General features: G+C 36.9%; 1 protein-coding gene across 4 annotated transcripts; it reads right to left on the reverse strand.

Annotated features, from left to right (window-relative positions):
* Positions 1 to 28,274: 28,274 nt before the first annotated feature.
* On the reverse strand, positions 28,275 to 41,336 carry LOC137918649 (RING finger and SPRY domain-containing protein 1-like). 4 transcript variants are annotated; one of them, XM_068761513.1, is made up of 11 exons: positions 41,146 to 41,336; positions 40,365 to 40,555; positions 38,175 to 38,355; positions 37,927 to 38,097; positions 34,090 to 34,297; positions 32,375 to 32,634; positions 32,046 to 32,192; positions 31,731 to 31,945; positions 31,283 to 31,427; positions 31,028 to 31,143; positions 28,275 to 30,463 (listed from the first exon to the last, which is right to left on the reverse strand). In XM_068761513.1, exons 2-11 carry the CDS (start codon positions 40,550 to 40,552, stop codon positions 30,376 to 30,378), a joined length of 1,719 nt encoding a protein of 572 aa, XP_068617614.1. In that variant the 5' UTR covers positions 40,553 to 40,555; positions 41,146 to 41,336; the 3' UTR covers positions 28,275 to 30,375. The 4 variants fall into 4 exon arrangements, with proteins under 4 accessions (XP_068617614.1, XP_068617604.1, XP_068617630.1 ...); XM_068761503.1 differs by having other exon boundaries at positions 31,731 to 31,948; XM_068761529.1 differs by lacking the exon at positions 32,046 to 32,192.
* Positions 41,337 to 72,089: the final 30,753 nt, after the last annotated feature.

Genomic DNA, 72,089 nt, shown 5'->3' on the forward strand with positions numbered 1-72,089 from the left:
AAAAGTCTTCTTGAGTCTGTGAACAGTACCGTATACCTGCAAGCATAGAAAGCATTGAAAATGGAGAGATAGCTCTCCCAATAACAAAATTAGTTTACGTGCACTTTAAGTTTTTAGTGCCTTTCTGTGTCGTAAATGGCGATGGTTTAAAAAGCTATTAATGCATTTAAAACATGAACTACGCTTCGCCGAGTGCCGTCGAAAAGTATTTCCCTCGCCTGCGCACTTTTCACTGAAAGCCGCGGGCAAAAGGCTTCCAATAAACGCCCACGCTCATTCCATTACGACCCGGCGCGCTGAGAAAGGATATATTGACGGGACTACCGCAAATTTACATGTTGGTATTTTTGATAAAACCTTCGTAACTTTGTATCTCACGGATTAATGTAATGTTGGAGGTTATAGCGAAGTTTGGATACCTCCACTTTCCGAACGCAATTTTATTAATTTGTACATTCTTCAGCGTAACATACTGTTTTAAATTCCCATTCTTGTATGTACAAATAAATTCCACTGAAACAATTTTGCGCTACAATTAATATTAATTAATAATTGCAATTTAATGAATAATAATTGTTTCACAAGGTTACTAACTAAATACAGACCACTCAGAGAAGAATGGAGAGAAACTACTTGGATATCAAATTAAAAGACAAAATAAGGAACACAGCCATTCGCAAAAAAAACATGTATAACACACGCATTTACCTATTCCTTCCAAAGAAAGTGGTTTGCTGATAACAGCTGGACACAGTGTTATAAAATTGACGGGACCACGAGGTACCAGAGCGGGCAGACCTAATGCCAGATGGGCTGACAAGGTAGTGGCTACGGCAGGTCACAGGTGGATCCTAGTTGCCAAAGATAGGGAAAAATGAAAAGCATCAGAGAAGGCTTTAACCCTAAGGGGGTCCATACAAACTTAATACAAAATTATTAAAAATATAAACGAAAATTTAAAATTACTAATTTTATGTCATTTGTATGAAATGAAATAAAGCATTATTATTTATTATTAATTGTTTCACATTTCTAATTACTACATTTGCAATGTTTTAAAGGCGCCGGAACAGCAATATCCTACTAGCCCTCTGCCTTAAATAGCCCTTGTCGCCATCTTGACGAATAAATAAAAGTGTTGCGATATATTTTACCGAAATGCCTACGAACTATTTTAAAAACTGATTCCGAAATTTAGTTGCCATTGTTATTCATAATTTAAAAAATACCGACATCATAACGACAAATGTCGAATCGTTGCATACACGAGGTCTAAAGTCCAATATTAAAAGACTTATGTGGTGTCCGGTGTCGAAACTGTTTCCGGTGCGAACTAAAAAAATTCCACAACGGGTACAGAACTGTGGAACGTTGTTTACATTTACGTTGCGTTGAACGGAAATAAGGTCGTGGCTGAGGAACATCCGGGGGTTGACGAGAGTCATCTCCGTGCGGCTGACTAGCTTCGCTACAGACAGACCGGAACACGAGGCGTGGCGTCAAATTTTCAAGATTTCTTTATAAAAATAACTTAAAAGCGCTTATACGCAAATATACGTTCGAAGAGTTTTTATTTTTCAGATGTTCCTGTTACTTTTTTTCATATTCCACAGACATTAGCGTCTGTGTAAAGGTAATTTCTTACAATTACATTTAATATTTCCGATTTGCTTTAGCTCCCTTTTCTGTATGGCATATTTATAAAGTCTCATAAACTATTTCCTAGCTCAGAGTTCCCCAAACTTTTTTGTGTCGTAGACCCCTTGCCATGTTTGTCCGTGTTGGGTAGACCCCCTACTTACCTGATATTGATTTCCTGTAAATTTAATGTTTAATGTTAAAAACTTAAAGTAAAAACACATGTTAATTTATACATTTATTAATTTAATTTAAATTAAAACTACTCAAAATAAAATTTTGTATCTGTTATGTAAAATATACGTAACATTAAATAAACTATAAATAATATAACATAAGCAATAAGTCAATATTTTTAGTGAGAAGGATGAACCTGATGCTTTAATAATAAATATCAACATTTGGTGTCAATTTTGTAAGGGTTAATCTTAAATCTCCTCGGCTAATGATGTCCAGTCTGTGGACCTCATTTTCATTTCATGGACCCCCAAATTTTTTTTCGCTGACGTAGACTCTTAGGGGTCGATATAGACCACTTTGGGAATCACCGTCCTAGCTGAAAAGGTAAGGTTCTTAAATAAAACAAGACACCAATTTATTTGTTCATAATGTTCGTTTTTTAAAATTACGGTTCGTGCGACCGCTTCGTCATCTCTTCTCTTAATTGCCATGCTTAGGTTATAGGCTAGTATCTGTGCAGTAGTCTGGAGTGGTAGTAGGCGGAGCATATAGCTCGTGCAATCAACTCGTGCGACCATGAGCTGGTGGACGTGGCGTGGGCAGACCTCTAGGTGGACCATCGACATATAGTTAAGGTAGCGAGTAGTCGCTGGATTCAGACAGCGTAGGGCCAATCATCCTGGCGATCTTACGGCGATGTCCATGCCTTGCAGTGGGCCTCCGTCAGTTGAAAAGACAAAAAGAAGAGAGATATGTGCGTCGGCTTTTCCTGTAAAGTATTATATTTATATCGGTATGCAAGACCTATGCTTTGCAGCGGGGTGTATATTAGCTGATATAAAGATAATATATAAAAAATGAATTCAATTGTTCTACCGTCCAATATAACATCTACGCAATAACGTCTCGTGTCGATAAGCTTCACGTGCACACTGGTCGTAGATGTAAGGTGTCATCGTGTTTTCAAAGATTCTGAGAAAGTCAAATATCAACCTGCCGTCGACCCTTGTTGTAGGGAGCATCTGACCAGCGTCTGTGAGTGCTGCCTTATATATGTCGGTGCGAAGTTCGATACTTTCTTTTTTTATACGGTAAGAAAAAGAATATATTATCCATTCGTGTCGTGGCCCCGCACTTTACTGATCTCGGCGTACTGTGAGGTCTGAAATGATACTAGAGTCATTTTGTCTCGGAAATCATCTCTCATTGGGTTCAACAAAATCCCAGTGTCTATTCAATTAGTAATAGACTATGCCAGGACATGCTTAGATCACATAGCACCTCCAAAGATAAGTTATTTTAATAATTACTGTGAATTTGAATTAAAAAAGGATCGCCTTCGCATAAAGTTTTTATCTGTAATATCATAAAACATTTTCAATACATAACTTTTAAAAAAATATTCGACTCGGATTGAGTACGTTCGCAAGTTATCGGTACAAAAAAAAACATAATAGAATCGAAACGCAAAGGAAATTAAAATGAAAATGTAGTACATGAAAAGATCCCCCCGATACAACCTCCGTCGAAGGTTTCGCACTTCAGTTTAATGAAGTTAGCGGCACTGGCGCGGCGGCCGGCGCGGGCTCAACTCTTGAAAGCAATTAATATATAGTTCGTGAAAGCAGAGCTTTCGATCTTCGAGAAATAATGCAATAACCTTATTTCAAGAATGATAAAGGCTGTTCCACATCTAAGATGCAACTACATATATTTTTTTATTAAAGAACACATTTCTTGAGTCGTAAAATCTCTCTGGACCTCTCTTACAATATATTTCGAATGTTTCGACCGAAGAAATGTCGTCACCATCGTATATTCCTTATTATGGAATTTAATACTTGTTTTGTTTTCGTCGCGTATAAACTACCTTCTTAAACTATTTCTTATTTCGTATACTAAAGTTATTTTTATTGAGCTTAATATTCTTTTGTCTCGCTTTCAACAATACACCATTGCCCCTGATTATTTACAGAGCTCTGGCTCGCTGAGTTCATCATTTTTATTCCACTCACACTAATACGATCTGAAAAACAGAATAACTGTAAACCTTTTTCATTACGAGTATTAAATTTTTAAAGAAAACTAATCTCCAAATTGGTTACCGGTTAAGCAACCGATTTATATTAATTTATTTATAATATTTCCCACTAGCGAAAAGAATGCAATTCGACTCAAACTATAATCAAATGAAACTCCCCGATAAAGACATTTCGAGTTAAAACAAAGCTACGAGTGTTACGAAAGTGTCCTGAACGGAAAAGAGCTCTCAACAAATTCGTCTCAAACTTCTTTATTCCCCAACTGTTTCAACATTTAAAAATCATTTACATTGTAGTAAGCCTGTACACATATTTAATAGTTTTTTTTATGTTTTTTGCTAGTTATTTTAGATGGATTACATTTATTATAAAAGCGTTTACTGTTACTTACAAAATAAACTGTTAAATTTAAGAGAAATAGAGATAGGAATCTTCATTAATTAAAAAAAAAAAAAACGTTTGAATCTTTATTTGTGAATTAAGTAATTCCACAAAGCCGTTGGGCGGGACCGCGGATGCTCGTCATACAGATGCGCGGCGGAATGGAAGTTATCAAGTGCAGATGCACCCGACATATCGTCACGTCTGTAATAACCTCGCGGGCTTTTAATAACGAAACAAGTTGTTCGCAGCCGCGCGTCAGTTCCCGCAGAACTATTTATCCGTGTAAACAGACAGGCACGTGACAAATACTAAACATATTGGAAAGTTCCTCGCGTGCCTGTGAGCTCGCGGTATCACCGGGCGCCGCTGAATGCAGCGCTGGGGTGGTGACCACACATTCTCGCCCGATGTCCCACCCTCAACCCCACCGCGCCCGCCTTCGATCGAAGTCGAGCTCTGAAGGAAAGATGAATTTGACCCGAGCGCGGCCGGTACGGCTTATTAAGTTTCCCGGCCATTAAATTGCATTATAACCGATACCCAACGAAGAAAATCGAAGACTATCGTTTCTGTAATACTAGATGAAGTCTGACGTTCCGCGAGTTTTATTTATTTATTTTGACGATCGATGTGAAAAAATTGTTCATTTTTAGACATTTATTAATTCTACGACCCTTCGTGATTTCTTAGTCTTGTCTAATGAAAGAACTTAAAGGTCTTGAATCTTGAAACCGTTTTTGTATTTTTCACCCACAAACACAACGTTTGATACAAAAAATGCTTCGATTATTCCACGTCAGCAAATCCTGTGATTTGCTTTTAGGAATCTTTAAGAGCGTATGAAAGTCTGTACTTTCATACGCTCTTAAAGATTCTTGTGGTTCTTGAGAGCAGTCTAAAGTAAATTATTTCAAACGGTTTTAAGTCTGGCATAACAATCTAAAAGATTTAAAAAATATTTTCGTCAATTTCTCTATAAGTTTGTATTTATCTTTGGCGTCTGGGTCGTCAGAACGGAGTTGAAACCATCGCTGGCTATAATTTCAATTCTGTATTTGATCCATAACAAATATTGAACCTTTCAAAGCAATGGTACAGAAGAATATACCGAATTTCTACTCTTCAACTTTCTACGTCCAATAGGTTACATTCACAGACACAACATTTTTAATGGTCATCAATATCAAGTTGACCTTGAGTTGTTTAGAGAAGTCGCTGGTATAAAGCAAGTAAGAGAAAAAGAGTAAGAATGAGAGTCAGGAGCCCTGGAGTACACAAATTCTAAGATATGGAAACGTTTGCTCGGCGATTAAAGTACGGGTGTCTGTCCAGTCCTGTTTACGGCTTGTATATAACAACCACATACCATGACACTTACACAAACCCAACGTTGATCTTTGGTATAAGTGACACGGTTATGAAAATGGAGATTTCGTAATGATACTAGTACTATGCTTTTCCTATATTTAATAATTTTAACACTATATAGAAAAAAGAAGGGTCTAAGCATGCATAGGAATATATTGAAGGCTTTGATAAACCTATTCCCAAAAATCTGATTCTCGGCTCCATGTAAGTTGTATTATAGACGGTAGTACCATTGCCGAGCTCATATGTTAGATCTTGTATCCTGTGTTAGATAGCCTAGGAGTGCAAACAAAGGACCCAGGTATTTCCCACCCTGATCTCTCTTTGAGATCACCAGCAATAGCTCTGGGTTTCGATATTCTATCAGAAGATGTTTTTAGTCTCGTGGAACTGGTATAGAAGTTGATGTGTCGATGCTAATCTAGCCTTGCTAAAATAAAATAGAAAATAATTGATCTCTGATACAGTTCCTGTTAATTTCCTAGTCTTTATGCGTCGTGCGTTTGTGTGCGCGAACGATGGAACGCTCAGCGTGGAGTTGGGTTCGAAGTTTCCACATAAAGCTTTCACTCAAGTGCCACAATCGACGACCTATGCCCCGATCGGCTCATAGGGCTAGCTCAGCACCGCTACTGTCAGTCAGTCCTTGTACGTAAGCAGATAGTTCGCCGCCACGCGAGTCGGCTAATCGTAAATTTTTAATGGCAGCCCTGATCGATATGGGTGAAAGTGGGACGCACAAAACTTTTAATAAATAAACAACAAAGCAACGAGGTTACACACGCGGGCAGCGTGGGGGGGAGGGGGGAATTTAGCGTCGGGTTGCCGAGGGGCGGGCGAGTGCTTCACGACAATGGGCGGCAGGCAGGCGGGCGTGCGTCGCGAACCAACGGCGGACTCTAACGGAGACACAATAAAGGTGATGTTTGCGGGGCGGGAGACATGCTCTCCCAACATAAAGACAATAGCATCGCAACTGTCCGGCGACGTGCTCCAGCGTCGCGCATCGACCGAGCCGTGCCGAGCTTACAGCGGCGTTGCAGCGAGCGTGTCCAAGAGGCCGCGAAACGGCTGCTACCAATTACATAGCTGCGCCAAAGAGCCCCGCGTAAGCCTGGACGCTCCGGCCCGAGCACGTCCGCGCGCCGCTCACGTCCGCGGAATTAGCGCAGACCGCGGCGCTCCTTCACTACTTCGATAAACATGTGCTCTACGTACCTGATGTTATCAGCAAACAAACCCCCTGGAGAGACACCGGAGTATACATCACCTCCGAGTATACAGCACCTCTTCCGCTCTCCCGCTCCCGCACGTTTTGTGTGATCGCCACTAAAACATTGTGTCTTTTGCATCTGCATTCAAATCAAATCAGTTGCGATAAGAAAAACACTAATAGCGCCGATCACAAGCTTTTGCTTCGAGGAAAAACTTTTCTCGCCAATTTGTTAAGACCCTAATTCATCGGCAGCTGTAGCAAATTGCCATCTACACAGATATTTATCAAGCCCGGGAGTCGCTTCTGGTGTGATGATATTGTAGAACATAGTTGCTGCCGTAAAGGACAGATTTGGAGTTTATTCCAGAGCGTTCGAACGAGCCTTAAGAACGCAGCATCTGCGAATTAAACAATGGAAAATTTCTGATGGAAAATAACGTGATTACCTTCAGACGTATATCCATGACGAGACCCTGTGGATAAGAAGTTCTGTTACAATGAACGCGATGAAAAATGAGCGGATCTTCGCGGCGCTCATCAAGCGACTTCCCATGATTGCCACCATGCCTTCGATATACCTAGTGTGAGCGCTATCGACACCGCGTCTATTAGATCTTGGTCGGCTCTTCAAGCTACTTAGATATCTGACTTCTGCTCATTTTCGATTCGATCTCGTAGCGAAAGCCTTCTCCTTTACTCTTTAGATGATCTTGAGCTTTATTATAAGGTCATCGTTTAGGATCCGTATATCGGCTTAAACGACCGTCTATGGCACGAACGATGTACCCCACCTAGGGTCTAGACGAGCAATTTCTCGTGCTACATCTGTGTCCTTGGTTCTTTTGTGGACCTTCTCATTTCTGATTGGATCTCGCAGCAAATACAGCATCACCATCACCATTGCTCACGGTGATCTTAAAGCTTTTTATAATTCCTGTCTGTGATTCATATGTCATCACCAGTAACACACACTTGCCAAATAGCTTCATACATTGTGTTATTTTGTTGCTAAGGTGGGAGTCCTAAACTACCATAGAATATCTTGGGTTAACGTGATCACAGTCTATTATGTATTAACTTAGAAAAGTACATAGACCAGATTGTTATATTTTTTCTTTAATATTTGCTCAATTCTATATAAGTGATGTCTTATATTTAAGACCTAGTTTAGTAAATCTAAAAAAAGGTACAATATACACAAAGGTACAATGTACAAGGTATATATAGCAAAAGTTGCAAAAGTAGCGTTCCGTAAGGAGACGCTTGATCACCAGGTTATGTATTTTTTTTCCTTTTTTGATTTGGTGATGTATTAAGGAAGGTTACTGTATTCCATAGTGTCTTTCACACTCTGTGAGGAGTGCAGGTGTTTGAACCATGGGTGGAAAACCTCGGGAGATTCGGCCGGTTCTAGAAGAACCACATTCTAGAACCACCAGAGAGTGTAAGTTAGCAGATATGATGCCCCGCCTTCTGCTCTATAGGTAGACTGTCATACATCTGAAGATAAGTAGAATATTTCCGAATATTTTTATATTTCTACGTACACGGACATTGATTATACGAATAAAACCTTTAAAATGGTGAAGCTCATTTGACAGGTTTTACAATTATTTCTAATGACCTAATAATGTAGAAAAATTTCTATTGAAATATTTATTTTTATATTGAAATGTAACTAGCTAATAACACCAGGCAGCATTAAGTCTGCAAAAACAAATATTAAACAACAATTAAATTTAACATTATTAGTTCGAATGTGGAACAATTTTTTTATACTATATTACCATAACGTATTATTTCTGAAATCATTGATATTGATTTTGCATAGGATATACTGTACGTAATTTGACAGCAAATGAGCTATATATTTATTCTCTTCTTTTAGACCAGTGATTCCCAAAGTGGTCTATATCGACTCCTAGGGGTCTATGACAACTTGCAAGGGGTCTACGTCAGCGAAAAATTTTGTTTCTAATGTTACGTATATTTTACATAACAGATACAAAATTTTATTTTGAGTAGTTTTAATTTAAATTCAATTAATAAATGTATAAATTAACATGTGTTTTTACTTTAAGTTTTTAACACTAAACATTAAATTTACAGGAAATCAATATCAGGTAAGTAGGGTCTACCCAACACGGAAAAACATGGCAAAGGGTCTACGACACAAAAAAATTTGAGGAACTCTGTTTTAGACCTATAAGAAATCATAATGTATATATATGATTTACATCTATATTTACTCGAATATATCTCTGAAAATTTGAAGTTCGAAAGCAAGTGTTCAAGATCAAATTTCATGAAAATTATAATCCTCTAAATTTGAAGATATTTCGTAGGAATATTCCGTTCGCGAAGTAAAGATGAGATAAGAACGGATTTCACGAAATTCCACCCGCGTGGGTGGTTGAGAGGGTGTTCATTAAATTCGCGAAGCGTGCGGGTATACGTCTAGTTTTATATATATAAATAGCAATGTCATGCCATATTTATTTTATAAAGTAACTAAATGATACAAGGAAAGATTAAAATGTTTCTAGTAAAAAGGCGTTTGTGTTTGTAACGTAAACGTGACATGGAACGGTGTTCAAAATTCGAACGCAAGCTAACGTCCGTTACAGCGAGGAGACATCGATTGCCCGCGAGCGCGTCATGGGGTGCGGGGACAATACGCAAGGACATCACTTGCGGACCCAGGCGACGTCACACGTTTTAAAATCAAGTTAATAATCTCTAAATGTGTGTACTCTTCTTCGATATCCAATTCAAATTATTGGTAAAATGCAATAAAACATATCACAGAATACGTTTAACAAAATTCAATAGGATAATGACGTAAAAAATATTACTAACCAGATTTCAGACTTCGCATTGCCAAATGCTACTACTGACTTGTCACAGATAAAAGTAAACTAAATTATAATAGATCGTTTCATGTATTAATTTAATATTTTAATTATAAAAACGAATACATAAATTAGTAAAATTTCATTTTTTTTCGAAAAAAAAACAACTTTTTTATTTTACTTGGTCATATAAAACCTCTTTATATATTTTTTGTTTTAATACTTTCATATTGACAGTTTGTGTCGCGATGCTATTTTAGCTTGTTCGTTTGTTCTGTCGGTATATCGTTATGTATAATATAATAATATTACAATTACGTAGTATTGTAAAATTATAATTAAATAATTACCGTTATTTTTATTTATCTAATTCATTTATTCAGTTCACAGGCTCGCTAACATTTACTACATAAATATGTATTTATAATATAAATATGTTTAACTACATTAAATATCGATTTCTGTGTTCTTATATAGCTATTCCTTAAGAAATCATTTTAGCATTCCGTAAGTCTAGCAAAATATTCTTAAAGGCAGCGATACCTCCAGACTCTAGTTAGAAATGCAGCATAAGCTCATTATTTGTTATTCTTAGGATACTTACTAAATCGAATGCCTGAGAAATGAAAGTTTTTTTTTTCTTAATACTAATTTGTATCGCTAATGTTTTTTTTTACAATATTTATTTTTCGCTTAAACTAAACGCAGACAGTTGGGTGAGGGTTGCCGCTATTTGATACGGATCTTTCTTCTCCCAGCTGCGAGGCACGACAGCGTTTTATATTTTTTTACAATTTTTCTTACACAATTTTCTCTTACGGGTAAAAACAGCTAAAATTTATATATATTAACTATACAATTTTGAATACTCAATTACATATTAGTTGCTACATTGTTTTATTTCAAGTCGCTGCCAAAGCGCTACAGACCGTTAAATGCCAAGTGCCGGACCAACTCATCAAAAGATTCTGCTGTAGATTTTTTCTTGAGACGGTCCGGTAAGCTGAACGGAGGTATATTAAGGTTTTCACATAAGGTCGCGTGGTTACGTTTTTTGGATGCAAATCGGGAGCAGTGTCTGAGTAAGTGATTAAGTCTTTACTATGGAGTCGTCACATGGGCAAATCTCTTGTTTAGTTTGCGTATTGTTTTCTAAGTCATACGCTGCTTCACAAGTTAACCCGAACTGAGTGGACCTGAGTAGTTACCTTATGGTGGTGATAATGATGATTTAAGATGATTAAGTTTTATGTACACTTCGAGACTAGTACAGAAATTACTGTACCGTGCCTCTGTATCGACGAGGTTGGGCCATTGGAAAAAACAGTGGAAATTCTCATGAGACTGACATTGCCTGATAGATCTTACGATATCTGTTTACAATATTTTAAAGCCTAAAAGTACCACTTTTTTTACATTTATTGACATGTTTTTTTTTATTTATTGACATTTAAAACTTTTACATACATCCCTCTGTATACATATAAATAATAGCTAACATATTTAGGTATAAAAAGTTAATCTTGAAGTAGCCTGTTTATTATTCCTATCGTAGATTGTGAAGTAACTGAACATTTTATATAAAAAAACAAGTAATAAGAGCAAGTGAATCATTAAGATAATAATACTTTGTTTGCAAATTATGATACTCGTTAGGGCTTTTGTTTATAGCAAATTATATACAATCATTCGTATTATTCTTCACATTGAGTCACTTTAAGAGTACGACTAAAGAACGGTATTAACAAAGACAAGAGAGGAATATGTCTGTAATAATATTTAGTGAAATATCATTAATTGTAAAAATGGTGTCCCTGTTTAAAAAAGAAAAGAATATCATAAGAACATAGTACAGGTATACTAGAATCATTTAACTCTTAGGAGTTGTACTATTAGTAGTACTCCTGATCCTCGGTGATCCTGTGCGTTCTGATAAATGAAGAGCTCACAAAAAATTAACCCACAGTTTATTTGTAAACATATTTGTAAAAATTATTACTCAAGCTGTATTTATTGTATATTTAACAATTCCTTACATAAGTATATTCCTTACATAAGTTTTGTTCGATAAACTCTTTATTTTATATACTTCGCCTTTACAAATATTTACTGGCACTAAAGAATATCGAACAGTTGTTTGTTTTAATGATATATAAAGTTATGTTGTTACGTATGTCTCCGAAACTTCGTTGTCCATACTCCCGCGTATAGATGAATGGAGTAAGGCCGCGTCTACACACACGCAGTCTCATGCTGCAGATAAATGTATATGCCATTGTTTCCCAAACTTTTTTATGTCATGCTCCATCTAAGCCTTTTTAAATTTCATACGCTTCCCTATGTAAATACATAATATATTAAAGCGAAAGGGTTAAAGTCGTGTCGAGTTCAGTTTTATTGCCCTCCTTAATAATCAAATTTCCTCCTATCGCCGTAGACACGATAGTGGTCTATGGAAAGCTTTCAGGTCTAGGAAATTATGTGAACCCTGACTTGATCTGAAACCTTGCTGCTAGATTCCAAAACTTGAGTCGATTTTTCATCTTCGATCATCTGGTAGATGTAGACAAATGAAGCGTTTGTCTTCAAGTCTGGCTGTTGGTAAACATCACAGCAAAGCCAAACTGCTATCCAACTTCAACACTACAATTATAATAGCCAACCATAGTATAAGTTGAATATAATCGATAGATGCTTCCCATAACAATAGGTAGCTGGTCTAACTTAGTTCACCTTGTAACACTAAACGTTAGGTGTCGGCGGTGTTTGATTCATTCGCTCCACAAACCGGACACCTTTCGGCCGTAATGTCGCTCACCAAAGCAGTAATTTGCAAGAAAAACAACTATTTTTTGCAATCGACACATAATTTTGCTTAGCTGACAAAACCAATTCATTAAAATGTAATGCGATTCAAGTTAAAACTGTATAATGTTACGCAAGTATTTTGCAATTCAATGTTAGATTTATAATAAATGTCGTTATCGAGCGTTCTATGCGTCTGGTAGTCTGTCGCGTCGGAGACATCGGAAGGGCCCGGAGTTCGATCCAATTTCCCACGGATCCGAGGTCGACAAAGTGGCCGTCGCGCCCGCCTCCTGCCGTCTGCGATCCAATACCGCCTTTCTTCAGATATGGAAACGAAATTACAACGTCTTCCGTGCCGCCCGCGCCCCGACGATAACGCGTGTTATACCGTTTAAGAACCCTCGAGTCACCAGGATCAAAGACCGCGCGCACGAAACTTGTTATATATGGTAATGTTTCGCATGTCATATTTAAATGAAAATACTCCGACCCAGGAGGCTGGTGTCTGATAACTAATAAACTCTTAGCTACCTGAACTGCAGGAACACAATTTCTTAAAGGAAACTTTTCTTTTCTCAGACATACGGGTGTCGAGAACTTTAAACTAAACTTTAAGTAGTTTAAAATCTTTCGCTCGGTGAAGGAATAGAAAACGTAAGCGTAAACAGACTTGACGGTCAAGAGCAGAGGTATCAACTGAAAACGAAACTGCTTTGAAAGCGATCAAAAGCAATTCGCGCTTGTTTAAAAAGACTTTACTCCTCGGCAGCTGCAGCTTAATAGCGGTACACCGGCGGAACTTTTACGAGCTTTTACATATTTAAAAAGCTGGCCCAGATGTAGCGTTTCGCTGTACTACTGATCTAAAATAACTGCACGTTAAGTATTTTTTTGATTTTGTTTTATTTTCAATCATTTGGACTCAAAGATGCGTGAGAAGTCCGCACCGAAACCAAGGTAACCGACATAGGCCAGTGGATTGGCTGGTTGAACTGTTAGTGGGCAAGCCACGTTAGCCCTTAAGGTTCTACCCAAAACTAGGATCAGGAATCGTAAGACATCATCCACAAATTGGACAGATAAACTTTTTAAGATCTTCGAAAGCTGAATTCAGCTTCCAACTGGTTATTTTTTTGGCCTCTTATTCTCCTCTCGTAATCTATGACAAGCGCTTGACTTATGAAATATTTCATAGTATTTCATATAGAGACTCTGTGTTTAGCACTAATCGGTGTAACATAACTCCTGAGGATGCTCCGTGAAGGGGATGAAACACGTGTTGAGTGATTTAACGGTGACAGTTGTGTAATTCGCATTGTTTGCCGCATCCGCATTTATCAGCGGGCTTGCGAGCGGTGCACTTTGTTGCACGACTACCACTGCATGTGCGGAAGTGGCTAATTCTTGGTCTTTTTCTTACTTAGGATGGACTTCCGCAAAATAACGCCCGATTCCATTATGAAATATTTTTTTACTATTATATTCTTTATTTTTCTTTTCTTTTCTTTCCTTACTTCACGATATGTTTCATTCGTATAACTTTTATTTACATTCTGTATTATAGCCTTCTATTCACATTTTTCATGATATTACATTTTTAATATTTTTTTTTATTGTTTTAATTTTCCTGTTAGAGCACCATGGATGAGGCCTATGTCCAGTTGTGGACATCCTTCGGCTTAGATGATGGAATAACCTAAGTGTCTCAGACGTGGAAAACTTTAACTAACTTAAATTTATAAGGGATACCTGAATTTATAAAAAAAAAATTAAAAATCCTTTTGACTTTTAATTTTGTGTAATACAATTTGACTCACTACTTTTGCGATGTTTGCAGTCTATAAATATGGAAACTTTTGCAATAATAATAAATAATATAACGTATTGAAATATTTTTTTGCTTACTTGAATTTAGGTCAAGTTCAATGCTAACTTAAAAAGACAAATTTCGTCACTTTCATTCAATGCAATACTTTTTACTGCAAGCAAGTTATAATTTTTTAATATATCTTTAAGCTCTCTTTTTTAATTCCCTTGTTGTAGAAGTTAAGGTACATGAGTAAGTTTTGACGATGTAAGGAGGTTTGACAAAAAGCTTACTAAGTGGACACCTTGCTGACGTCACCGGGCACTGTGAAAAGAAAAAAGTTGTTTTAATACTTGTTGGCGAGCGTGTGGACTGGATAAACGGATTAAATAAATTAAAATGGTTGTGGTGATTTAATTATAATTTAACAAAACTACGTAACAATAGACAGAAAACAAACGACTATGCAGAAGTTGCATCGCGACACAAATTGTCAACATAAAAAGTATAAAAAACAAATAAAAATATAAAGAGGTTTTAAATGACCAAAGTCAGTCGCCAACAATATTCTTTACGGCTTGATACACTCCCGCGCCCATCTACCCGCATATAAGGAGTTTTTCATGGGATTCGGAACATAACTACTGATACTAATCAAATGCCGGCTTAGAACTCTGAACACTATATAAATATTTAAGACATTAGACTTTTAAATGAACAAAAAGGGAAGTTACGTGACGAGTCATTTCAAATTGTTTTTTAAACTTGTTCAGCGTACTTTAATAAAATGACCGTAAGGACCCTAAAGTGACTTACATTTTCGATTTGAACCGGCACCTTACTGGCGTGGGTTTTAAACCGCCAAACCCAAGATCATATCCGCCGCCTCCTTGTTTAAACTAAAACGTTCAACTGTTCCAGTCGGGTGTAACGTGTTATAAAATTAACAAGGGTAGACATTTGAAACATACACAAAATAGTCCCCATATTTCTGTTTTTATAATATTAACCTTACAACAGTTATATAATTATCAAAAATTAAATATGAAACGTACATATAAATTAATTGTTACGTCTTATGCCGTTAAACTAAACAGTTACTCCATCTAGCGGAGACAGATTTCTTAGAGAATTCGCACGACTCAAAGACGTTAAAATATTAAATTATAGTTTCAAGGTGCCACTAGATGGCGGTAATATAATTTTTAATTTTAGCGTCTACTTACACGCCTGTGACTCAACATACAAATATTAATATAAATATTGTAAATCAGATTCACTAAACGAATAGTTGTTAGTGGTTAAACGTATATATCGAATGTTTAATTATATGGCTATTTTCTCACTATAACAAACTTTGAAACGGGCTTCAAAAAATTAAATAATTTTTTATCCAAATTTGTCATAACATTTGCACAGGCCGCACTTTATAGACATACGAATGACTCTGTATATGCAGTTAAGTGTCGATCCGTAAATTTGAAATATCAGTACCTAATCGCATTAAATTTTTGAATGTCAAGTATAGTTCCTATGCCTGAGTCACAATATTTTAACCATCTTTATTATTGCTTTGCGGCAAATGGTAAACTGTAATTATGTGACATTTTTTAACAATATAGTACATCTATCTATCAAAAAATCTTTCGTAATTGTGTAAATATCAGTTTAATAAAAGTGAGCTTTACGATCCAAGCGAGCGAGGACAGAGCCATCTATTGTTGACCGCAACAACTTTTGTAGTTAGCATAATATTTTGTGCCCTATTGTCATCCGAAGATTTCGCGCGTTTAAGGAAACAGAATACAGATGGCGCTTATCCCAAATATTGATTTAAAAAGCAAAGCTCACTGTATTATTTAAATAAAAGTTTGTTGGACATTCCATAGTGTTACCTGGCACTCAGATCCTCCCATGGAGGCTGTCACTCGTCGATAATACCTGTTTAATAATCTAACTCAAGGCCGCTAAAGAAGGACGAAATTTGACATGGTCCGTTACTACCTGGTTAACATTACTACAGCAATACATCTGTCAAATAGCGGGGCCTTCCATCCCTTTATTTAGCCAAAACCACTGGAGAGAAAAGCGAGGCAGCATGTTATTGACTAGTGGCAAATGATTTTATAATTTGCTTGTCATGCTCGAGAGTGTGGAAGGTAGAAGCATTTGCACGGCCCTGGAGGATTTTTATTGTGAATTAATGCTCATAAATTTCGGATTCAAACATCAGACTTCAAGGCAAGAGAACTCATTGACCAACTGTTAGATTTGCTCATCTCCTAAAAGTAGATTAAGAAGTAAAGAAGCGTTAACCATATCACGTGCGCCAAAAAATGGGCTCCGATAGCATAACCACTAAGGTCGCCAAGTTCCTTTCAGCCAATATCCTGGTACAATAACCCAAAAACAAATGTTCTTATTGTTAAAGCGTTTATGACTAACGGATTCTTCTCAAAATAGTGAAGTAGCGAGGTAGTGATAGAGGTCCTGAAACCTTTAAACTTCGCAGATAATATAACGTCCTGTTATCATATTAGCCTTTTAGACGGGAGAATATACAAAGGATTTTTTCCAGCAGCAAGGATGATGAAGAGCTCCTTATTATAAAACAATTTGGTTTTCGGTGCATCGCATGAAGCAACACAGGAGCCACATTTCACGACATTGTCTATCTAAAAAAAAAACCATAACGGTCTTTTATACATGTGATGCGAGAAACTATGCTGCGTTTGGATCGGCCTGCCTCAAGAATCTGAGTCTTAAATAAAGAGTTTTCGTACTGATGCAAAATGTCATAGCCACTTGAAGATGATATCTAGGTTTACAGATCTGGTGGGATTACCTGTGCAAATTGCCAATATCCCCAACCCCTAAAGATCATAGGAAGCTGGTTACGCAAATGACAAATAGAGATATATCCCACAAAAAGTGCGACAATGCTCTTGTTAAAGCGGAATTGCAAATTTTCTATTCCATTTACGTCCACTCTCAGTCCAGTCCCTCGAGTCAAATAGGATACTTAAAGTGCATTTAATAGATACATATCTAGTTTCAGGCGTTGAAATTAAGACATCGTTTTTCAACTTCTCAATAACCACAGTAAAATGTTCTATCAAAACCTATATCTTTGGAACTACCCTCATATATGCAAGCCCATGGTTCCCGTACGCATGTCCTTATATCATCCAAAACAACTATTAGGCTGAATGTAGAAAATGCAATAGACAATAGTAGCATAAAGTTACAAAAATATAAGTTGTGTTGAAATTCACCTACAAGAAAGGAATCACTTGGTAACATCACGTATTGCGTCCGGGATGCATGAAAACATGAGCTTCTATTACCGTTAGTTTAAAAAAGTCAGCGTAATTTAAATCTGAATCTAGTCAGGGGTACGCAGAAGGTATTCTCGTATGGGCGCCGCGTTGTCGCCGCACCGTGCAACTTGAACACTTCGTCCACTCAGCGGAAAAAATAACAGCGACACGTGCTTCATCAGCGAAATGCACCGGACATGGCATAAGCAGCGTTAGTTTCAATTCGCCTGGTTTCGTGTTACGCGCCTTTCCTAGAGCTGCTCTTTGTACTTTACCGCGCAACTGTAAGCTATACCGAATCGAATTCAATCTAAAAATCAAGTCTATAATAAGCAACGGCCTCATTTATATCGAAAGGCTTCTTAGTAACTTTTATAGGGACCTTGTAGTGCATATTTTAGACCTCTGATATTGTTTTCTTTAAACCTGTGTAACGGCAATTGTTAGAGAAATACTTATGAGATCCTGAGATGCATAGCATAGTCTCAACACATTCGGAATTCTAGCGCATTATATTGTCAAGAATTATAAATTGAAAGTTTCACTAATCCGACCCTCAGAGAGCTTCTATATCAATTAAAAAATCGAAGACATTGAATAAAATGACATCTATATATTAGGGGGACCGGAAAGTAATGTCGCTTTCTTAAGTTAAATTCACACGACTACATTTTTAACAAGTTTTTATTTCCAATCAACAATATATTCGCATTCGTTATCAACAACCTTTTGCGATCTAGTATATAAATTAACAATATCGGAGCGGTAACAAATCAATCGGTTTTTCTGTAAAATATATCGACAGAAACGACATTACCTTACGGGTCTCACTAATATTATAGTTAAATGTAAATATTGAAAAAATATGTTACAAATTTTAATACAAAATTCGAAACAACTTTCTCCCGGACTTATTTATCCAAATTTTCATTCAATATGAAGAAATTATTCACACGTTTGAAAGTGAGATAAGAAAAAAAATAACAATTACAATACAAAAAAGCAAATATTTACGCGTCAATATATAAAGTACGTAAAGATTATTTAATTTAATATTAATAGTGTATGATTTAAATCTCAAGTTTGGTTTTTAAATCCTATTTAAACAAATAAATCTTAAAAAAAATATATAGCGCTCCTTAACAGGCGCTACACTATATATATATATATATATAGTGTAGTATATATATATATATATATGTATATATATATATATATTATATACAGGACTGATATATATATATATATATATCAGTCCTGTTAGATTTTCACTTAGTCTGTGGTCAGGCATATTTATTACTGCTAATTTAAGAAATAAACTTTAATTACTTTCAACTAAATATGCGACTTCGATAATATACAAAGATGGAGTAAAATTAATATCCTAATCATTTTTTTTTTGTAACCCTTTCATACCTCGCCTTACGTTGCCTTTCTCAACGAATAATTTCAGGTAGTATTTTACATGGCATTATGTTTAATTTGATTCATTTATATTTCTTTACTTTATTATAGAATTTTAACATTTTAAATTGTGTTTATTTATTTCTTACTTATTTTTTTAACACCATATCATCTATCATATTTTTTGCCATACTCAGTCTATTTCTTTCTATTTGCACTTACATCTATAACCCTCCTGCATTACTTTAAGTTCGGCGACCATCTAGCCTATCCATCAGCGAGGTGATATTATCTGTCACATTGAAGTGAAATGTTATGATGAATTTAACATCACTATGAGACGGTAACTTTTCTTCATCTTCTTTTCAAAGGCATAGATCACTCACAAGGATATCTAATAGATTCAGGCTCTACTTTGCGGAATTCCATCCTAAGTAAGAAAAGGGACTAATATATAGCTACTTCCGCTATGCAGCAGTAGTCGTGCAACAAGCAACAAGCAATGCGAAACACAACTACCACCGTTAAGTCACTCAATACGTGTTTCACTCCTCCACGAGGCATCCTCAGGAGTAACGTTACACCGATTAGTGCCAAACACAGAGTTTTTATCACAAGGATAGTTATGATGACCGGTCAGAAGCTGCCCGCATCTAGCGAGTTACAACCCTAACTATGTGGTCGATCTACTTATTGGGATGGCTACCAGAACGTGGTCACTCTGAAACCTTTCCGTCTCAGTGGTCATCACCTGTACAAGTGCCACGCGCACTGCCACTATTCTACTACCTTACTATTCTAATACCTTAGAAATAAACTTTAATTGGTTTTAACAAAAGTGACGACTTCGTAAATTTAAAAAGATGGATTAAGGGAACATCTTAATCAATTTGTCACATCGAAGTGCATTATGGTGATGCAGCGTTCAACTTCACCGCGAAACAAGTAGAACTTTCTATGGATTTAATTAAACGAACAAAGAAAATTTAACTATCAAAGAAAGCTAAAAGGATGTGTTTCTGGTAAGCCAGCTTGATAAAGATGGGAAAACAATTGAAGTTCAATATGTGTGTAATTTTTCAGATTGCCTTTAGAACCTGCAGGTGAATGGACAACCTTGATAAGGTCGTCAGAAAAGGTGAGATGCAAGCAGCATCCAACATGTAAAAGCCAGATCCAGCCGTAGACGTCAACGTGTTACTAACTTACATAATTTTTACTAAATATGTGCGTAATGTAAATATAAACGTTAAGGAATTATCGAAGGAAAAGTTTGAAAAACATGTATTGTAAATAATGTCCCTCCTTACACACACAGTAAGCGAAGCGAACAGCGAAGACAGCGGACACAGCGAAGTACAGTAGGTCCCCAAAAACGGGTACCATTTATGCAAGTATCAAAAAATCTCCCTATATATAAATATAAAGAAGAAAAAAAACAAGATAAAATATGTGCATTGCATGCGATATGTATTTAAACTTATTAATGCAAAATATATATGTTACTTTTTACTTATACTATCATAAAGATTGTTATATAAATAACAACAACATAAACGAATGCACTCATATTCAAGGTTAGTGTCCTTCACACCTGGTTAACAGAAATTTACTTGATTGGTACACAGTGCACATGCGACTGTACCTACACCAATTGCTTTCCATAAACGATTAATCAAAAGCTGACACACGCGTGATACCTACTTCCTTTCCATAGGGCTACAAGATGCACAGACACACTAAATCCGTAAACGGTTGTAGTTCCTTCCACCCGCACTAAGCGTTTTGCTAATGCTTTTACAGTGAGAAAAGCCAAGGAGCAGAACAACCTACCGTCGTCATTGTTTCCAGACAACTATGGTTGGTTTTCCAAGAATTAAAAAAGCAATGTGATCACTTAACATCAAGTGATAAATCAAACCTTTCGCTACGATATAAACGATAAAAAAGTCTTATTTAGGAAGCAGCGATAACAAGATTTTCCTGGAAAACATTTTAATATAGGTAACAAATTATCGTCTTAACTCTGCATACCTGATCTCACTGACCAGAGTACCGAAACGACGACATAAGCTCAAATTCAATTGACGAACTAATTGGTGCAAACGGTCGCCTGCACCCTAACCGATCCATCCTTGGCTCGCCCATCGTCCTTGCTGCCGTTTAAATCTACATACGCATCAACACTACGCAGCTTAATTCGGGTACAGTAGTTGACTACGTGCGAATGTCAACGTACAACTGTAATGCGTCTGTCCAGCTTCCGTTTTATTTTTAAGATCATATTCGATGAAGCTGTGAAAGCCCCTGGGCTAACAGCATCAACTTCAACCGAAACCAAGCAAGATCTAATAGAAAGTCAATAAACGGCACAAGACTAGATACTAGCTGGAACTTGAATTTTCGTATTATCAGCTATTTAGGAAACATTAGGTCCAGACTTGCGCCATAATAAGTATGACGTACTTAGACCAATTGTTGAAAAATGACGAAAACTTAGATGCCGCGCGATCATAGTTCGAAGTAGTAGCTAGAAACTGTTAAACTGGTTCTATTTACAAACAGTAATTTTTTTAAAGGTTCAAAATACTGCGTTGCAAATTAAATTTTCTTCAATATATTTTCCTAAGCTTTCAACGCCTTTCAGCAATCTAATATCATTCTCTCTACGATGTTAGCTGTGTAATTTATTGTTGCGCAAAAACGGTGCGTTATATCATGAGAACGGCTACGCATCGCTTTTACGCAAAACAGACACAAACATTGACAATAAAAACACAGTCTTTATAATACGAAGAGTTATTGCAATTGATTGATAATCGCGCAATTTTCGTTCGTCCTTGCAAGATATATAAATTACATATAATAACGGTCAAAGGGTAAATGAAATTAGATTATTTTTTATTATATCACTTGTCCTCGAGTTAAACAGGCAGGAAATATCAATTTACGGTTCTGCGGCGCCAATTCCGATGATTCACGTAACCATCACCAATAAGTAGAGGTAGGGACAATACATTACGTAAAGCAGAGTTCCCCAAACTTTTTTGTTTCATAAACCCCTTGCCATGTTTTTTCGTGTTGGGTAGACCCCCTACTTACCTAATATTGATTTCCTGTAAATTTCTAACTGTAGTGAAGTTTAGTGTTAAAAACCTAAAGTAAAAACGCATGTTAATTTATACATTTATTAATTGAATTTAAATTAAAACTATACACAAAATAAAATTTTATATCTGTTATGTAAAATATACGTAACATTAAATAAATATAAATTAAACTATAAATAAAATAACATAAGTAATAAGTCAATATTTTCAGTGAGAAGGATATACCTGATGCGCACTATGGTGCAATAAGGTCAATATCATATCAAAATTCAATAATTTTTAATTTAGTAGGAATATTGACATGAAATTTGAAATAGGAATAGACGAATAAGTAGAGATTTAAAACATAAGAAATTTATTTTACATTGTTAAAAATAATTAATATATTCACGTAAAAAATGTTTATAATATAGGAATAAACGAAACTTTACAAGCAAGAATAAATTATCATAATTATTAGTTATTATATTATCAACTAGATATATTCACTATGTATGCATGTATGTATCAACAGAAAAAAATTTAATACCTAACATAAATGTCCGATCGTGTAAGATGTCTGATAGTGAAAAATAGTTGCTCACAACAGTGATTTAATACGAAAATTATAATTAAATAGGTGAATATGTTATTAACTTACTTTATAAAAATTACAAAATAATATTCTAATTCATAGATAAAAAAAAAATATGTTTAAATAAACATTTCCCTAAATATTACCTAATAACAATTCTTTTGCTTCATCCTCTAATTCTATAACTTTTCTTGTCTTTGACCAACTTTTTCTAGAAATATACGCATCTGAATTTGGGCAACAAAGATTTTTGAATGTTAGATTTTGCACAAGTAAATTGCGTTTCGGTTAGGTTAAAATTGTCGTCTAAATAAGACTTTGCTGTAGAAATATGTTTTCCATGTTCAATAAAAGCGATACACAGGTCTTTAATTTCGATCTTTAGTGTAGACATAACAATTCACTTTAAATTCAATTGCATGAAGAAAACTGTCACAATATACCTAAGTAAACTACTCAAAACAAAATAGGGCCCACCGCAACTTTGTCTCTAATCGTGTTTATAAATAACTCATATAGTAATCATCATGAAGCACTACCACTTCTAGCACACATGTTTATTAGTTCATAATGATGTTTTAAAAACTTTTTTGTTGATTTCAAGTGGGTAGACAAAAAAGTAAAGTGCTTAAATTTATCCATTTCTTAAATTTTCAATCGTTTGTGTTCTCAGTCTTGCTTTAAGCGCAATACTTTGATCACACTTTGTTTAGCTGTGTTTTTTTCGTTTCGGCATTATTCCCGATTACAATGCCAGGTTCTCGTCGTCATATGGATGTGGAAAATTCGACAAGGGCAGTTCTTACTTCAAGAGGGAGAATCGCAAAGATCGGTTGCATCTCGCCTTGGTATGTCACGGCGAGCTATTCCAAACGTATGGGAGCGGTTCCAGGAGACAGGTAGTGTGGCTAGAAGACCTGGATCAGGAAGAATTCGAGCCACAACTGCTCCCGAAGACCGGTACATTCGATTAACTGCGCGCCGGGACCGCACGACAACGAACCGCACCACAAGATTGCCTTAGCCCGGACCTTGCAATCCGGGCTAAGGCAATCTACTGGCACACGCGTTAGTGGTCAAACCATTCGGAATCGACTCCACGAGGACGGGCAACATTCTAGGATGTGTGTTATTCGTTTAAAATTAACAAGGGCTCACCGGGCAACACGTTTGAGGTTTGCGCGTGAGCATTTGGACTGGACCATGGACAATTGGAGGACAGTACCCTTTTCAGACGAGTGTAAAGTTAAGTTTTTTAGCGATGACAGACGTGTACGTGTGTGGAGAAGAGAAGGAGAACGTTTTACTGAACCATGCATGCACGGTACTGATCGTTTTGGTGGCCCGAGTGTGATGATATGGGGCGGTATAAGCTTGTTAGGCAAAACAGAGCTGGTGATCTTGAACGAAGGGACGGTCACTGCAGCCAGTTACGTCGAGCAAGTAATCCGACCTTATGTCATCCCATATTCACAAAGAGTAGGTGATCATTTTGTGTTTATGTAAGATAACGCTCGTGCGCATACAGCTAGGGTCACTCAGAGGGCACTTTCTGATGCCAATATCTCGGTTTTACCTTGGCCAGCAATGAGTCCCGATCTCAACCCGATTGAGCATTTAAGGGATCAATTGAAAAGAAGTCTTAAAGAGACGTTAACAGCCAACAGGACCTCATAAACGCGCTGAAACTCTGTCGGGAGCGAATACCCGACCAAAACATCACTCATCTGATTGAGAGTGTTCCAGATAGGCTCAGAAAGTGCATACGGAGCAAAGGAGGTCCTACTCGATACTAAAGAAAAGCTCCCGGCAAGTTTATAAAAACAAACAGTGACTATAAAGGTTTTTATTGAGTCTACTTAGTGCTCATTTTCTCTAAAAATGTGTATTTGAGTGTATTGAGATAAAATTAAACAATTCAAACGTTATTTTGTGTTTACTTAATGTGTAAAACCCTAATTTAACATCGACTAATTGTAAAAATTTAATAATCATGTATGCACATAAGGGGCAAAATGATGGTGGACCCTATTTTGTTTTGAGTAGTATATATTTAGTGTACACTTAAAGGGCACTTATATTGAAACAATCATTTTACAGCTATTTAAACGTATTTTCAAGTCACACGGCATAATTTATTGTAACGTGTGCAATTTTTATCCCGATCTGATATATAAATGAATAGAAATGAGGTAAATGTGGTAAAAGTGATAAAAATTGATAATATATTTTAACTATTACAATTGTGGTTAAGTATGTCTCTACTGTATATGTAACCGGAAAAATATTATCGTGATTTTATTGTATAATGAGTACGACTTAGACAGGTACCTATAGTATATTTATACTACGTATTTACGTACAACATACCTATATATATACATAATATGTACATAAAATATTATATACTCTTATGCCTATATTTATACTTTTTGTAAAACTTTTGTTAAAACCATTGTTACATAATAATGAGCATGTAAATAAAATATAAAACTGTAGGCGGCTTGATTAATTAAGTAATTTTTGGTCTCCGTCGCGCTCTCATTGGAAGTATGAATGCATTACAGAAAATGGGGCAAATATGGGCAAGATTTTATTGCTGATTCTGAAAGTAGATAGTTAAGCAAATATAAAATTCATAATTTCTAATCAGCGGCAATCAGCGCTGACTACTAAAACTTTAACATTTTTTATTTTTTTCGGTTGCATTGCCTTTTATTCCTCAATTTTTTTTCAATATTCATTATTGATAGTTTATTATAATTTTTATTTAATAAATACACCAAATAGTTTCTCATGCATATAAAAATATAATATTGTAAATATTTTACGTAAAAGATATGTTAACGATGGTTTGAAGTTGTCCTAGATTTTTTTACGAAACTTCTGTTTAAATATTCCGCAACTTTGAGGTCTCATTATTAATAAATAAAAATAATTACAGAAAAATACCTTGTAAATTAAAAAAAAACTACAGAGTTTTACCTCTGTATGCCATAGATTATATATGTCGTACGACATATCAGACGAAAATGAATTATAAGATGATATTAACTTCGATGCACCATAGTACGGCGCCAATACAGGGCCCGGCCGATTCGAAGCAGCAACTCGAGCGGCGCTGCTGCGGCGCCTAAGTGTTTTAAAATTATAAATCGAACTACGCAGCTACGACGCTATGGTGTTTTGTAACTGGATCTCCTTATTTACAATATGCGATAAGAGATAGTTTTCTCGGAAGTTCATTCGTGGACTAGGCTCAATTTAACACGTTGAACGCCAGACTAAAAACCATGTTTAGTTCAGTGGGCCGCGACGGACACCATGTGACTGCCATCATGTTGGGTCAAAGATGCCGCGTCGGACACCATGTGTCCGCATGCCCTCGATCACTTCAGAAGCCTCTAGGGAGCCAACGGACAGTGTTTCGACTGTTTTTACTAAGGCGTGTGACCCGCGCGGCCCCGCACAAAAATAATGGGTAAATCGCTGTTTTCGTAAGTCGCCCATTATTTTTAAGGGTTTTACTGACAATATTTGCAAAAAAACACCTTGGCGATTTTTTTACGATTTTCGATATAATGGTGTGACCCCAGGGGACAGTATGCTGTCGGACACATGGTGTCCGCCATGGCGTTCAACGTGTTAATCAGTCTCGGCGTAGCATTCGCTTGACAGTCTTGGTAGTAAATATAGTATCTAAAAAGTATTTGAACCCAAAAAATATGGAGGAAGATCAGATCAGCTCGAGTTCGGACGAAGTCGTACTGTTTTTCACTAATGAACTCGTGAAAAAAATTGTTAGTGAAACCAATATATATGCAAAAAAAAATTGGAAGGGAAGACGCTATCTGCAACCAACTAACTAACTAACAGTTCTGGGCATTTCTTGCAGTCGTAATCAATATGGGCACGATGTCGTTGGCCAATTTGTCAGAATATTGGTCGAGGAATGTCGTCAGTTATATGCCTTTATATAATTCGAATATATTTACTAGAAATATATTTAGCCAAATCTTGTGAATGCTTAACCTGGAAACTATTCCAACACGTAACACCAATCCACAAACACGCCTACAAGCTGCTTTTTGGACTATGTCGAATGTTATCATTGAAGGATCAATGTTCTCTAATGGACGCCACTACACTTAAAAATATTTGTGGTGGCCATGTTAACTGTTCGGAACTGTTGTCCGAGGTAAGCTTTCGAATTACTGCAGCAAGAACTCGTTCTAGATCTCTCTTTTTTTAATCAACGGCTAGGACAAATATCGGTAAACGTGCACCCTTATACAGAATGTGTGACCTCCACAATTTATATGTTAGTAATATTGATATATTCTCGTGCTCTCTCGTATCTTTTAAAAAACAATTTCGTTCGAAATTATTGAGTTCATACAATGCAATTTAAACCATAATATAAATATATAAACAAACAATTTATATATATAAACCATGATCTTTAATCAGGATGACGAGTAATGTTTTTATTTGTTTTTTCATTGTTTGTCTATAAATCATTATATGTTCTCAGTGAGATAGTTATAAGGTAACAACTGTATCTAATTTTATATTTCTAAGCTTCTAAGTTTATACCTTCTTACTGCCTTTTGTTAGTGTCTATCTCCAATAAAGTAAATAAATAAATGTCACCTCGAAGTTTTTGGATTATTTTATCCCGACCGAGCACATATGTGTCCACTATAAAATTCAAGGGTCGAATTTCTTTCATAGCTTACAATCCGAAGAAACCCACAAAATGGAGTGTCAGAGTTTATGCTTTAGCTGTCTTAAAGACTTTCAAGACGACATTTGCTACATTTTTCCGTATTACGGGTGACACAGAGCTCTTCGTCAGACCCGGCCATATTACGGGTCACTCATCACAGAGCTCTTGGTCAGACCCCATTTACCAGTGTTAGTATTTGCCGAATTTGGCCAAAATCGCCTCGAGTTGCTGGTTCGCGCAAGCGAAAAAGACCTCGAGTGCAAAGGGTTAATAACAAATTATCAACATTTGGCGTCAATTTTGTAAGGGTTAATCTTAAATCTCCTCGGCTAATGATGTCCAGTATATTTCTTTTTCTCGTTAGGAGATTGGTAACAGCGCTGAACCCCCTTTCCACTAGGTATGACGAGACTGGAGACTGCGACTCTCAGGTTTTTACAAGTTCAGAATGTATTGCGACCACAAAGCGAATACCAACATCCTACAACTTATACAATTTTATAAACATATATATATTTTTTTTTTACTTCATAGGTACTTTTATAAATAATGTAAATGTTCTGATATTATAAGATAGTATGATGTAAGTAAATAGGTACTATCAGTGTATGTGTTGAGATCCACTATCGTGGACCCCCATTTTCATTTCATGGACCCCCAAATTTTTTTTCGCTGACGTAGACCGCTTGCAGGTTGTCATAGACCTAGGGGTCGATATAGACCCCTTTGGGAATCACTGACTTAAAGGCAGGTTCATTTTTATCATTATTTCAAGGACAAGGGGAGTTAGAAAATGAAATAAACAATATTTGATGCACATTTATATATTTATTAATTATATAATAAATTTGGGATTAACAACGTAACATCAAAATACATATATTCTACATTCTACTCTATATTTGATATAAGAATGAGAAAAAAGTTAAAAATTCATAATAAAGCGGTCGATGCCGCAATCTTACAATCTAACACTTATATTAAGATCGATAAACACAGAGAGCAAAAGACATCGAATTGCAAAATCGGAATTTAGCGAAATAAAACGGATATATCTGATAACACAGCCTTTGAAATAAGTCGTTTATATATATACATATATATCTTTACACTATGTTATGAGTCGGTTACGTAATTAGAATATATGAAACTAGATATCGGGGAGCGGGGCTCGCACGGGCGGCTTCGCACTGAAAAAAGCAACGAATCAAAATAATGCCGATAGACAAAGCAACAATGTAACCGTATCTACGAATAGTAAAATATAATTTCATTACGCCTAAATAAGTACCTAATAATTTATTGTACGCGTTAGAGTGCGAAGAACTATAGTCAATTTGTATAAATCCTTTTTGAGAGGAGCGTCTCCTACGAGTATGCAATGACCAAAAAATAACGTATACCGAGTGTTCTCTGTACAAGTTGGACGATTCCCGTTCAGACTTAAGTTTGAAGTGTAAAGCAATGGTGGGAGCGCGCGGGCCGAACGCTCCCCACCAACTCTTGTGCGAGGCGACGCCCCGGTTCTTTGGCACCTTGAGTTTTATATTGATACATACATACATATATATATATATATACATATATTATATTCGTATTTATATATGATACACATTAGATAATATTTTCATTACTTAATAAAAAAAATCAGGCGGTTGATTTAAAATGCATGACAAATGCAAGCCGGTACGACGCGTGCGAATGTTGAATAAGTGTCGGATGCGTGTAGGATACGTAACGGATGCGTGTCGACTACGGCGGCGCGGAGGGCAACTAGCCTTAACACTACCTTTCTACCTCACTACCAGAGCTTGCGTGGGTTTGCAACCTACGCCTTTAAAATAGTAGCCATTGCACCGGTGCTACTGTGACCACAGGAAAATAATGTTTAATGCGAAATAAAGTGTTTGGCGGTTAATTAGGCAGACAGGCAAACAGATTCTTTGTAGAGCTAAACCACCGCCCGCTGGGTGGATGCGCGGGCTACAAGCTGACTGTGCACAGGCGATTTGCAGCTTTAATTACATGAAGTAAGGTTGAATGTGCATCAGGACAAAAGTATACAACTATTAAGACACATGATTAGAAGGTAGAAGCAAGTAGAGTCCACGAGATTCGGCGTAGTACTGTACAATTACCTCTAACTATTACATAATTACAAAGTACTCGCGCACGGCGAGTCCAGTGAGTCCGTCCGTAAGGTCGGTTGTGCGCTACGTATTTCTAAATAAGCTCGATTGTGAGTCCACCGCCACCCCATTCACCTTCGTCCCGCCGCCCACCCGCGACACTCCTCCGCGATCGACTTCTCCACGCAACGCCAAATGTAAACGCGCAAAGCCACAATGAAGCCCTACACAAGCTCAACGTATACTAAACCATTAATTTTTTTTTAATAGGAGACTATTCGACGTATCAGCTAAGGACCAAAGCGGTCTAGTGAAAATACCTTGTTCAGTACCTGTACGTCGTTGGAGCCTCGCTACCGGACTGTAAAGCACTAACATCAATATCTAAACAACTACTGCAAAATTGAGCGCGTTAGTCGCGGCCGGACCCGGACGCACCGGAGGCACCGGACGCACCGGATGCACCGGACGCACCGGCCGGCAGAAGCCGATAGGCAAATACACCTAATAAATATATATAATAACTATACTTAAAATATATTCGTTAAATAGACATCAATATAAGCATAAGGTCTTCGATTGAAAAGATTATAGACCTAATGCTTAAGACATAAAACATTGAGACCCGCCCGGGTTTGGTTAGAGGAACGCGACTCAGGCTGGGTAGGAAGGTGTTGAAGGTGGTGGAAGCGGGGGGAGACGGGCAGGTGGTGAGGCGCGGGGGGCCGGTTTAGACGCTGTCTTCCGAGTCGTGCTCGTCGACCTCGTCGCAGGGGCTCAATCCGTGACGGAAGAGCTGCATACGGATGAGATGTCATGTGTCCTCACGGCGGATGTTCACGATGTCGGCGCGGCACATGGGACACTCGCGCAGCTGCGACGTGCACAGCGAGCAGAATCCGCTACACGTAAATGTTTTTTTTTTTAAATTACAAATAAAATTATTATTAGATTAGATATTATGGTACATCTTCTCATAGATATCTTTGGGGAAAACCAATGCCAGTGGTAGTCTATGGACTGAAACGAGGGCGTATAGTGTCACATCTATTTTTTAGACGCCATGACTTCGGCTCAACCGTTTGTCGAGATAGGTGAGCAAGTAACAGTGTGCTCCAAAATAATTGCAGATACCGCGGACATGGCATCACAATTGCCTCCGTTATAGGAAGTTTCGAAAATGTTTGCGAAAAACAAATAATGAACTCTATCGACGCAAACTTATAAATTTATCGTTTTGTATATTTAATTTATTAATCACGGCCTCTGCCAAAAATTTCTGAATAAGTTAATAATAAAGGTAATTATGAACAAGTTATTCTATTTTTAAATAAAACAAAATTCGTTAAAACATCAACAGAGATATGTTAAACTCTTCCGAGTTTGTTGTTGTTTCTAACAGATGGCGCGTTAACAACGTAAAGTTAAATTTAAGCTAATGGTTTTATATTATTATTCGTACTGACCCGTGGCCGCACGGCTCCAGCATGCAGCAGGCGGTGTCGTCGAAGCACAAGGTGCAGGAGTCGTCACGCACCGTTTCACACTTCAGATCCTCCAGATACAGGCGGCGCGGGAGCACCTGGGAACAGAACTCCGAATAAGCTCTGCGTAGAACCTTCTATCATACAATGCGATACGGTCTCAGTTTATCGATCATTTACTCATTTGTTTTATATTAAAATTAATAATTCCTGTAAGAACTGGTGGAGTCCAAGTACCTTCTTCTGCTCGTCGGTGAGCTGACCGAACTCGTTGAACGCGGCGAACTTGCGATCAGTAGGCGGGAAGCTGAATGGCTCGTTGCCGAAGTTGAAGCGGCACTGCTGGAAGGCCATGAAGCTTGCCGCCGCGAAGAACCCATAGCTGTACATGACAAACATATTACGAGTAAATGGAAAGGCGTTGTACGTTGTGCGCACATTCCATGCACCAATACCATGTACTTATATATTAATTATTGTACTTTTATTATATATATATTAATACTCATGTAGATCATTCTGCAGGTCATTGTAAATACCAAACAACCAAGGCACGCAGAGATTGCAGCCATCCGCCATTACCGATAATACTTACGAAGTCTTGCTTTCGCAGGCAGGTAAACCGTCATCTGCCGCAGCGTCCAAGGGAAAGTAAGCTGATAACACGATGGAATGAGGCACTCACCGCGATATCTCGAAGATCTCCTTGCAGGGCGGCAGCGGGGCGCCGTTAAGCGAGAAGATGAGCTCCTTTCGGTCAAGGTCGATGAGGCAGCCGAGCACGTCGCCCGCCTGCCACGGCGGCACCTCGGTGATGGCCATCGGTCGCGCTTTGTACCAGATCAGGCGCCGGCAGCCGTCATACGAGAGCGAGAAGAGATCGTCTCCTATACCGTAGCCCTCCTTGTAAAAAGCGATTCAATGGTAGAGTGAGAGTGTTTTCAGCAGCGTATTATCATATATATATAATAATAAGATAGGGATAACCCTATCTATGTACCCAATGAATTGGGCGGTCGACGGGCTCCCGCGGCATAGAAACGGACGCACGCGCGAGCGGGAACCGAGTCCGCACGGTGCGGTCGGTTAATGGCGGTAGCCCCGTGACTCCGCGCGCCACATCGCCTCGGTGAAGCGCAACCGGCCCCTGAGAGGCCGATTGGATCGAATGTTCAGTCGCAATCATTATTAGAGTACATGCACAATATTTCAATTTTCTCAACCGCATAAAAAAGAGAGGCAAGTTTTAAAAGCAATCGGCACGCTAGCAATTAACAAAAAGAGAATGCGGTGAGCGAGCGAGGCTGCGCATCGGAACCGGATACGTACGTGATTGAGGAAGTGGCTGTTCCTCGTGGCCCAGCCGATCTGCATGACGCCCGGAGTGACGATGAGCGCCTCGTAATACCAGCAACCTTGATCAACCTGGAAGGTGCAGCGGACGCTCTCGAAGGAGAACGAGTCGCAGCGTGCTTCCAACCCGTTAGCCGAAATCTTGAGGTACTCGCTCACGTCCTGGCAGTTCAGGATCACGTTGATGTTGGACATGTCTGCCAGCTCGTAAGACAGCTTCCTGCCCTCCACGATAACTATCGCCCGAGGAAAAAAAATTATTAGAGAGGCGTTACTTCACAGAAATACAGCTTCCGGTTCCCCCCAGTTAAAACAGATCGTGGAAAATTACACCAGTTTTTTTATCAGCTTGTGAAGTGGCGCAGGGGTGAGGGGGATATTACTTGTTGCTCCGATTTCGCTCCGGAAATTAATCTTTCATACAAGAGACTGCGTATTTGTCGACTCCGACTATATAATGCGATCGGCGCGACCGGCGGACGGAATAATTGCATGCATTACACGATAAAAAATGAGCGGGGAAATCGGTTCACGTGGCTGCGGCAGGGTGCAGCCGAGCGCCTCGCGGGCCTGCCGGCACCACTCAGAGGCTGCAGTGTGACAACGCGACGTCGAGTAAAATTTGAAAACATTTGTGCATTTTCATCAGTGCATTAAAACTACCACATACATAAATCAGTTTCTTTCCGAGGGTGACTTGCCGACAAGTTACGGAAAGTACGTGTAATAAAATAATCCGAAAATTTCAATCATAATTATATAACCAGCACTGACCCAACCCTAAGTTTAGTAATAACAATAATCCAGTAGTATACAATACGTTACCCAAGTACTGATAACCCGAAACGGAACCAATTGTAAAGTTATGTTTCCATGTAAGCGGATAAACGTTGCGAAAATTTTAAAAAGAAACTTTATAAAGTTTCGAACTATGAAAGGAAAATTCTCGACATCCCTATTTAAGTTTTAATAACGCTTGCTTGTCGCAATATCGTTTTATTTATATCGACTTGACCTTTGAACGCTCCGAGAAACGGGTAAATAGCGCGGGGTGGCGGCTTATTTAAAATTGTTATTTAGCGACGTACCGCGCGTCCGAATGTTCCCTGCGCGATATACAACTTTTAATTAAGATAACAAACTTTATTTCTTACAACACGGTCGCCGGGCGTCACACGTGAGCTTTTCAACAGTAAACAATAACCGGCATCTCGCTTCGCCTCTCAAAGGTCAAGGAGCATCCGCTGCTCGCATAAGTTCTACACGATCTCTTGTTATTCTTATATAAACACACGCGTACAGTATCTCATTCTTATATATATCTACAAGTTACATATACCCTACAATAAATACATTTAAAAATAAAACCCTTTGAGCATGTAAGACCTGCAACGACAAGCATTCAGCGAATTCGTATTGCCCGATGCCGATGTGGTCACCTGTTACAAAAATATCAGTTACAGTGATATACAAATACAATGTTAAAAAGTTTTATTGAACACCTTCTTAACTAGAAAAACTGTCTTTCGGACCGCCAGTGTCAAGACACAGTAGTTCTTCTGCTAATTAAATCTGACAGTGTTCTTAATTTAAATATTCATGTCGCCCTATTCCGTTTGCAATTTAAAAACATTTGAAATAAACTGTTGTAGTGATCGTGCGGTGTTTTATTGAGAAAAATTAGCACTTACAGAGGTTGTCGAGAGCCCACTTAGCGCAAAAGCCGACCTGGCGCCAGACGAAGTCATCGCAGTCCGCGTAGGTCTCCAGCACGAGCAGCGGATTCTCCGCCTCCTTCTCCAGGCGGCTCTTGATGGTCAGCTTGTTCTCCGTAGTGTGCGCGAATTTCTCCAGTGCGATCAGTGCGAACAGCACAATGCATGCCTCCTGCCGGGACATCTGCCCGCCCACGAAACGCGTTACCCCACCACAATATATATGACATAATAGATTTTGAAAAAAAAAAAGTATTTGCCCAAATAATATGTATAAAGTCATAATAAAATCTCTTTGTCAGTGTCGTATCTGGCTGGTTTTGGTGACATTGAAAAGGTTACGTTTAAATAAAATAAACCAGTTGGTAAAATTTTTTTTTCGAGCTATTTTTCATTTGTTTTTCTCTCCGCCAAAATTACTCGACATGTTTTAAGATTATAATTCGAAATAGTAAAACAAAATGTATCGCATGCAAACAAATTCGCAACTAAGAGTAGCAGATTGTTGGTTAGAGTTTTCATTCAGAGAATTTTAATGTCAAAGGTTTGTAGCTCACTGAAATGTAATAAACCGTCTACCTATTTTTGACTCTATTAAGACGTATTCAAGCCGTACCGTTTTAGAAGTGTGTGTGCAGTGAGATGGGTTGTTCATTATGAAACTTTACTGTCAGGTGAATAATTAATGAGAATAAGGCATCAATTTATAATAAAATCAACGGAATTAGTCAGTAGGAGTGTGGTCTTTCAACACGACTTTGTCCACACACATCACTCAGTAAAAATTTAAACTGTTTATCTGGCAGGTGATAATGCACCCCGCACATATAGCTCTTCAGGTATCCACCAGATTTAATCAGTTCAGAATTATTTAGTCAGTGTCGGATTAACATCAAGAGAGGACTGTACATGTCGCGTTTTTAAGTTCCTTAAAGATGGCAAAAGTCACCTAACAAACTAGCACCTTTGTACTGTAGGTAAAGTTGAAATTAAAAGAAATAATCTAATATATAAAATTCTCGTGTCACGGTGTTCGAACTTGAACTCCTCTGAAACGGCTTGACCGATTATTACCAAATTTTATATCCGTATTCAGTAGGTCTGAGAATCAGCTACTATCTATTTTCCATACCCCTAAGTGATGAGGGTGGTCCACCCCTAAATTTTTAATTATATTTTTTATACAAATTTTTTGGTTTTTATTTTATTATGATACAGCATACAAAAATACACACAACCCTAAATTTTCACCCCTCTACGATCAACCCTTATTTTTAAATTGAAAATTAAAAATATTTTTTTTGTAAAACAACGTTTGCGGGAACAGCTAGTATGTTTTATAATACATAATAAATCGGGATATATAAATGTTATGCCACCCACGCACAGCGACAGCTCGCTTCCAAACGAAATAACTTTGCAAAGTAAATCAGAAATTTTCTTTTTGTAGAAACTTAGTGATGCGATAGCGATCATCAATGAAAAACCTCCAAGTTAAAACAAAACTTCGCCAAAAGTTTAATCGATTTTTGTTTTAAATATTTAACTAGACCCTTTACGAATATATACACTTGTAGTATTGTCTCCATTTCTTTTATTACTTTTAATGCGTATCGCTAGAGTGTTTCGTTTACAATATATATTTATATACTATACTACGCGCAGTAAGTGAAATGTTTACTGCACGTAGACAGTTGGCAGGGTTGCCGCTAATTGATACGGATCTTTATTCTACTAGCTGCGAGTCACGACATCGTTTTATCATTATTTATAATTTTTGGTAAATACAGCTAACATGTATACACATAAAAAATAATTTAAAATTTTTACTTTATTTTAAAATAATTTCTGCATCGCGACAGACCATTAAATATTTTGAGGTTTAAGACAATATGCCGTCAATTTTTTTGAGATGGTCCGGTAAGTTGAACGGAGGTATATTTTATTTTAAGGTTTTCAAAAAACTTCACGTAGTTACGTCTTATGGATTAGAATCGGCAGCAGTATCGTACTATGGAGCCGTCACATGAGCAGGTATCGTTGTAAATTGCAAAAACGGTGCAAGTGTTGCTTGAAGTACCTGTGCCCGCTTATAAGAAAAGAAAATGTTAACGTGCGAATGCAGCTAATTCATAGAGTACACATTGTCGTACTCATATTGAAGGCGCAATAAAAGATAACTAAAACCAACAGTTCGCCAACAAAGTTAAAACGTTCAAACGCAGTTCAGACACGCGAGTTGATCTTGCGCCTGCGCACCGTACGTTCGGCATTATGCACCGGCGTCAGACCGGTAGCTAATTCGACATTGGGATATATTAACTGTCTAATATAATCTGTAGGTACTCATGTCAGTAAACATTACATAATGCAATATGGAAAACAGGATATGACGTGGGGGCGGACGGGTAAAGTATTATTCAATTATTCAGGTCCATCTAGCAATATGTCTTCCCAGCCTATTGGGCATTCAGAATTAATAATGTCTTTTCAAAAGTTGAGTTCCGATTGAATTTCAATGCGGTCACACCGTATACTAAACGATCGTAAACAAGGGAGAGGGGCCGCATGGGTATGTTCCAGGTCGCACCTATCACGTAACACTTGCTTCGAGAACGTTCGTATGACTTTTATTAGCAAATATAATGCGCGACCGTGAGTGTCACTTAAAGACGTAACTTTTTTTTTCCCCTGACCAATGTAACAGGGGACAGGAGGATAAGTTAAATTCACACGACAATATTCTTAACGAGTTTTTATTAGCAATCAACCATATTTTCGTCTTCGTTATAAACAACTTTTAGCGATCTAATATACAAATTCAATGCCGGAGCGGTAACCAATCAGTAGCTTTTTCCGTATGTCGAAAGAAACGACGTAACTTTCCGATCTCCCTAATTTTTAATGCAAACCTTAAATATTTTCACTGGAAATTGCGTTCGGAAAACGTTCACAATGTGCATCTGTTCATCCTTTGTTCAAGTGAATAAGATTTCTTAATGTACACAAAGCTTACTCGTTCGCGATTTTAACTATCGAACTAACTTTAACTTACAAAACACTTATGTAATATTTATTTAATTTTAGAGAATGAATTGCTTTGAATGATCTTCTCCCAACAGATCGCGTTTGTAATCTATGAAGTTCTAGAATCTTCTTTTTAGGCGATGGTCGTCTACTACATAGGCTTCGCTAGGTCGCCACTATCACCGAACCCGCAACTAGAGACTTACCGCGACTTTACCTACGTCGTAGGTCCACTAAGTTTTTTTATATATATTTATGGCCGTAAGTAGAAAATTATATAACCTTTGCCTTTTGAAAATACAGACACCTACACAAATATTTAAATAAAAGTATAAAAGAGATTTAGTTTATACATGTAATGTAAAATATTTATATAATTTACATGTGTTTGCTTATTTTTTGTATGTAGATACTTTAATATATAGCAAGCGTACAAATTTCACGAAGATTGCGGCCTATGTTAAGCTATTTAAGACAATACGGAAGGCTAGTGAAAGAAGAGAATAATAATGAAAGTGATCTAATTTTGTAGTGTTAACAAGGTAGACCTATGGGTAGGTAGCCTACCACTATGTGAGCCGACGAAATTGTCGAGTTAAGTTGCTAGGTGCTGACAGCACAAGGCCGGCCTAAGTCTTGCAGCTGGCGCATGTTGGCTGATGATGACAGGGCAGCTCTCGTAGACGCTGTATGGTTTGCACTTACCAGGTCTTGCAGCTGGCGAATGTTGGCTAATAATGATGATGATGGGGCAGCTCTCGTAGACGCTGTATGGTGTGCACTTACCAGGAAACTGAACAGGTAGTCCAGTGTGTTTTCAGTGAAGATCGCGACGCTGTTCGGGCCGGCCATCTTCTCCGCCATGCAGCCAATCACCACGCAGATGTTGCGTTCAATGCGCAAGTTTAGGTCGCGAGCGCGGGTGCGACCGGCGCACAGACGAAATAGCTTCGTCACCTGCACACATATACGAATTACATATATATCATCGCTGAACATCATTAAAGTTTAACCGAAGAAAAAAAAATGTTCACCTTGACCACAGAGTCCTTAGACGGCAGCGGGCAGTCGTCTAGCAAAATCGTAATAGCTGATGGTCCGAACGGATCCTCCAGCGGTATGACGTTGATCAAGGATGATATAACTTGAATCCATCCCTCCTCCTTGTCAGCTATTACGTGAAGTTTAACGAGCGATACCGGAGATTCCTCGTCGCTAAAACAATATAAACTACGTTATAAAGTGAGAGGATATTAAAAATCAATAATAGCATCCGCTCCCGCCCGCCCACGCTACCTCCGCCCTGTCTGTAAACCGTGACCTCAAGACGTAATACGTCTAAATATATTCCAGACGTAAAGCTCCACCTGTAGATCGCTGAGGTCAAAATCGTCACAGGCGGCTGTACTTACCATAACGCTATGTGCGCAATGCAAACGGCAAGGACTGTGCAGCGAATCAATACTCACCGGCATGCGTGTGGCATGGCGCCCACGTCACCATTGTTCAATTGCTTACGATCACCTGCCTACCCCCGTTTGCAGTAAACTTTCATATATCGGAAGACATAATTATTCAATTTTAAAACGTACTTTAATATTCGTATAAATGTAAAGTTATCTTTTCAACCTATGGACGTCCGCCCCCCGCATCTGACGACTTCGCGCTACCTTAAACATGACGATCTACCTAGCGGAGAGTTTACCCAAGTCGCCTCTAGAACCTTTCGACTCCAACATTTATCGGTTGCACAAGAGATATGCAACAAACACTGCCACATCAGATGAGCAATTCCACGAGCTATGACCGTGATCTTGGTGATACTCTTATCGCATATATATGGCCATTAAAAAAGCGTTTATAAATTTCATGTATTACATTATAAATATATAAAATTAGTTTCGGCGTTAATATACAGAATAAATGTATCCATATACTATTCAAGAGCTTAAAAGAAATCTGTTTTATATAAATCCCTTATTTATTTACTAAACAACAAACAACGTTAAGCTTAGAAAAATCTCGACAGTTGTACATAAGTCCTATCAAAATAGTGTGTAACAGGTGGACAATGGTTTGGCAAACAAAGGCGCACCGGGCCCGTTTCCATAGAAACCGTATTACTTACTCGAATCTAACATTAAGCTCTCTTTGATCCCATTATATATCTAAAAAAACATGTTATTTTGAAAGATTTTCTATTCAATGTTGCGAGTTTATATATCTGCGTGACCGCGTTGTGAAATGTCTTAAATGTTGAAGATTTATTATTTTGTGAAGATAAAGGAACAAAGACCAAAGGTCACAGACGTAGCTCGAAGAATTGATTCTTTTAAGTAGTATTGTGTTGTCGAAAGGTTCTAGAATGCTGACCCTCCCACCTCCACCAGGTGGACTGACGACATAGATCATAGATCTCCTTATGTCCCACCGACATAAGGAGATCTATGATCCAAGATAAAGGATCTAGGACTAAAATGTTTTAATCAGAAGTGTGTTGTGATTACCGAAGTAATATAAGTGATATGACGGCCATTACATAAACAGTATTACGGCTATTTCAACATATGTATGTTGAAAAATTTGTGAGTAGATCTAAAATATACTATTTAATACCCAAGAGATGTAATTGGTCGTAAATAAAATATAAGAATCTCCGCCCAGGACCGGCAAAAGTAATTTTCTAAGCAAAAAATTCGCATAGGCAGTGCAACAATTATAGCGTGCCGTTACATCAGTAATTATTGTAACAAAATGCAGTACAATCAGCGACAGCATCAGTCAATACATCCGTGCAACATTTACCATTTACACAAATCAACATGTTCGCAGTCAATGCAATAGTGACTTTGTAAAGTCGCAGATAATAAGATAAACATATATTTTGCAATAACAATAAAATTTTCATTCTAAAAGGTTGTATTTCTATTTAAAAATAATAACCATGAATCCAAGGCAATAGATTTGTTTGTGCTTTGGGTCTTTTAATTGAAGTCGGTGCTTCGGCAAGTCTAATAAAAATCTTACTCTTCAAATATGCAACAATGTTTTACAAAAAAAGGACACATCACAGACCATTTTCATTTTTAAATATTAATCTCTGTTCCATATGTTAGTGGATTGGCAAATTAAAAGAAGGCAAGACTATGTTGCAGTTCAAATCATATCAGCAATACTAAACAATATGTGATACAAATATAGAACAAAATAATAAATATACTTACTTGTCCACAAAAGATGAAATTAAGGACAACATTTCTTTGACCAGCTGGTCAACAACTGCGCTGTCAATTTTTGGTGATTTGGACGATGGGTCCACGCAGGAAATTGTTAAAGGCCATTCCGCTGAAGTTGACGGCCCATAGACATCCTCTTCGTTCCTCATTGTGGCTTTGCACCAACACGACCCCATTGCCTGCCAACAAGTCAAAAACTTTACTTACTTAACATATATAAACTAAAAATAAACAGCTCCAAAAGTTTCAATTAGTTTCTGGCATTGTAATTTCTTGCATTGGAAACATATTGCACTCTTCTTTTGCTGTTATCCATATATTGGTGAGAAAAAATGAAGCTCACAAAAAGAGCTCAGGTAGTCATAGACGTACATTTAGTAGATTAAATAAATTTGATTTTAGTTTGGCCCCATCTTATTTCTCAGATAATGTTTGAGGGCAGTAAGCATATGGCATCAAAGTAGTATGGAATTGATTTTATGTTGTGTTACCTACGCAGGTACTAGGTACTTGTACCTGCGCGGACCTCTTCGGAAGTAAACAGGAATCAATACATTTAGTCGATAAGTGCGCTGCCCACGCATTGCATTGTGCAATATACAATAACATATAACAAAAATATATAAAACTGCTAAGAGAATAATTATAAAGTCGCTACGTGAATATAATTTAATTACTCTCAGAAAAATATTAAGTCGGGTAATATTACCTGTCTGGACTAAATTATATACCATCTGGATTAAACAAATTATAAGAAAAAAGCTCTTACCGTAATTATCCTTTCATATCGTTTTACGGCAAGGAGTGCGCTCTCGTAGCGAGCACGTAGGACTTCTTGATTTTACTGATGCAGCTGATGTAGGTAATTTAATTTTTGTATACACACAAAAGAGAGCCGGCCACAGTAAGCAGACAACTGCCAACACTCACTGCTTACATTGATCTGAGCCGCAGACAAACTGTCGCAGCTAATATAGCCTCGTAGTGCGTATCGCTCATGCGCAAAACGATTAGGTGTTGTCATGTCAAAGCAAAATATTGATAACTATTATCGTCACCGGGAGAATTCCAGTTAGGCTGTTATATGCATATAAACGAAACATATCAAAGTACAATGTGTATAATTACTTCTTATTAGGTGAATAAATGTATAAAAGCTAAAGACAACTATAATTTAATAATCAATAGCAATAAAGTATTTTAACACTAGCAAGTACAAATTTAACAAAATACATGAAAGCATTAAAAGTTTTGAAAATATTTATTTTATACGAAATATTAAATGTATACTTCATCGAAACTCACCAAAATTATTACAATTTTTATTCTGTTGGCAACATTGTAAAGTCCTTAGTCAATACGAAAAACTCAATGATGCCAGGTCTTAGATTGTGTTGGTACTGGTACAAGACTTTTTGCTTATTGCACATAGGTTCAAATTTATAAATGACTAGGGAATTTCTTAAAGGTAATTTAATTTAACGATGTCACTAAATGAAATCTGTTTTGGTTTCCCCTGAAATTGATATATTTAAGTAACTATTGATAATAAAATACACCAAGTATACTTGAAACTAAAGAATGTATATAAAATACTAAAGTAAAATGAAATAGCTGATTTATCATAACCAAAACAATAAGTATTGTTGTAATATTATTTTATTTTGTTAAACGTTATCTTATTATGAAATAAAAACTGTTATTATTGATTTACATAGATATATTAACATCTGTGATACAGTTTTTATCTAAATATGTTATCTAAATAGTTTTTTTATGTAATGTTTTTGTAAAACAATAAAGATATTCAAAAATATCTAAATGTCATTTATTTGGTGTTGTTAGAATGGATTCAATTCTTTTGCAGTTTTTGTTCAAGAAAAAAATATTGGTTGGCTTTGACGGTGTCAGTTTGACATTTATATTTTGTCAGTGCAGATATTTTGATGATTGTTTATGTTTTCATACCCGAGCTTTAGCAACACTTCTCAAAGCAATCTCAGCAACTACATGTTCTGTGAGCACGCAGAGGAATACAAGCTGACGTAGTCTTTAGCAATGGTATCGAATAGAGTCGATTGTTTACGTTAACCATTTTCCAATGATTCCACTAATCGTGATTGTTTCATTATTTGTCTAAGAATGTTTTGTATTCGTATCCGGTCGTTCATAAGTTGAAGTCTGTACCGTAATGTATTCAGAGGTGTTCAGTATTAATGGAACAGTTGTATATACTCTAACCGTCATATACAATTACGAAGTAAATACACATTTGATTCAATCACTGCATAAACTGTATGATTAACTAATGGTAAGATTTACTTATGATTTTTGAAATATTGCGTATATAGTAATAATAACTACTACAAATATTTCGGTTATTAGTATAAGTTATAGAATTTCTTACATTTTGGTTTTTATTTAATAAACTATTTGGTTCTGGACATTATGTTCAACCAATAAATTAGTCTTTGTGAAGTGCATTACTTGCTATGTTTGTGATTTTGTTTGTATTGTTAGTTATATTTTTTTATGTGATGATTACCTATCTAATAATAAAATGAATTGTTTATATCACATTTGCCTTATTATCAGCCTTAAGATAATATGTCATAATACACACAGATATCCAGACACAAATGTTAAATTATGCTATGGCTGACTAGAGCATTATTGCTTGCATTAATAACATGTATGTACACTATTTTTATGTAATAATTGTAAAATAGCAGTTCAAGAGGATATGGTGAGGTAAAAAGGTGATTTATGAAAGGTAATGGACTGATAGATTATGTGATGAGTGAGAGAAATTGAAACAGACAAAAGAAGAGCTTGCTCTTATAATATAATAAATAAATAATAATAAAAGAAAGTGAACAAATTATTTAGTGATAAATTGTCACTGTAAATCCAAGACGGGGATATACTAGAAGCCCAAAAAAGAAGCCATTTAAAAAAAAAGGTTTTGTACAAATCCATTACCACAATTTTTTTATATATAATATTGTATCCCTATAATAATGGAAGTAACATTAAATGCCACAGGTTTTTTTTTCTGAATGATGTGGTCACGTTATTAAATGTATAAATGTTAATTATGTTTTAAAAAGAATGATTTACATTATATCTATGTATTAATTCCAGGCAGGCAGTCCTCAAAGCCATCCAGAATTTCCTGACAATCTGTAGAACTTTTTACTACATTCTGCAAGACTAATAAACTCAACTATACTCAGTCTGCTTGCATTGAACACACAATACAGGACCATATCATGGAGGAGCTCGGATTATCAGGAGAAGCTAGTAGTTGTTGGCAATGTGGAGGGGTAAAAAGCCCAGGAGCATGTAACACCACCATGCATATCTCCTTAAAGTTTCAACAGACTGAACAAGACTAAATTCAACATTCTACAGTGTTGAGATAGTGTGTTAAAATTTTTCTAATTCATGAATAATGAACATTGGAGAGATTAAATTCGCTACAGGTAGATTTCATAAAATACTTTCTAGACAGTACTTCCAAATTCAAGATTCTTACAAAAATGTCTTAAATAAAGCTATTTCTGAGTAAAATATTTTTAATTACCCTAACAATTCAGACACATTATTTATCATAATGTAAGGCGTTTTTTTATAGTACTTGCACTCCAAAAGGAACTTGGACTTGGGTTGTTACTCAACATGTGTTGGTGTTCTATGAGGCTGGACCACAATCTCATTGGTTGTTATTATTGAAATATTTAAGGAAATAACGCAGTTTTATATTACAGCCACCATACCATGTAGAAATAAACGTGATTTATTTATTTATATGTACTAGGAGAGGGTGAGGGATTTTGAGAGAATTTAGCGCATCGAAACGTTTATAAAATCTGACTTCTGTTTTGTCTTGTTCTGCTCGTTTTTTAAAATGTTAAGCAGCTAGTGACATTTTATTCCATAGAATCTTTGGAATTCTTTTACAATCTTAAATTATTTTTATCTGTGTTATGGCAGTATATTAGTTACACAATGATTTTTATTAGCAGTTTAAAATAACTAATAAAAATTGATTTTAAAATTCAAATTTAGAATGCTTTATATATTTATATTTTTATTTTTTCACCTTTATTACATCGTTAATTTTTTTTTTTTACAAATTTGTCACATTTAAAGAATACCTTCCGACATCGTTACAAATTTAATTAGTGAAAATTTTTGTTTTGTGACTACGTATTTCGTTTTACTTTTAAATAAAGCTATAGTAGTGTTAGGTTATGGTGATGAAGCTCCATCTAGTGTCGTGGTGGAAGTCCTTCCATTTACAACTATATTGAGGTGTTAAAACGTGGCGGTAACTAGTTTTTAATTGTATTTTGAAATACAACATAAATGTAAGTTTTTTAAATTATTAAATAATTTGGTAAAATCAATAATTCAACGCCATTTTTGTTAATTAAAAAGCATATACCTTTTATCCTTTTATGGTCGTATTTCCTCAGTAATGATTTATTTGAAAGCCTTCTTTTAACGTCGACGTCCATTGGTGGAGATAGGCCTTTACGAAAGACAGCCTCGTTGACCTTTGTGCAGCCTGCAATCAGCATCTTTTCTCCAACTTGACTGTCGTCGACTTGCTAAAACTGAAGCTTCACTGTTTATATGAGTCTAATTCAAAATAATTTACAAGGACAAATTTGTCCTAACGCTTGCTAGGTAGCTTTGCGTTAGATCAGTGATTCCCAAAGTGGTCTATATCGACCCCTAGGGGTCTATGACAGCGTGCAAGGGGTCTACGTCATCGAAAAAAAATTTGGGGGTCCATGGAATGAAAATGGGGGTCCACGATAGTGGATCTCAACACATACACTGATAGTACCTATTTACTTACATCATACTATCTTATAATATCAAAACATTTACATTATTTATAAAAGTACCTATGAAGTAAAAAAAATATTATATATATTTATAAAATTGTGTAAGTTGTAGGATGTTGGTATTCGCTTTGAGGTCGCAATACATTTTGAACTTGTAAAAACCTGAGTGGTGCAGCATAAATGTATAAATTAACATGTGTTTTTACTTTGGGTTTTTAACACTAAACTTCACTACAGTTAGAAATTTACAGGAAATCAATATCAGGTAAGTAGGGGGCCTACCCAACACATAAAAATATGGCAAGGGGTCTACGACACAAAAAAGTTTGGGGAACTCTGCGTTAGATGGATATCTCATATCTAGACTAAAACCCAAAATAGCTGTTCCATTAATTGATAAATAAGCCAGTGGGACATTAAATGCTGTATTTGACATTATCACAGGTAATGGTGGTTTATTTATGGCCACGTTGTTGGAGCCTCTGGTTCGACTCCTATCATGGGTGGACAGGGTTTGTATTTACAGTTTGTTGTACATAAAAATTTTATAAAAAAAATCAAAACCGTAAATAAAAAAAGAAATAATTTTAACAGATACAAAAGGCGATCTCTACCATATGCAACCTTTTAATAAAGACGAGGACATGAGGAGAGGGTAGTTTAGGGTGTACATAATAAAAAAATAAAGACATACTACACGTTTACATGTAAACATATATACATTACTATACACAGATACATATATACATACATACTTATATTTACTTTTTTAATTAATTTTCAAACACATCTTTCGTCCTTCTCAATAATTTTTATTTTCCCCCAAATATTCTTTATAGTATCTTTAATTTCTTTCTATACTTTCCTTCTATATATCGTCTCACTTCAAGGTCGATAGGATCTATTGCTATGATACTCTAAGATCATCTTTACATTGTCTCCTAGTTTCAGGACTGTAACAATAGATGGCAGCGCTTCCTTTGGAGGAATTGTTTACTAAAAATATGACGGAAAGAAGTGTAAACAAAATGATGACGGGCCTTGTTCTTAGCTATATTATATAAATAAAAACAGTAATATCTGATTCGTACACCAGCATGTCTGCCTGTTAGTTTGAACATTTACCTAGAAGTGTCTTCTAGTCAGCGCTCTCGGCCAAACATTCAGGCAATTATTTGACAGGTGTGATTATGTTGATTTATTATCTTTACAGACCCGACCACGAGTCATATGTCTTTTATTTATTCATATAAAAAAATCCTTTTTGAAATACGTTTTCAAGATGTCGAAGAAGTAGAGTAGGTGCTTTGCTTCCGACAATTAACTAGATGTATTGTGAAAGCGAACATTTTAAATTATATAAAATTATATTTAACCTTAAAGATTAACAGTATTTCTTGTATATGGTCTTATTTCGTTTAAAATTAGATTCATGTTTAGCTAAAGTAACTCCTTTCTGCGTTATGTTCCTTACTATCAGGACTGTGACTATGAAAGTTTGTCGTACACTATATTACGCCCTCTATTATGGCATTCGGCGGTGAACATTGCAAAGACAAGATATTGTAAACACAAGGTTCGTACAAGCGGAAATTCAGCCCGTAAAAACTAAATGCAAACTCCATACGTTCACGTGACGAAAAGAAAAGTTATTGTTGGGCTCCGAGTCATAAAGTTGCAACAATTGAACTTTATTTCCCGAGCGTTAAAGACGAGGGTTGTCCTCGGAGAATAGTTTCAATGAATCGTATTCATTAGAATAGCTAACTAACTAAATTATTAGCGCTAGCTTTACTTGTACTTCGTTAAAATAAAATAATTTTTTTTTATTTAAATAATCGGATTTAGCTATAATCATATTAATTGAAGCTGTGAACTGATTTAATAAAACTAAATGCTTACTTAAAACTTTATTATTACATTTGATTACATCGCCGTTAACAGAAAGACGAAAACGAGGAGGAAATGTTTATAATAATGCACTTTGTGTGGATATATGACATAAGTTGCAGCTACCACTAAAGTTTTATTATTATCGCAGCCTACTTCATTAGTCACTTTTTATGTCTCAACGCATGTAAACATTCAAGAAAAACTGACCGCGGACGAAACTAGAACGTCTGTTGTCACTTGAAAAGCCACGTGTTAAAAGTTTCATGAAACTTTAGGAAGCGCGCGGGCGGTGAGCGGGGCCCGCGCCGCGCCGCCGCCGCCCGCTCCGCCGCGTTGCCTCCGAGCGCGCCGCCGGGGCCCGCACTTTCGAGAGCCGTACTTTTTTGGTGATAAAGTATTAGTGGGCGATTAGCGTGCTATCCCGCGACGGCTTGTTTATCGGCGGCGCGAGCGGCGGCGGTGTAGCGACATCGGCGACGGCGTGCTGCGGCTCGGCGCGATCGATAGGGCGGGCGCGGCGCTGCAGTCGACGGCGACCCGCCCGCCGCCGCCGCCCGCCGCCCGCAACTCGCCGCCCTCCACCCGCCGCCCGTCGCCCGCTTCTCGCCGCCCGCCGCCCGCCACCCGCCGCCCGCCGCTCGCACCGTCGACGTCCGCCACTCGGGCGTCCGTCCGCGCCGCGTTTACACGCCGCGGCACGATGCGCGGCGACCGCGCCGCTCGCGACACGCGCCACAACAAGGACCACGACAACTTGAAGTCGTCGCTCAAAAAGGGCAACAAGCCCAAGAAGCACCGCGTGGTGTTCGACGAGAGCGCAAATGAATTTTTCGAGGCGGACTACATCATTGTAGTCCGCGACGAGTGCGGCTTCTCGGACGAGGAGGAAAGCGAGGAATGCGCGGGATGTGGCGCTTGCGACCGTTACCAGGAGCAGGAGCCGGCTGCGCTCAGCCCGCCCGAGGGATACAAGGACCTGGGCCTGTTCAACCGCGACGGCACACTGCGCGAACAGGCCTGGTGGGAGGCGGGCGACGTGCTGCTGGTGGGTGAGCGCTCGGGCACCGTGTTCACGCCGCAGCATCTGCAACTGCTGCGACGGCTGCAACGTGAGCGCATGCTGCGCTCCGCCGTCTGCGCCGACTGCGACGCTCACGCCGCCCTGCACCGCCCGCTCGGTGAGTCTCCATCTTCAGTCTGCAGCCCACTACCTGCCTACCGCCTGCCATCCGTCATCTGCTGCTTGCCGCACGCAGGCCGTTGAGCCTTGCAACAGGCCGCGCGCTGTTCCGCGCGGGCATTTGCGACGACTAGATGATAAGGCACTGTATCGATAACAATTGCTCTGCGACTGTCCCCATTGCACTGCTTCTCGTGAATGCTCCGCGAACCTGGCTCGGCCGCACAAATGTTTTCCTCGTCTCCAGGTCTTCACCGACACGCCGAAAGAACTGAAGCGAAATGCAGAAATCCGTTAGTAGTAATAATAATAATAATAATAAAAAAACAAAAACGTTCTTCGCACTGTGCCCGACGGAGCCGTTTGTGTCGATATGATGTCGCAACCGCGAGGGGGCGGAGTGAGAACTCTACTTTTACTTTCATGGCTGAGTAAAGAGTCCCGAAGGCTTGCAGTCATGTCGCCACTGTCCCGCCGCGCAGCTCGTTAAAGTGGACCGCAGCCACCGACCGATTTGGGAACGATTGATTCTCGTAAACAATCGCGAACTTGCGAAAGACGTTGCCAAAATCAAGCTGCTTGCATTGTTCACGATGCAATAGTAATATTTCGTCGCAAATGTTTATTTTCGCCAACATTGGCTGTTTAACTTTGATTAAACTAGCAGTTTTCGTTGAAGAATCCATAGCATACATGTTCATTACAAACACCCCTGTTCCTCATTTAACATACTGTGTAATGTAATAAACAACAGCATAGCATTGAGAAAAGTAGCGAACTAAAATTAACTTGCTTAAGCTGTACTAGATTAATTGCTATAAGATCATGTTTATATAATACACGACCATTGTCTTCATACTGGACATTGTTAACGCCGTACAACCGAATTATCGCGCGCCGTGACGTGTTGCGCCGTCTGTGCGTCACCTTTGTTACAACGTCACGTTAAACAAGTTGGCAAAGCGTAGAAATCAAAACGAGAACGACTTAGACGAGTTATTTCACTCACCGGATAGATATTCTACTAACACCAAGTCCCGGAGTACCATAGGGAAACGCTGATCAGGTTAGACACCTCGGCGCCTTCTCACATCTGTTTGCAGTCTCACTCTCACGCAGAAGCGACGGCGAAACGCTGTTCGGTTACAAGTAAATCTGAAACACGTACCAAATTTATTACGACTATTGTTGTAGAAATCAACTATGAGGATGTGAGTTCTTTGTCAAATCGATATCAAGTACATCTGCACCTTTTAACATTTTGATTTATCAATCGTTGTCAAGCCGAAGGTTGTCTATAACTGGACATTAGCCTATGAAATAATATTCTAATAGGAATAGTTGAAAGCAGAGAAGAGTCAAGAGGCTGATTGGTAACGATGGTTCGGTTTGCGATAAGCTTAAAAGGTTGGAGCATCCGCAAAAATTTACCAGTTCATTGGGTTTCCACGCACTGTATTTTGTCCAGCGGAATTAAACCAAATAATTTTCACATCTTTCTTTCATCGGACTACAAGAGGCACCACCACACTCGCACTAAGCGTTTTGCTAATACTTTTATAGTGCTACTAGCCATGAAGTGGAACAACCCTCTAGCTTTCTTGTTTTTAGGCAATTATATCATAGGAATCTTCAAGACAGTATTGAAAAGTTTGCATGTATGAAGCATGTATGATCTTAGACCTCGTCATCTCTTAAGATTAAGAGAGACAGAGGTCAAATGCTTCGTCTATAAAGGATATTTAAGTTTCCGGACCCTTCCGCTCCGTGAACTCTGCTGCGATGAAGCTGTAAAAGCCTTCGGGCTAACGGCAAAAATATCAACAGAGAATAAGTAAAAGATATAAAAAGGCGATCCGCATTAAGAGACCTTAATAAAGGTCGTGGTCCTTGAAGATCCGTGGTCTATACAGCTGCGGCCATCTTTTTTACGCGCTATGAGGTCTGTTACTGCCACTTCAATATGCCAATCCGTTTGGCTATATCGGCAACTTTTCTGATTCGATATTTTTTTTACAAATTCCATATCGATTCGTCAACCAGGATTTAACATTTAAATGTTTGTCACAATACGTTAATTTACATTTAAACAATTTCAGTTGGTCAATACTAAAGTGAGAGCTTCCAAAATGCCGCACGAAAGTGAGAAATTTTAATTATTCGAGTCCTGCAAAACTTCTTCACAAACTATGTTTTGCATGTTACGCGAAAGTAAATTTTAACTTAGTACAAAGTACTTTCACAAATCAAACACAAGTAACCTAAAATTTTACAAACGATATTAAATTTATTCAGGATTTCTAAAGTCTATAATTAAACAAAACATTCAATAAGAGAATAATGAGATAAAGATTTTGAAAACAAATTGCGAAGTCGAGCCGGCTGGGAACACACCAAATGGAGAAAGAGAAAAACTTTTCAAAACAGCCTCTGTTTGATTTTCCAGGCGCGATAGGAATTGCACTACGGTTTATGTTACGCATGGTATGTAGGTATAGTATGGTTTTGTTACGAGTATTTATATTAGAAGATCAAAATTATAAAAAAAATTGTAATAATGAATCAAAATCTTACATTATTTTCGCGCCGACGTCATAAAACACGCGTGTTTAAATGTTGAATTAATGCATAAGAATAATGTTTAAAAAAACCCGCGAGCGGGCCGAACGTTTCAACTGAAATACAAAACATTGCCACTACTTTCGTACAGTAAAAGAAAACATAAGTATAAAATTCATTTCGTAAATAAAATATAAAATTCATCATCAATTTCATTTCGTTCGTATGTTACAATTCTGTTGCAAAATTAAATGTTACAATTCTCGAAGCTAAAACCGCTATTACTCTTTGACGTCGGACTACGCAATCGCATAAGTTGAATTAAAGTCGTGAACTAGAATTATTTTATTGTAACAAAGAATTTATTTCAAATCTATTTATGTACTTCAGGAATATTGGAAAATATTTGAAAGATTTAAATTTCAAAATCACAGATATCTATGAGGGGATATAACATAATCGCTACGCTTGGCAAGAGGGTTGGCGATTGAAGTGTGGGATTATGGAACGCAGAGGACGCTGCTATCAATCCTCTGGAAATTTCTTTGTGAGTAGTGGCAATCCTATATTAATGTACAAGTGTGAGCTATTTATAAAATTGACCATTAATATGATCTTAGTATGGTCCACTGATGCATTTGCATAACCAAAATTAAATATTTAATGGAATCAGGCGTTACCTTGCGGAAGTCCATCCTAAGTAAGAAAAGGACCACTAGCCACTTCCACATGCAGTGGTAGTCGTACAACAAAGTGCACCGCCCGCCAGCCCGCTGATAAATGTGCACGCGGCAAACAATTGTGTGAAAACAAAACGGTTGTGTGATTCGGTCCTTTTCTTACTTACGAAATTAAATAACTTCAGAAATAAAAGTACATATTAAATGTAGTACTTATTCATTAACATGATTTATTTCCGACGCATTTTAAATGTAGGCGAAGGCTGTGAAAGCTGTCAAGTCCATTAAGATAGTTATCATCATTTAAGTCGTAAGACGTCCACTGGTGGACGTGGGTCTCCCCATACCTTTAAAATAGAACTTAAAGCCCTACCTGACGCCTGTTCTGCACGCTCCAACTCTCGTTGAGTGCCAATGTAGTCCAGACATCACTGGTCATCATTGGTTTTTCACTTTTTTAAGACACTCGAATGATGCCCAGCTGAGTTGGATTCAAGTTGAAATTAACAAGTAAATTAACTGTCTGTTGAAATTATAAACACGAGAAGCCAGCGGTTATATTGAATGTTATCTAATTGCAAACCCACAAGTTATTTCAATCCTGATGCAAACGATCTCACCTGACGTCAACCAGTCTATTCACTGTTCTGCTCCACCTACTTTATGTTCGAAAAAAAATACCCAGTCAAACTATTCCACTGCTTTCCTGTTCGCATTAGAAACGACAAAGCGAAAATTTTGTGAAAAGTTTAAAAATTGCTTTCATAGGTTATAAATTTTTTTATGCTCGCGTGCATGTTGTTTTGCAAAATTGCCGCTCTCCTCGTGACTCTATTTTCTCTTCAACCATCAATGTTTCGTCTCGACGTAAAGATTTAGCCTGTATTTGTGAAATACATAGAGTTACCGCGCATAAACATAAATTTTAATCCTTTCCTTACCGTAGTCAGTTCGAAGTGACGCTACTGAACAGGGCATGTGCGCCGCCAAATGTGCACATTGCATGGCGGTAAGCTGATATTCGAATTTTCTGATTTGTGTTACATATTTAAAGATTTTACTGGTACATTAATTTAAAATAGAAGTAAGTACAATTCTTAGTAATTTGTTTGGCTGTGATAAATCTTAAAACAGGGATCTACACATAAGCCCGCATTACAACTCCGGCGCTGATACATACGAGTCGTCTAGTGGATGCTGGCTAACTCCGGCGCTGGTAATGAAAGGGTTAAATAAGTTAATGTATTGCAAGTTTGCCGTCAAAACGATGGTATAGAAAAGAAAAACGTTTTCAAAATTTGTATTAAAATTAATTATTAAAAAAAGGACCAATATTTAGCCACTTCCGCACATGCAGTGGTAGTCGTGCAATGAAATGCACCGCCCGCCAGCCCGCTGATAAATACGTATGCGGCAAACAATGCGAATCACACAACCACCACCGCCACATTACTCAACACGTGTTTCACCCCTCCTAGGGGCATCGTCAGGAGTTATGTTACACCGATTAGTGCTAAACACAGAGTCTCTGTGAAACTCGGTGAAACTTCTTACTTAGGATGGACTTCCGCAAGGTAACGCCTGATTCGATTAAATTAATTATTGTTTACTACATTTCCAAACCTAAACTGCCAGTAGTCATTGGTCTGTTGTACAATAGAAAAAAATAATTAAAGTAATATATTTCAGAGATTTTATTTTAAGATGTAAAGCATTAAAAGGGGTATACAGCATTTTTATCAGCAAATTAAATTAATTTTTTAATAATAATTCTATTTCTAATCAGTCTGTATATACAATATGGTTTTGGGAAGCGTCACTTGAACATGTACATGCTTCCAACTCCTAAAGCATGGGCCTTGCGTAGTTGGTTTAGAAATAAATCGACATTAATAGACTAAACATAGCTTTGTATTATCTTTTATGACGTATTATATGAATTTATTAAATTTTATAATAAACTTAACCTGAAAAGCAGTTTCTTCGAGTTAACTTAGATCTGTCCGATTATAGTGACTTACTTTGATACACTCGGATCGAATAAACCAGGTGGAAATCGTTTATTATAAAATTATTTTTATTATGCATGTGAGAAGATTCAATTTTCCTAAAACCAAAAGGAAAAGGTTAGGATCGTTGAAACGTACGGTTTTCGTTTGGAAAATACATATGGAGACATAACCCTTATGTGCTATGCGATATCCCAAAACAGGAGAGTACGCATTCTTGCACGACACCTTACAATGCAACTTCAAAACTCGAGCATCGCACGGATCGCAGCAATAACAACGTATCCATTACGCCGTGTAATCATAACACCCGTGATACCCTACCGAACACTGCCAGCAATGACATATAAATTACATTTGTAGATTCATCTGCAGTTTTTAGTTCCGAGAACAGTTTCGTTTTGCGCGTTGCCTTCGCACCTAAACTATGATGTCTCTGCCGTGTGTATTCAGCTGTCCCATAAATTAACGAACAGGTGTAGATAAATTAAATAAAATATGTCACTTATTACTAAAATGATTGTCACTCAAAAAAAATGAATTTGATGTATTTTGTGACGTTCTCCCTGTTGTGGCTACAAATCTCTCTTTCGTATACGCCAGACAAAATTCAGTTTTTTTATATATATATTTTTAAATCACTACTACTCAACCTATCGTCAGTGTTGAAAAAATAATGTATGATACTATACAATGTTGACTAGTGACATCAATAGATGCGCTTTTTAATATCTAAGTCTATCTATATATATCACAGGTATATATGTCACATGAAAACCTGTTTATATATTTATTGAATCCCTGATTTCGTCTTGCGTCATGCTTCTAACATCCGTCGAGAGACGTAAATATTACGAACTAACTGTGAATAACTGAATTGAAAATTATGATAAATAAATGTATGATTTTAAAGGATAATAAAACCAAAGATACAGAATAAAACTTTAATATAGGTATAATGGAGGGAAGAGGAAGAAAGAGAGGCGATGTATGATAACAAGGTATGGAAAGGATTGAAAGAGAATGAGAATGATATAACAAGAGCCCGGGAAATATCATAAAAAAAGTTGTAAAAAGTTTGTTGCAAATAATGTCCCCGCTTGCACATAGCAGAGGAGTACGAGACGTCCCACAAACAAGGGCCATGTAAATAAAAAAAAACAACTTCTTCCATCTTATGCTTTATTTCAAGTTGTTCTATTTTCAATTTTATTTATTCCTTCCATTCTGGTATTCTTCAACATAACTTGGTGTTTTACTATTACTAAATATGAATGTGAAATGAATTCTACTCCGGCCTTGGTTACGCAGGACGTGTTTGGTTAATTCAGGTTTATGTCATACTTCAAAGTAATTACGACCGTGATAATGAGTTAAAATGTATCTCTGTCTCTTTCCAACTAGTCATTCCGTCGTTCCTGAATAATACGATCCTGATGAATGAACTAAATGTGCTACAGTTTCTGTTAGTAGACATTTCAGTAATTCAGTCATCGTATTTCATTTCAGGATCTTTCAGTAAATCTAATTATGCTAGAATGCAATAGAAATTTTGATTTTAATTTCGTATGATATGGAAGATATTAGAAATAAGAAGATTCGTACATCGCTTGTGCAACCTATGATCTTTGAGGCTGTAAGGTTCTCGATTGGCGACCACGAGTTATGGCAGCAGTTGTCTATGTCGGCTAATGATGATATGGTATTATTTGTAGGTAACATTCGAATATGTATTAGTCACGTACAGATTGATTCTTTGCACACGCAAGATTCGCCCATGCATCATTTCTATATAGTAGCGTGGACCCGGACTTGCGTTATTAGGACAGGGTGGAACTTAGCAAAGATTTTATTATCTGTAGCATCTATCTGTTTGTGCTATCTGCCATCGTCACATATTTGTAATTGTTAAAAAAATAACTTCGGCACTGCCTCAGGGCGGCGCATAGGTCAAAAGTTTTAATTAAATAATAGCGGCACGACTCTGTATTCGCGTCCCCCGCCTTTCCTTACGAGGGCGATAAATTAACTCAGCCATCGGCGAAGTTTTTAAATAAATTTCGAACAAAAATAGCGACCACGAAGGAGCTGTATAATTCTGCGATTACACTTTGTGTTCGACATAGCGCCTGCAGAATTACATCGGCAAATTTTCCCGAATGAAGCGAAACTAACCACTTTTAACAGGCGGATTGCAGGGAATACATTCTGAGAATTATTATAAAAAACAACGACCATATTGATTATATTGCCGTAATGATAAGAACATTACGGAGGAAACCTTTCAAATCAATGTATTTAGTGCAAGTGAGCGCACGTCATATGAGCCATTGTGTTACACAACCGCTTTGCAATTTGCGCCATCGACTGCAGCCTGAAATTGCATTTGACATCGTTGCGAAGTTTTTCTCACAAAAATTAATGATCAATCTCCAACCTGCTCTCTCCGGTTGGCCTATTGTAGCTGTACGCTCTGTTCGGAGTGAAATAATTGCGGTGGGTTACCAAGAATGGAACTATTTTTAAAACGCACTTTCCATCGTCTTCTTAACTTTCTTTTTATTTCATTTAAGTATGTCATATTTTCTTGCTGCCACTAATGTTTTTTTCTAATACTTAAAGACGTTTTGCTACCAATTCATACCTAACATGTGATAGTTGGTAGTTTATTTAAAAATAGTGTGGTCAACTTCCCACTATTGGACTCAAGTTTCTCAAGAAAAAAGTAATAGCGGATGTCACATATTTTAGATTTTGAGCCGTAGCCGTTTCTCGTAAATGACAATGATAGGTAATTCGAATTAAAATTAAAGTTAAATAAAACATTTGTAGTGGTAAATACGTATATATCTATATAAATAAAATTTTCGTCAAATGTTTTTTATTAGCGCGAAACTGAAGAACGATGCGACGAATTCGGTCAACATATTTTAATTCATTTACGTACAAAATATTTAAGGACAGTTAAACAATCGAACATTTTCGATTTAAACCGTAAAAACAACACTACTGTCAAATACATTTATAGAAGAAGTCAAGATTATCTGTGCAATGTCTTTAAATTGAATACTATAACATTTGACAGTTCGAAGTTTGGCAGGAAACTAAAATTATTGCATTGCAAAACTATAACCAATCTCAGCCTTTTTCTTTCTTCAATTCTTTATGTTATGTTAATAAACGCCGAGGTAACAATCACACGGACGTATAAATTCGCTGCAGTTGATTCCGGCGAATGACGCGTCATCGGCGAGCTGTGGGGTGCCGGAGCGACAGAGCCTTCACGCTAGACATACCTAACACGTTGTCACGTCAATTAATCAATCACGTCCTAATTATTCAATTACTGTCACGTAATTAACGTTATGATGTACTTTAATATAAAACCCACACAGTTTCATAAATTTCCACGTTGTTAACTAAAATGCAGTAATAATAATAGCTGTTATTTTATTATTACAAACAGAAACTGTAATTTTATTTATTTATATATATTACTTAGCTTTAGTTGCATATACGCGCGAACAATTTTATCTAAACCTCTATTTAAGTCAAGTTGCAAAATACTAAAACTCATTTACCGTTTAAACGAATTTTGTCTACGGTTACGTGACTAATGTGAAACAAGAGACTTGTTACTAAACTGCGCATCGCATGAAAGCTCGTTTACGAAGTAGTTATTTAGTGCAGTTGCACTGGACAGATGAAACTTTGGGAGGTAACCGCGCGGCCTCAGTGCTCCACTCAGTACTGAACGCGTTACAGTCCAACTACGACGTCCATTTAACTTTCTTCCCTTAGCTTTTATTATATCTAGTATTAGTAAACTAAGTGCTATGTCAACGTTATTTCATGTTTAATTGTAGGTTGGAAGACTCTGGTAGTAGACTAATGACTTTATCTAACGGGCTGTTTATATCTGTTCAAGTGGAATTGCCGCTTAAAATTAATAAGTAGGAAACCCACCAGTCTATATATGTGTCCCAGTAGGAGAGAACATACGGCTGACAACAATAGGTAGATAGACATTGCCTGGTTATCGAAAGGAAGTATCGTGAAATTATATTTGACCTAATGCTATGTTTTTGCCCACAGTTTCATGAGGTCTCCCGATGCGGTCCTATTTCGAACAAATGGCTATTATAATTCACCGGTTTGAAGATGTAAATTAGATATAGATATACTCTTTTTTTTTTAAAGTCATAAATGAGAACTTGCTCAAAATCTTATTTGTTACAAGTTGATGTCTCGATGATGACGTCACCGTTTTAATTGCCAGCCGTGCTCGTTAAGGGGCAGAAGGCAGGGTGTATTCGTTTGTGTCAGTGTGTGTGAGCTCTGCATACGTGAGATCGAACAGAAGGTTAATCTAATCGGTGATCGTCTGCAACGGAAATTATCGGAACGTTTCGCTATATTGCATAGAATTGGAGGCGGCGAAATATTTCTAACTCTACTGTTTTTAATAAAAAAAACCGTAGTGATAATACGAATTTTGAGTATATTAAACATGACATAAACAAATTTTTGGCATCGACAAGTACTGATCGAGGCAGCTGCTGAACAACAAATATAAATACGCAGCGCGTGAGCTGTAAAATGTGCGAAGTTCAGAGCGAACTGTCAAAAGCGCAAGTGAGTAGAAATATTCATTATATTTAAAAATCGTTCCTGTCTTCTGTTTATTTAATATTTCATAACATTTTCCATGCCAGGCAGTAATGAATGATCTTAACAGTTGTTAGAATACACCAAAAAAATAAACTTTACTTGTTCTTCTTAAATGACAATAAGATTCGAGTGTTTCAATTGCTTTCACATCTGAAAAGGCAAGAATTATTTCGATTTTCTTTTGAAAACATCCCAGTGGTTTGGACTAATACTTACATATCAAAGATACTTGAAATGAGATTTAATTGGGAACAATATATAAGTGGGACTGGAAAGTAATGTCGCTTTCTTAAATTAAATTCACACGTTTACATTTTTAGCAAGTTTTTATTTCCCACAATATATTCACCTTCGTTATCAACAACCTTTTGCCATCTAGTATAAAAATTTTCAATGCCGATGCGGTATAAATCAATCGGTTTTTCTGTAAAATATTTCGGCAGAAACGACATTACTTTCCGGTCCCCGTAATATACATTCTGTTTGAACATTTGTCTATAATAGATAAAAATATGAATTAACTATCCGTCGGTATTGTTATAAAGTTTTGAGCTCTAAATAAGTATTTTAAAAATAATATCTTGTATTAGAAATTAATTACAAATGAAATCGGGAAGCTTGATCTTGAATCGATGACCTATAGATAGTTTATAGATTACGCCTTGGATTTTCTTTCTGAGCGATGTTTTCCCAACAGAGGGAAGATAATGAAGCTAACAGCGATATATTCGTTCGGTGCAACTAAAGACGATGTCCACTCGTTTTCATCGCTAGCTCTTAACGCTACTTGACGAAGTCATTGACGATGTTCAGAAGGTCAAGGGCCGCGCAAAGAATAGCTTCTATATGCATATCCGACCAGCGGAGGTTAGTCGTTTCTTATTACTTCTTATCTCCTCAGACGAACTTAGCGGTTACGGATATGAATGCCACACATTACGACACGGCGACCGTATTCTATACTTCTATTCTACAGACACATATACACATATACATATATATATCTATCTATATATATATATCTATATATATATTTATATATATATATCCGCGTGTTCGTTGACCTATTTTCTTATTTGGAAGCGTTTATATTATTCATCGCTTAATTTTAAATGTCAATAAACATCTTCATATTTATTTGTATATCATAAAATATTACTATTGACATCTGCTCGTGCATCAGATGGTAGTTGGAGCTGAAAGATTCTAGTGTGATGACCATGACACGACATGTGGGTAGGCTTCGTATTTTTTTAACTCGTGAGGTAATCCTGCATGGGATACCTCTCCGCTGCCGGAGCAACGAAAGGATTATGCCGGACTCCTAACGGCTTAAACCCCACGGTCTTCTTGAACGTTTTGTTGAAGCTACGGAGATGCTTTCGCATACTACCGCAGTTTTAACGACCACCCCCAATGTCACAACTCCTGACTTACGGAGGATCACCCCAATTCCGTCGGGTTGGAGACAGGCGTGTTGTAAGAACCTCCGACGTCCAGGTCTCTGCAGATGGGGAGCCCAGAAGTTCTTTCTCTCTCTATCTCCGCAGTCTCCTTCTGCGACATTATCCTTTGGCAGAAGGCCAAACCAACTTGCATCAGGCGAACTGACGACATACTCAAAGTTGTAGAAAGCCTTTTCATAGGGCAGGAAAACACCGGTCGTAGTGGCGATTATTGGTGGAGGCATATGACTTTTATGATAAAGGTGTACGTATATAATGTATACGATGTGAAAAGAATGCCAGAAAATCACATTTTTTTTTAATTATTAGGATATATATTCCGCTGACATTAGCGTACGTATCTTTATTTTACATTTATGTTGAATATTTCCGAAATATTTTTTTTGCTCACATTTCTGCATGTTAGTGTTTACTAAGCTAAGTTATTCTAGTCTCTTCTTAAACTATTTCGTAACTAAAATCTTAAACTGTTTTAAAATAAAATGTTTATTCAATACGCCCAGACAATATCTAGTTTTTAATATAATGAATCGCGCGACCAATTCCTCATCCCTACTCCATATTGCCACCCTCAGGTTGTATACCCACACGCTTTTGCCACTTCGATGAAACTAGCGATCACATCTTGAGTCTCGTCCCTATATATCACGCACGAGAACGTGTGACGTGATATTGCTATCACTGCTTATTGGACACTGTTATACAGCACGAGGATGTCTGTTCAACGAACGATGATCACCTCGATGGATGGTGAGCATCATTGAACTCTGTACCGTAGAGTTGGCTAATTAAAACTTGTTTATCGAGCGCAATTCTATTTAAAGTAGAATAAGATTGAGTTTTTTATAAAAGCATCCTTAACCATGAAGCTCCGTGGGTTCTAAACTCTCCCTGACCTGAGAAAAGCTCAGAACATTCTCGAAAGGTTTTTTGTCGTTAGAAGTATTCAATATAAAAGTTTCTAATAAATTTGGCTCTACTAGCAGTATTATATATGGATCACCAATAATAATTATGAAAAATGAATTATATAAATACATTAATATAGAAGCAGCGCTACACGGGTAGAGCTACGAAGATAGTGCTACAAGTGCTACGTAGGTGCCTACACGCGCAGTGCTACATAATTCTACGCGCGGGTAGGTTAAATCAAAAACAAAAATATGAGAGATTTAACTCGCCTTTACCGACTCGACGCTGCAATAACAAACATCGTTAGTGAACAACGAGAAATTTGGTTTTCAATGTTATTTAAAGCTATAAAACGAGAAGCTATTTAATGCAATCCTATTAATCTATACAATGAAAACAAATTCAAATTATGTCATGTTTTGTTTCAATTTTGTATTTACTCTGAATTTGTATTTTACATTCAGTTAAAAGTGTGAGTATTGGGTAATTTGTAGATATAATTGAATTGGGACCGAAAGGTTCTCAAGTGGGAACCACAGGTTGGTAGATGCAACGCGGTTAGGCCTTCGCTGAGTAGATCGACGATATAGTTAAGGTTTGGACGCCCAGTTTAAGGTAAAGGGAGAGGTCTTTACCCTAAAGTGAGCGCCCATCGGCAGGAAATAAGAATTTAAATCATTACTGTCAGATATTTATTCGTATATTAATTGGAAAGAATAAATAATAAGCGACAGACATTGTATCTTACAGCTTGTAAATAAAAAAATATAAATTTTAGAAATTTAAAAACAAATCGAAGTAATTTGACGCCACGGGCCAGACTCGCAGGAAGGTAAATGGGCCGGGCTATGTGAACTTTATCAAAAAGTAGAGCATTCAGTGTTTATGACAGTTTTGTAATTTATGTTTTGACCGCGAAAAATGTCATTTGAAAATGTTATATGTTATAGTACGTAGGTAAGGATTTCTAAAGCGTCCTCAATTTATCACAAAGTAGTTTTACAGTATGAAACTGAAAACTTAATTGAAAATTTAATGGTTCATTTCTCTCGGACCATCGGAAAGCGTTTTACACCGCTAATGGTTGTGAGTACAATCGCTGATTGTGACAAGGAGGGAGTACTGGTGGGGCGAATGGAATGGTATTTTTTCTTTTCATTTATCAATACCATTATTCAATTCAGAGTGAAGAAAATGAATCAAAGAATCATGAGGCGATGATTAATTTTAAATTTTCGCAAACATGAGTTTGGTGCACGTCCAAGGAGGTAGTGCACACCCTGAGTAGTCGTCTTTATTCTGAACAAAATATCCATAAACAGAGAAACACCTTGTACCTAACTTACTGCCAAGTCGGTAAGTAAATTCTCATTAGCCTAGGCCACCATCCACGAAGCTCAGGGGCTAAAGTGCGAGGCGGTCACCGATATCCGTCGAACCATAGACGACACCCTCGGGCTGTATAACACAGACCATCATGCGGCTCAAGACGGCGACGAGACTCAAGACGAAATCGCAAAATTCAACAACGTGGCGAGCACGGCAATCGCCGCACAAGTACTGGCGCACATCCTGAGGATGCCAATATGGAGTAGGAATGAGGAAGTAGTTGCACGAAACGTAATCCTAAAAAACTGGACATTACTAGGGCGTTTTTAAAATAGATTAAGATACTTAGAAAGCAAAATGCAAAAACCAAGACACGTACGCTAATGTCTGTGGAATATAGCACCTAATAATATAAAAAAACATGTTTAATGTCTTTTAAAAATAGATTAAGGTACTTTTTGAGGTAATTCCTATGGCCAACCATCTTTCAATATGCGCAACCTTCTTTCTATGCTATCGGAAAATCAAGTCTATTTAGGTAAAACGAAAGCTTTCTTCCGAACAAAATCTTCAAATATTTTGTTGATAAAGAAAACGATTGATGTGTAACCGGAGCGGAGATGAAGCAAATGCATATAAAAAATGTATATTTCGCAGTTTTTATTTCAAGGCTAAGAAAAGTAATAAATGCATTGTGCCGCACGGCAGAGGCCTCGGAAACAGCTTAATGGCCTCCTCGCCGCATTCGCTGCAGCTATTGTTACTGGTAATTACAATTTGTGGATGCTATAAATATTACGCAATAAGTGGTTCACAATTTTACAAATATTATTTTTATGAGTAATCTTATTATATAGTTTAGACAGCGATATAAAACTCATGGTTACTCATGGTTGCTTTATATGATGCGTTCATAGTTTGTGAACTGTGAGAGAGTCTATATACAATTCAAATGCATAATCAGGCATTTAAAGGATTACAATTTAGTCCTTATACAGGATGATTGTATATAAGGGTGTAGAATGCTCAATTAACAAATGTTTATTATGTCGTTTTTTATGTCTCATTGACGGTTTGTGTCATTTCGTGGTAGTTGTTCAGATGATTTATGTGGGATTAAACATAAGTGTAAAAGTTTTAAATTATTATATATAGTGCACAATATATAATAATCAATAGTTTATAGTAAAAAAATGCCTTTATAAAATCCGAATTTCTACATTTTAAAATCTGTCCAAGCATACTATATACTGTTAGAAGTTATTGGCATGTCGCGTTCAAATAGAATTTCTTAGTGATTATTTTAATAAACGGTTGATTGAAAACGTATGAAATCCTTGAAAGGTTTTGCGAATCAATGAAGTATAATTTCATCTGAAAATCAAAGCTCTCTTAAGTCGTCTTAGCTCTTAATTATTTTAAACAGAGATTAATAAGAGATATTTTTTTCATGTAACGCAACATTAGTATTTTTCTCTCCTATATTTTAAAATTTGTTACTTTAATCGTACAGAGACAACGATGAGTTAATATGGGTACATATCAACCGCAAATGCAGTAGAATATGCAGTTGAGTTGATGGCGTGGGGATGAGGGCATCTTATATTCCGAGGGCAAGTCACTCCGACCTCTGACATCAATTCCACGGCGTCCCACCGAGGTCACTTTTTATCGTGCATACGTTTGACACATTTAAAATAATGAAAACTCTTCCTCTTATCGCCAGTGCATACTTGCTTTCACTCGGTCGTTAAATAAAAATTTATAAAAGAAATCCTATTACATAGTGTCAAGTGATAATAAAATATGGAAATTTATTGCAACGACCACGATATATTTGTAAAAGTGATCTCAAAAGAAACCTGAGTTTGTTACTGGCTGTTCATAGATCAAAATGACCATATAAATTCATGAAAACATTCATAAAAAATAACTTGTTATAATATATATAATGCTATAATTATATTACTTAGAAAATAAAAACCACAAAGTTTTTTTTTAATATAATAGAATTGATAGCTATGTATTTTGTGCGTGTTTGAAAAAAACTTGCGTAGTTGTTGTCTAAAATGAAAATCATTCTCTGAATGATAGGCGATAACTTAGTATTATAACTAATTTTAATCGAGAGAAAATCTTAATATGTCTTCCACAATGGCGGCGTCGTCGTGTGAGAGAGAAAGCTAAGCTTCCGCATTCATCCATCTCTGTCATACAGGCGTGGTTTAGACATTATCTTACACTCCGTTTACCAATAATAACATTACTAAATGAAGTACAATTTTTTTTCTTTTATATATATATATTGGTGTGTGTGTATGTATATATGTTATGCAATCTATAATAATAAACAAAGAAAATTGCGATTACGCCCACACAAGCCTCCGTGTTATCGAATTCCCGCATATATTGGCATTGAAAGCGAGCACCGTCAATCCTCCGATCCGGCCAATTATACTTAGACTAACTCAATCAAGTAACTAAACCCTGCGATGTAACGAACTCCCGGGACGGTTATCTTGAACCACATTACACTTACTATTATGTTTAGTTTTATAAACAAGATTTATCATTTATTTTCTTTTTTCGCTATTCATTTACAGTGTCATGACGTCAATTTAAAACCGCTAAGTTTTTAAACTCTCATTGAAGAAACCTATTTCGTAGGAAATCAGAAGTGGCCACACGATTTTGTAGACTAGCGTCATGTGTCCGCAGTTACAATGCAGTTGATATATCCTAACACCGATAAAACCCCAAACTATACCATAAGTATTATGACTATGTTAATAAAGATGGTTTATAATTTATTAAGATTATACATAATCCGATATTGTAACGTTCCTAATCCATACAAAGCAGATAGAACGAGACGCTCTCAAAAACGCGTCAAAAAAAAATCTACTAAAAAACCTAATTTATATTTGCAGCAATATCCTTGAATACCTACTCACTCACTAGGGCAACCAGTATAAAAAGCCTATTACTTGGCTAACTTGGGTTGACAGGTAGAGAATGCATTTACTTACTGTTATATAAATTGTAAAAATATTAATTAGGTATTCATCACTTATAAGTAGTTACGCTACTAAAAGGTAAATTTCTTCTTCACCTAAAACTTTCTTTGATACATACGTCTTACCTATTCTTAAATACGGAAGCGTGTGTACGTATATCCAAAATTAAAATCTAAGTTATTAGCAGGCCAGTAAAAAATAAAGAGAAGTATATTAAAAATAAAACAGAAAAATTAAAAGCGAAAAATAGAACAAAAGATTAAAATTATACACGCCCAACATGTCTTCAAACAAAAATTGCAGTGATCAATACATTTTACATTGTATATAGACAAAAGATGGACGTTGAAGACAACTAAATCGAAAGGATCGAAAGGAAAAAGACATAAAAGGGAGTTCTAGAATAAGGTAGATAACTGAAAGCCAGAGAAGGAAAGCTATGGATAGAGAGAGATGTCTGGTAAAAGCTCTAGAGAATCTTTACCCGAGAAAGAGTTCTGATTACGGAAGTAAAATTAAGATAGCAAGTATATATAAATAAATAGATTACAAACAAATGAATTCACATATAAATGTACATTTAAAAAGAATTACATTTATATTTAGTTGTGTAATTGTAAAATACGCTTAAACGAATGCGACAAAATTGTAAACAATAAGCACTCACTTGCTGTTCTCACTTCAGTTTTTTCTGCTTTAAGTCGTTGAAAGCGAAGATCTCGGACGACCGCTTTGTATCGGTGTGTTTGTCTGAAACAAAGAAAATCATATGAATTTCATCCCATCAACGCAAGTTCATTACAAAGCGATTTGGATCAGTTATATAAGGAAAGGTTGAAACAGTTTGGACTATTCGGGAAGTCGATGATGCGGTTTCATTGAAGACTTCAAACACAGTTGACTAATTTTTCATCATTCCTTCATCAAGTTTGAGTGCCATTTGTATAACTTTTTTTTTTCTCGAAATAGTGAGTAACCTTTTTTTTTTATTTACATACATTATTATAATGTATTTTAATCTGTAAAATGAGTTATTTGTCGCTTAATATGTTAACAGAAACTATTGTTGTTTTAATTAATTAATATTTTGTTAACATTAATAGGCGAAGCATTTCACCTCTGTCTCACCTGATGCTAAGTTTGTTTGCCTAGAAGAAATCTATTCACTCTTGTCTGGAAGATTCCTGAGTTACGATTGTCCGGAAAACATGACGCCAGTAGATTGTTCCACTCCTTGGCTGTTCGAAATATAAAATATAAAAGAACGTTATCCGCTTAGCAGAACGAATTGTAACCGTGTACGGATATCGTGAACCCGCGTGTCTTGTTGTGCAATGGAAGAAATTAAATTAATGTATTATGGTATTATTATACTATTAATTATTCTGCTACACAAAATGCAGCCTGTAGAACACCGATAAACTTGCAACTTGTTCATGCTCCAAGCTTTGAAACTTAGCGCTCACCGAAACATCCTTACCAAGAAACCTTTTGGCTCATCTCTGTATGGATATAGTGCATTTAACACGTTATTTCACTATCTAAACCGGAAGTTGTGTTATATCGATTTAAAATTGGTGTTACATCGTGGAATTTATAGTTGAAACATATGTGTTATATTTTTAAAATAAATATTATATAGGATTATTATACATTATATGCAGACCTGCCTGCTAAGCAGTGGGCGTCTGGGCTGATAGATGTAAAGTTGGGGCTGAAAGGTTCTTAGAGTGACTTCGAGCCGGTAGCCCCTTCCACTAGGTGGACTGAAGACAGAGTAAAGGTCGCGTAAAGTCACTGGATGCAGGCAACGTAGAACTGATCATCGTGACAATCTTTGTGTGAGACCTAAGCCTTGCAGTGGGTGTCCATCTTCTAGAAAAGAAGAAGATGATTCAAGAGTTCTATTTACAGTACCCGGCGTTAAATATTGCACATCTTTAGAAAGAGACAATCCGCTAATTTCAGCTTCTGAGAGCGTTATCTCTGTCACAACAACATATGTTACAACAACTGACAAAACGTCACATAGGTAGTGTGGGACAGTGATAGTGCTCTACAAAGCTGAAATTAGCTGATTGTCTCTTTCCAAAGGTCGATGTGCAATATTAATCGCCGGGTACTATATTAAGTTGTATATAAATAGCTTATTCAAATTTATTTCTTATTGTTTTGCGTGAATTACGAGTATAATATAAATTATTAAAATATATTCTTGCCCTCTTAGCAGGTACATTAATTATATTTAAATAAATCGATTATGATTTTTATGGAGCATTATAGACATTAGTGATAGAAATACTGCTACGGTTTGTACGATATGACGATGGTAGACGATAACTTTGCAGTGCAATCGTACATCGGCTTTTTAGCAAGATAAAAATAATTACGGATTTTAGATTAGGACACCACGTAATTAGGCGACTAGGGCGATCACAATCATCTTTTATTAATTATGATAATAATGTAAACATTTAGTTCTCATTTCAGCCGTTGAAGTCCACAGGTGGACATATGTCCCACTGTACATTTCTGATAGGATCGTGTGTGGGCGGTTTGCATTCAGCGTTTTCTGATGTTTATAACAACTTATTCTGTACACTTAGTGGAAGTACCTCTCACACTGCGTTTGCTGCAAATAAAACAACGTACTATATACATCGTGAACCATTAATATTGCATCGGTGGACTAAATCTATAGCGCCATTTGCGACACTACATTCCGCAGTTGTAAAGTCAACTGTGTAAAGTTAACTTTTGACATGGTTAATTTGCAGGCACAAACATTGGAAGCGGAGGGCATCCGAGCGTCGATTCTGACATGCTTTGCCTGTAGTACACACAAAGTGAGGAACGCAAAAACTAAAGGCTTTTATAAAGTAAGCCTGGTTGAATTCCGCCGATTATAGGATGAAAGAAAACTAATGTGATGATATAAATGAGTATTGGTATCTCAGCAGTTGAATACTGAAACATTAGATAGATCTTCATTGATTATAAATAATTTATGTGAAATGAATTGAAGATCATTTAAAGTTCCCTAAACTTTTTTGTGTCGTAGACCCCTTGCCATGTTTTTCCGTGTTGGATAGACCCCCTACTTACCTGATATTTATTTCCTGTAAATTTCAAACTGTAGTGAAGTTTAGTGTTAAAAACTTAAAGTAAAAGCACATGTTAATTTATACATTTATTAATTGAATTTAAATTAAAACTACTCAAAAAAATTTTTGTGTTATGTAAAATATACGTAACATTAAATAAACTATAAATAAAATAACATAAGCAATGTATCAATATTTTTAGTGTGAAGGATGAACCTGATGCTTTAATAATAAATTATTAACATTTGGCGTCAATTTTGTAAGGGTTAATCTTAAATCTCTTCAGCTAATGATGTTCAGTCTGTTTCTTATTCTCGTTAGGAGATTAGTAACAGCGCTGAACCCCCTTTCCACTAGGTATGACGGACCCCCAAATTTTTTTCGCTGACGTAGACCCCTTGCAGGTTGTCGATATAAACCACTTTGGGAATCACTGATTTAAAGTATTATCGATGCCTTCTGTAAGGCACAAGTCTCCCAAGATATCTATGACGGGAATATACTATAACTGCTGCGCTTGGCAGGCGGGTTGGCGATCACGTGTTGTGTTACGGCACAAAGGACACTGCTATATATCGTCTTGAAACATGTCTGTGAACTGTGGTAATCCTATATTATTGATGCGCAATATGTTAATTATATAAGATTGCCGTGCACTCAATCGTCTAGGCTACCACTGCTCTATTAAACAGCGTAAGATGATATTACTTTATATGAAGAACTATAATTTAAGATGAATGTAATATATTTGACAAGAGATTTTTGTTAATAATTACTTATATTATCTGTGGTTATGTGTCAATGCCTGTATTGTGATCTTCTGCGAATATAGCCCGAAGCCTTATTGAATCCCCTCATATTAATTTTTGCTTTCATATATAGATATATAGAAAGCGAATGAGTAGCGGTAGCTCAGTGGTAGAGGGCAAAAACTTGCGATCGTACGTCGCAGGTTCGTTTACCGCTATACAACCTTATGTAATTCACAATTTTTGTATTAATTATATAGGATTGCCAATGATCACAAATAATTTCAAGGATGGACAGCAGCGTCCTCTGCGTATGATAATACCACACTGTTATATCCAACCCGCATGCCAAAGAGTGGCGTTTATAGCACATTCCTCCATAAATATCTTTAGGGAAGATTTATGACTTGAAATACTCGTCAATGGTCTGAAAAAACAACTCTAAATATACGTTAAAATACATTTTTAAATTAGTTATACTATAAATCACTGATAGGATAGCAAGATGAATTTATAAAACTTTCTATATAAGTAATTAATAGTAAAATGTGATGTAGTTTATTTGTGTAGTGATTTTGATATTAGTTATTCGGATACAGCCCGCTATAAACCCAATTAATACCAGACTCACTTATCACGAGGTTCTCTTTGTTAACACAGCTTAAGTCAACCAACTATATAATTACTCTATGATTTCGTGCGATGAGTTTTCTTTTATGATGTAAATTTAAGCAACAGTAATACAAAGAGCATTAAGACAACCGCTTATAGACATCTGTTACAACTGGTAACGTCTCGAAGATATTGACAAATGTTAAGACTAAGATTCGGGAAGATCCCAACGTGGGGCCCACGCGTGGGGCGAGGGAAACCCTGCTTCAGACGAACAATTCTTCGAGTTACTTCAATGATCTTGGTTCTTCTACGGATCTCCTCATTTCTAATTCGAACTCGCAGCGAAACTCCAAGCATAGCCCTCTCCATTGCTATCTGGGTGACCTATTTTTATATATATTTATTGCTATGAACTAAAGTTATTTTATTAATTCGACACAACTGTGTGCATTTAACACCGCGGACTTTTGGAAGACAATCAAATCGCGGCTGAATAGGTTTGATTAACACATAGTGAATTAGATATGTTATTATTATTAAATATATATTTTAAGATAATTTACACGTCTATGTCTGTCTGTTTCTATTTGAGTTTTCTGATTTGACCTTCCTTGTTACTTATAGAGCTTTTGTTTATTATTGTGACAAGATGACCCTTCTTTACGGGTCATGTAATTAATACTCTAAGATATGGTTGAAACGCCCGAGCCAGTCGTACGTTGACTCCTGTGGTGGCAGCCTTAGCGACGAGTGTCGTTAAGAGGTCAGAGCTGGGGTCACCGCTCGGGTCACCTTTTTGGCAAACTGTGCTGGCGGCGATGCCGCGAGGTCCACGTCCTCCTCGTATCAAAAGTCGATACTTCGATCCTATTTAATTCGTACTATTTCATATTTATCTGCCATTACAACCGCGTTATAAATAAAAAAAATTGCAACACACGTTGAAAATTAAAACCTTTATAAACACGAAAGTACTTATATAAACAAATTATTTCATTAATTTGGAATCTAATTTAAAGGTATGCAAACTTTTTGGTGGATAAAAAAAGAATCACAATGTGAAATTCTAAATTTAAAAAATAATGTGGTAATTTAAACAGATGCACAATGACACATTTCAGTTAAAATTATCGGCGCGAGTCTACGGGAATAATTTACACATTAGATTGTCTTCACGTTTTATATTTTACGAGACACTTGAGAAAGCGAAATGTAAGTAGTTTTTTTATAGCAAAAAATAATGTTTTGTATGTAATGTTGTAAATTCGAGTATTCCGTCCGCGGCTTACGGGCAGCTGCGAAGATGACCGCGGTCCGTGCGTTTCGTGTCTTTGTGTGAATCTCAGCTATTGTTGTTGACAACGCGCTCCGCAACATTTCACCTCTAAGTCGTCAGCTTATTCCGGATAATAGAGACGGGAAATATCTGGTCAGTATTATAAAGGATCCTGCACACAGGCGAACTGCACCGGTTATTTATATTTGTGATTTCCAGGAAAATTTAGTACTATTTGTATGATTTGCTAGCATATACTTTTTTAATTTTCTTTAAATACATTGAAATAGAAAATAAAGTGCCTATATAGCCAGTATTGATGATTTGTTGTCGTAGAAACCTAACGCAAAGACGCGTGGGTCTGGTAGTATTGTCGCGGTATACTCTTTTCAGCGGAGGTGTAGTAAATCAAAAAGTAGTACGCCTACAAGGGGATAAAAGTACACAATGGAACACGAAATAAGCAATATTTGTTGTAAGTTACCTTTAGCGAACATTCGAGACGAGAGACGCGTGTCGTTTTATATTCTCGTATAGCAAAGAGTGAATTAGTACTTGACTTGTATATACGAAAGATTTTGTGAGATTTAAAAATTCCTCTTAAATGTAGTGCAATCACTTGTTTTCAAGTGATAGACCGCTGCATGGTACAGGCCATCCCCAAAGATTGCCTGCCCGGCCCTGCGCTGCCTACATCCAGCTACTTCCTGCGTCCTTCAACTATGTCGTCGGTCCACTTAGTGAAAGCCTACCCGCGCCGCGTCTATTGATCTCTGTGTAACCTTGAGCCTTATGAGGCCGGTAAGTGACCACGTCACGGATCCGTATATCATCACATGTAACACACATTGGTCAAAAACCTTCCTTTTCAATCATTGCGGTATTTTGGCCTAGAAGTTTGGAGGCTTGCCTAATCGAAAAGTACTTCGTTTTTACGAACTAAACTTTCTTTATGACACACTTAAATAAATTATGTATGATTATTTGAAAATGAAAACACACTCCAACGACAGACTGCAATGCATGTAGAATAGAGAGAAGTTAAGAAATTGTCGATCGATGCGTATTGAAGAGGTGCATGAAGTATATAACATAATGTTACGTACTGTAGGTTCTGTCAAATAAAAACCATATACTTTAACACAAAGTATACTTTCGCATAGTCCAAACTTCGCTTCTAAATCGCTCAAGAAATCACTGTCACTTTGTATCACTGATCGTAGATCTTTATCCTATTACTCGAAATACAACACGCTACTGTCGACATGTAGTGCACCCATTTATAGCACAGAGAAGGTTCTAGAAAGTTCGCGATATTACTCGGTTAGAATATCCGAGAACCGTACACAAAAATCTATAACTTCAAGGTCACGCGTGTTTACAGCACTTGATAC

Source organism: Battus philenor, unplaced genomic scaffold (assembly GCF_028537555.1).
Source record: "Battus philenor isolate CCGP_79_NKW_IND1 unplaced genomic scaffold, ilBatPhil1.0.hap1 SCAF_1, whole genome shotgun sequence".
In the NCBI taxonomy this organism is placed as follows: domain Eukaryota; kingdom Metazoa; phylum Arthropoda; class Insecta; order Lepidoptera; family Papilionidae; genus Battus; species Battus philenor.

Excerpts from the sequence above, each read along its gene's own strand:
- LOC137918649 (XM_068761503.1), bottom strand. The coding sequence starts at position 40,552 with ATGGGGTCGTGTTGGTGCAAAGCCACAATGAGGAACGAAGAGGATGTC. Across the intron at positions 38,098-38,174 it reads CTAAGGACTCTGTGGTCAAG|GTGACGAAGCTATTTCGTCT; the intron begins GTGAACATTTTT and ends ATATGTGTGCAG. Across the intron at positions 30,464-31,027 it reads CTGGAGCCGTGCGGCCACGG|CGGATTCTGCTCGCTGTGCA; the intron begins GTCAGTACGAAT and ends ATTTACGTGTAG.